We start from the raw sequence: 72089 nt of genomic DNA, 5'->3' as shown, positions 1-72089 counted from the left end.
TTGATAGATATAATAAAAGAAAAACTTAATTTTTTTTATTGTAAAATATATATAATATGCATAAAAATTTAAGAAATATTCAAAAATACGCATTCTACATATATATTTTTAATCTCATCATTGCGATATAGAACGAATTTCTAGTACGGTCTGCTATAAATCGAAGACATGTAAAAAAATATGCAACTCCTACAACTTTCTAGCCTTGTTTATTATAGTTATTGTTTTGGTGACAATAATAGTTTCACAAATAAATTATATTTTGGATTACTATCACAATACATTAGTTAGTACCAACTCCTAGTAAATTGCGTACGCCGTACTGCATTTTGTGGATCACTCTACTGTTGCTATTGCAGACTGCAGTGTACTAGCTCAGCGGTCCTTAATCATTGCGTAGTGGCGACTCAAGATATTTACAAAATTTTTCATGCAACCTTTTTATACATAATATTCAATGGCGGAATAAAAAATAACTATTTGGGTACTCTTAATTTAATACATTTTTTTACTCATATTACTTGTACTAATAACAGGTTATAATATTAATTACATTATATTTAAAAATAAACATTTCTTTTAATTTATTATTTACAAGACTTGAAAATAAAAATATAATACCAACGTTTTAAATTTTAGCCGACCCGTTTAAAATTATTGGCGACCCAAAATTGAGTCGCGACCCTATGGTTAAGAACCGCTGTACTAGCTGAATAATATATACAATTTTAGGAACTGGGTATATACCAGCGCAATATTATAAGTATTTATAATACTACCAAATATTTCCCAACATACTATGCAGCTGATGCCGAACGTTTTGTGTGAATTTTGACTTTTATTTTATGTACATAAAAGAATTACAACAATGACAACATACACTAACACCATGCGTCCGACGATGGTATGTAGGTACCAGTGTTCATTTTTTGAGAGAACAATCAAAACACCTGTGAGCTGTGATGACCGGACAAATCTTAAGATTGGAATGATTACCCGAGCGACAGAATTGCGTCAAATTGTGTCAATTGTTCCGATTTTGCTTGATGCACACTACACATAATATTATAGTACCCAGTATCCAACATATGGCATATATAAATATTTAAAAATGCGATTCGTGATGATGAACACTGAAAATAGAAAATATTTATATTTTAATTGATTGTATAGCGGAATAGATTGTATAATCTGTTTTACTATTTTAAAACGTATCATAACAACTATTTTATATTAAATCGTCGCAAACGTAAGTGGATGACTTCATTAATGTGTAATTATACATTATAATGAAATCATAAAGTATAATAGTAATAAATATATACCCACTTAGAAATATAATTTATACTTCCTTTTTAATTAATGATGTACATCATCTTGAGGTTTCAGTAATAATTGACAACAATTGTACTTCATTGATTCATTGGCAATTCGTTTGGATTACTTGAAGTTGGTAAGATAATATATTATTATATTAAACTTTTTGGAATTTTGTGATGTGTATTACAAGACCCTTAAGTTAGATTGTTAGATAATAATAATAATAATTTTAATAACGATTTATTTTGAAAAAATACTATATCAACAGGTTTGTATAAAAATTCTTGCAGTTTAAATTATAATTATAAATAGGTAATTAGTCATTTACACTTGTACCTACCTATAAAATAATTAATAAATGTGTGAAAAACAGTCTTTCTCTTTCAATTACACGGCGCTATGAAAAATAACATTATACATAACAAGTTGAACATTTCAGGTTCTCTTTATCAACCGACCCAAATTCCCGGGCTTCTGATAGTGAAATTTTTCTTCTTCGTTAGCGTATTCGAAACACGCTTGTACTCTTACATACGCAATTCGAAAATAAAATATCTACCTAAAATACAATTGTTTCGATAACAACACGCGTGTACGACATCAGCTCGTCGCGGCGTCTGTTTGTATTCGTCGCTGGGGGCCGCGCGCAATCAATGTACCTATATACACGTGGACGCGACGGGGCGGCGAAAACGTTAAAGCCCTTTACACAGGCCAAGAAGGGAACGCCGTCGCGGCGGCTATTATTATTATAACTATTAATTCGGCGAGACGACACAATATTTATGCGTGTTTGGACACGCGGAGGGAAAATAAAAAGGTGTTCGCTCGCAGGCGGTGTGTATGTGCACCGCGTAAAGGCATTATAGGTAGAGGTGTATACCTCCGCGCGTAATACCGACACACAACGGCCTCGTCGTCAATAATCGTAATCGATATAACAATATCATATCATTGTGAAAACATAATACGATGTAGAAAAAACGAAAACAACTGCGGTCGTCGGCGTACGGAGGACAAATCGCGCACAGGGTGCCGCCGCCGTACCTTGGGTGGGCTCGGCGAAATAGGCGACGTCAAACGATGTACCGCTCGCGTAAAACTCAACCCCCCCACCGCCACTCTTCCATCACCACCAGCGGTTCCATCTCGATCAACCCCGTGAACGTCATTTGCGCATCTCCTGTAGCGCGTACCTTTTCTCTATACCTCTCTCTCTCTCTCTCTCTCTCTCACACGCACACACGCACACACACACACACACACGTTGACGACAACAAACGGCGAAATATAATAATATTAAACGTAACAATGACGTACACAATAATGATCGAGCAGATATTATACACACACACACACGAGGGTGCTGCCGTTTTAAGGCGATATTCATCTCTCGCGCGCGCGATGTTTATCCTCACCGCCCACCGCACCCCGAAGACCGCACGGAAAAATGTAATACAACGTGAACGGGGAAGGGGACGGAAAAAAAAAATTATACGTATACAAAATCGAACCGCCACCATGGGGCGGCGGCAAACGCGTTTGGTAATAGACGGCCGTTTACGACAATGACACCGGGCAAAGCGGTGTCCCGGCACAATATGATATTACACACAACAACCAATATCCCACTGTCAAAACACGCGGGACCCGACGCCGACACATATATTACATTATACATGACGTGTAATGTGTGCGTGTGTGGGTATAAGGGTGTTTTTGGTCTTTCCGAGCGTATGTATGTATATATATATATATATGTCTGAGCGGCGGCGGTGTGCGATCTACCCCCCCAAACACGCATATAATATGATACATACATACATATACACCACACCGCAGGTAAACACGGGTAGGTGCCTATACACAATATCTTACTGCACTAATACCACTACTATACACAATGTTGTTATTTTATTGTTGCCGGTAATAGTATATATTTGGTGTAATTGTGTGCGCTTACCAAGAGAGGATACCGCCTTCGCGGACCGCGACAAATAATAACCATAATAATAAAATACATAATATTATTACGACAGGCGCTGCCGCCGCGGCGAGGAGCTACCGACGGACGAGCACGCCCGCCTCCTTTCACACACGGATAATGCGCTTATTTCCCTCGACCCCGCCGGGCGCGAAAATAATAAAAACATTTTTTTTTCTCTCCATTTCATTATCGTTTCCACTCTCTTTTCTCGACTCGCCGTGTCGTCGTAATAGCCCGCGCGGATATAATAATACATCGACGATTACAAAAGACGTCGTCCGTTTGGCGTTATAATTTCGTCGTCGTCGTCCGCGTCGTATACAATGGGGCGCAATCAAATAATGTGCGACGGACGAAGACTGCACACGGTGGCGGCGGCGGCGGATCGCTGTGAACGTTATATTTTTCACACGCACTTGCAGAAGAATTCGGAGACGTCGCCCGTGTACAATTGCTAGGTGTATACCTATACATAGATTATGATGATATTGTTACCGCACAAATTATGTACATAGCCGTTGTACTGCAGATGGGCCCGCTGCCGTCTAAAATATAAAGTCTTTATTAATTTAACGGGCACTTGAGTATCGATTGGTTTAAATCAGTTAGGTATATATTATTTAAATAATGTCTAATTATTTTGATTGCTTATTTTTTGGTCGCGAGGAAAGGAATTTTACAGTTGACAGTCGAATTTTGTCCGAGTACTACAACGTTATTAGATCATATATCATATGGATGATAATGAATATTATCGAGATTATGCATAACAACTACGGCTCCGCCATTGTTTAAGTTGCATCAAAATTGCCTCTATTATCCAATTACATAATATAATCGCTTTACCTATATGATAATATATTGGTGCAGTACGTTTTTTAATATATTTAAGCATTAAAGAAATGTTAATGCGTATAATTTTATTTTAATATATATATAAATATACATACATACATATATATATATACACATAGGTTTCATTTTACAAGGATATTTAAGGTGTATAATATAGGCATTATAAATGGTAAACGGATACTTTGTACTATATCAATTATTTGAGCTGCAAATCGCGGACATTTTGTACGGTGAAAATAAATTAGTAAAAATCGATCGCGGACACTTTGTATAGTATAAATAGAACAGGAAATATATTTTACAAGATAAAATAAAATAAAATTGCTCAAAATTTTAGATCATCACGAATCGTGATCACAATTAGTATAAGACATGAGTTTGATGACACAGTAGAACATAACATAATAAACACTCTAAAACATGCACTGAACCATAACCAAACTACAAAAATAAATTCAAAAATTTAATGATAACGAAAAAAATGCAAAACTATGTAAAATTATATCATATTTAGCGTTTTTGCCAGTTGAAGAAATATCTGAATCAAATAATTAATATATGTTTAACTTTTACTCTAGAACTTTTTCTATCAATATCTTATTTCAATTAACACATCATACTACTATATTAGCGGAAAGAATGGTACACCTAGATTCGTGGTTCAAATTTGAAACATCAGACACCACCACACAAAACGATTAATAATTCACGTAGGGCAATAATTTTAGCGAAGAATAAAACAGTTCATTCAATAAATTGGTTGGATCGGCTAATCCAAATTTCTGGAGTATTTTACGATCTTTGCAGAAGTTGGATGAATGAGCTAGTAATTTAAATAAAAATATAAGGAAAAATCCGAAATACACAAAAAACAATTAACTATAAGCCTTTACACAGCACAAAAATAAACTTTTTCACATCAGAACTTGCCCGCCAAATAGTTTAGGTATATACATTTGCACACTGCGACGTGTAATCAAACAATAACATTCAGTCCGAAATGAATTTAAAATAGAACGTTTTAATTTTCTAAATGACAGTTGACGAGCAAACGACGTTATAAAAATGTTCATGTCAAACTCAAACATTTATTGATCTCACACTTTCCCTCCCTAGTGCACTGCACGCTGTACACTCCACGGATAAATCGGCTCGCTGTCTAAAATGATTGTAGTAACATGATTTCCAAGCATAAGCCCAATCTAATATAAAAAAAATTGATATGTAAGACTATGACAGACCCTCTAGTGATTTTCCCCTAGGATGATTTTTATATTATTATTATATTGCATTATCGGCGCTGTGAAATAGTAGGTATATTGAAAAAATAATAATTTTTAATCAAAATGACGAAATAAATAATTAATAATAATTTGAAAAAATAACCAGGAAACAAAGTTCTGCCGGAAAATATGTTTCGACTTTTCGAATATACTTCGCTCATTGAGCTCATTGAGTCACTATAATATAGATATGTTAAATTTTAATACAATGATAAATCGTGGTACAAGTGTAGTATGTTTGATATAGGGAGTTCAGAAAAAATTCTGAAGATTCTAATATAGTTGTATCACATGTTAAAGTCTTAACACTGAGATTAAAAAATAATACACAATATACAAAATCGAATCAAAAGTTATAAATAGCTTAAATGTTGTTTAAATATTATTAAAATTACATATTGTATAGAAAATGATTTTTATAATAAGAAATGGTGGAAAGATCCAAATTTCTTCAGCTTATATTTTTTTAATCCAAACAAAATAACTAAAATTTTTTGATGAAAAATCGTTATTTTTCGTTTAAATAACTGATTTGGTCAAAAATTGATTTTAAAACGTTCATAAAAAAATGTGACAATGTATTTTCAACAATAACTTTTTATTCCAGAATATAATAGAGTATTGTATTTTAAAGAGATTTATTATATTTAAAAAAAAAAAACATAATTTATCATTAACTATGTAAGTGTAGGTAGTTAAATATGGTTATTTATTTATAAACGAAAGTAATAATATTTTGGGGTATTAAGATATAGTACCGAACAGACAAAATTACATTTAAAACGTTTATTGTTACGTTATAATTTATGAATAACTTTTTAAATGTGAGTGTCTATAGTATACTGTAGTAGTAGTATCTATATAATGTATGCCTTATAATCGGTTTTCATAGCTTAGGTAAGTATTAAATTATTTTTTATTAAATCAATGATTTACAATTGGAAATATTATTAGGTATTTATAATATAGTCTATATAGGTACATATAGTAGCCATGATTTTTTTTTTTATAAAAGTAGGAAGTTACTTAAAAACAATAAAATAAGTATCTACCTATACTAAAATATACTTAATTTTCAAAAACTCTGTATTCACTTACTCAATCACATATTTCATGAATAGGCATTAGGCACTTACAAAAATGTAATTTATTAAGTCAGTACAAGTCATTCAGAATAATTTTGTATATATAAATCATACATACACACACACAAAATAACGGAAGTAACAATTAATAATATTTAAATCGAGCGAAGGCGATTAAATTTATTTACAATTCACCCTATGTTTATTTTATTTGACACTTCCCTCTTAATGTGAATTATTGCGCGGTTGGTTCTGCAGCAGTTTGAATTGCTGCCGATCTCAGACTAGTGCTTTAATCCTTGGCGCGGTGAAAGATGCACGTCCCTTAGCCACAACTGATGCAAAGGATTAACACGACACAATGGAGATTAAACAAAGTAGGATACGTGAGTTTCACACCGCTAACGGGCAGATAAAATAAATCGGATAGGTCACATCCGTAGTTTTGTATTCACTGGAGCATGTTCACCGTACTCCGCGAAATGATCTCTCGTTTTTCTCGTGATCATTAGCCCTTGAGTGAAATACACACCATTTGCTGATTAAATTTGCACTTCAAACTCGTTTATAGCATTAGATAGAATAGCATACACGAATCCTACTACTTTCAACATTAAATACAATATGATCACGATAAAAGATTTATTTTCAAAGGGACGCTCTTAAAACTTTAAATATGTACCTATTTCCTACACAAAACAAAAAAATAATAAATATTTTTTCGACAAGTATTGAGAGTAATTCCTTATTTTTTATTTTTATCTGATTGGGAATTCTACAGTTAACAATTTTTATTACATTGCATTCAATTGAATACAATATTTTTCAATTTATCTCTGTTTTTGAGTATAATAGTAATTATTTTAATTTAAATATGCTGACTAATGATTGATAATAATAGTGATATATACGGTCTATTATATAGACAGTCTATAGAGAGATAAAGACGATTAAATTAAATAAGTCATATACAATCCCGTAAAAATATTGTCTGAAGATCAATTAAAATTGCTGCTACTACGTCATCTATGTATAGGTATTGTTAATACAAGGGAAATCATAAAGTTTAAGATACCTTTACTCATAAAAATAATATATTGTGTTGTTTATAATTTAATAACAATAATAATATACAATTATTGGTATTATATCTTATTAATTTGTCTTAGGTATATAACATATTATGTAAATAGTTACCTATATAATTTTTAATAAAACTGATAAAATATAATGGAATTATGATTACCAATTAGTAAATTCTGTAACTAATTGCAATATTTTATCAAAGTAATTGTGATTAATCGCTTTTGCAGTCGAGTTTTATAAAGATCAATAATACTAATAATAATTCAGTTATAAATTTATAATAAACAATTAATACTTATATAATCTTTTTAAAACATTAAAAAGAAATAAATGAAAATTTGAAGATTTTTTTTGTACACGTAGTTAATTGGTTTTGAAGAAATGGTCAATGGTAGACAAAAGACATAAAAAACTTCGGAAATTATATTATCCTAGTGAACCCCATGGCGTGCAAACAAAACTGAGACTATAATAATAATAGGCGTGGCAGTAAATCCACTAATTTTAGTTACCCACGGAACAATAGGATAAAATAAGCAATCAAGACAATATTGTGTAATATAAACATGGCCAATTTTTCCCTCCGGGAATAAGGGGGGTGAACGTCCATAATCACCCCTGGTACACGCCCTTATTATAAATTTATTACCTTAGTTCTACAATTGTATTTCAACCTTAAACTAACTCTAAAATGTCTGTTCAAAATAAAAATAATTGATATTATTATTACCCGACAAAACTACTCCCTATTTTGTGGCCTCTTGTGGTCTACATGCAATTCTCCTTTTTATTCCTCCCCTATATTTCATTATTACCATTGATCGGTGTCTTTCTTGCTTAAATTAATTTTCAAATAATACCATTACTAGAAAAATAAATATTTCTCCCTAAGCGATGCAATGAATGTATTTTTTTTTTTATATCTATCATCGCCTTTTACCGTGTTCAGAAGTAATAACTTTACTTAATTCACAAGTTCCTATAACGAAATTAATTTTTAAGTAATTTGATTGCATTTTATTGTAATACATTTATATGCAATTTAAGTTACTTTTTATATTAAAATGACTAAATTGTCTTAAATATACTTTAACAACTAATTGGTAATATATGCAAATATATAAATTTATTATATAAGTACAATTTTCTTACAGTAACATTTTTGTAATAACTATTTGACTAAAAACTTTTGATAAGTATAGTAATTTAAATAATGTATTATTATTTAAAATACATTTATTCTTAAAAATAAAGAAAAATGTGTTCAATAATATTATTATCTTTTTTGGATCTTAAATAAATATTGAATATAATTGCATATTGTTGATTATCTTAATCTAATAATTTAATTAAAAATTAATAAATAAATATATAATAAAAAAAATATTTGTTTTTAATAGGTATCTTATTAAACATCATTCAGTAATAAATCACACACCTCTATCTAATTATCTAATTTTAAAAACAATAATGTGTGAACTTGAATTAATCCTTTTGAAACTTTATAGTACTTACTTTCCTTTGACTGAATAATTAGATAGAATTTTTGACTAACATAATAAAATAAAATAATGTATTAGGTACATCTGTCGTCTATACAGCACGAACTAAGCCGTAACTTATTTCTTATAGTCATGATTTTTATTACGCCCTGGTAGATATTGTATTATTGTTAAAGAGGCGATTTTGATTAGGTTAATGTTTATCGTCGGTGCTGTCGTCTCTATGGGAATGACTCGGTAGACGCATGCGGTACCACCGTGTACGTCAAGAATATACCCATCATGTCAGTATGTCGCCTATATTAATATATTATTCGCAGCCTCGTAGGTTATTCTTTGTAGATGAATACAGTTATTAATTTGCTCTTACAGCCGTTATTTAAAATTGGTTGTATTTACATAATATTATAATATCTAATGTGTGTATGAATAAATACATGATATATATGACGATTTTTGAAATAATACATTAATATTATTATGTGAGTACACAATATTATTGTGGACAGTTGTCACTTCATTTATTATTATAACAGATGAATAATTAAACTCTCGATGATTTCTTAAAATTCGACCGTCACATGCGGAATGTGTGTTTGTCGACAGTGAATACGTTTTTGCTTTGCTCACCCCTCGTGCTGTATTGTCGACGTACTAATATTATTAACTCCGATTTCAGCGAGGCCTTTGCCAGACTCGAGGGTGGCCAAAGCGATGTTTTCAATTACCCGCGTCGGAATAAAGTGCGATCATGAGTTGCAAAAGGTATGTGTCTATCTACTATCATTTGTGTCATCGCCGCATTTTAGGGCGTTCAACACCCCATGCCATCATACGTATACTCGTATTATCATCCCTTTCAGTTAATGTCGAAATGTTGCAATAGTGGTGGGCTGGATTGGAACGAATCGCGAGTCGTATGTCATAACGGTGCTTTTACGGTTTATTATATTTTTTATATACCACTATGCAGTCGCATTTTTGTTTAAACTAAATTTTGGTTGATTAGAGGAGAAAGATAAACTAAATAAAAAATTTTAAAAGCTGTAAAAAATCCAAGTATAGTACCGCGAATTATGATCAAATTATAAGTACTACTATTAAATGGTGAACAAACACCAAAAAAGTGGAAAAAAGTAAAATAATAATTATAATATTATTATATATTATATTTTGTTTTATACAGTTTTGTAAAACAAAAGGTAACTTGTTTTATTTTAATCATATATATTATAATATTATGCATAGGTACACAAATATTTTTTCTGTTACTTTTTTATTAAATTTGTATATTTTTAAAAAATGAAAGATTATTATTGTCATTATAATACATAAAAATTCTTATTTCAATTTTATAATTTATTTAAACCCTATATCTATGTATTTTAAAAATGAGATTATGTAGGTAGTTTATAGTTATCACATTTTTATTATTGTAGGATTCATGTATTTAGAAAATAGAGGTTTTATTATTATTTTATAAAAATAAAAAGTAACACTTTTGTATTATTTTAATTATATTCATTTATGTATACACAGTTTATAAAAAATAAATGCATAGTATTGACTAAAAAAAACGTTGTCCATAGTATTTTTCAATATGTGACAAATATCCAAATGATATACTAAAGAAGGCCAGCATATAAATCACTTGATTTATGTATGTATTTTATGGATAAGGTTATTTTAATAATATTATGTTTATATCGATTCCTTGAATAAATAGTTATTAACTAGAGCTTGAATTTTATAGCATTTGCTAATTATCATAGAATACAGATAAAAATAGCAGAGTGAGCATTTGTTTTATGCACCAGGGACTCCAAATATGAAATTTTATAATGCTATTTTTCAAGTTTTGGTGCTGTTTTTTGCTAATTTGCATAATATGACGTTTTATTTTGTATTTTTAGATTTGGCAAAACATTGAATCATACAGTATAACTCAGCTAAAATAATTTAATATATTATTTAATTATTAAATAATAATTTATTTTATTTTATTCATATTTCCAGATAATTTTGAATAGTCTCCATGCCTAATTTAAATAATTTTAGTAATTAAAAAATGTAAAAAAACATTAGTTTTTAATTAATTATAAATGTATCTATTAATTCATAAATAATCTTTAGTTAATAAATATAAGTTTTTTTTAAGATTTTTTAAGTCATATTATAGCGCGTATTTCATTTATGTTTAGTGCTATAAAATCCGAGCCTTGATTATAACTTTATAAAATATTTAAATATATTTAGAAAATATTCTATGCATATTGATAATCGAAATAATTTGATATTTGATTCTAGAATTCTAGATTTCCTGCAAGTGATTATTATTTATGGTTTGTAAGAACATCACTTATGTATTAATGCATTTTCTAAGGCCTTGTTTAAGAAATTATACCAGAAAATAAAATAATAAAATATTTCTTTGCTATATAGGGAAGTAGGTGTATGCCAACATTATCTAATTTAATGGTTTTATAACATTTGTTAGATCAATAATGAGCTAAAAAAAGACCATAAGTTCACCACCATTGATTCATTACATTTTTAGTGATTGCTTATGACATCCGACAATAAGATATTTTATAAATAAAATAATATCATGTTATTTAATTTTAAATATTTTACTAAAGTAAAAGTTGTTTTATATTATTCACGAAAGCATAGAATTGACGACAAACGCCTGGAATGCTAATATTACGATTGCATATACGATTAAATATACTATTTATATAGTATACATAGTATATTAATGTTTTCAGAACAACGTTCATATTATAATAAAAAGTGCTTCCGTACGAGCAGCCGCCTACTACGAATAGTGGCGTGCTTGCGGATGGCAAAAGCTCTTAACGGCGCATTTTCTCAGCCGTCGTATTCGTTTCGCTTTGGGCGACTTGTCCTCTTAACAAATAGAATTACCGATAAGTATCGATTCTATTTTATTTCTGTCCTGTGAATAAGAGCACTACTGATTTTTGTAAAGCTGGTTACGCACAGAGTACAGAAATAATATTTAAAAACCGATTTTAAAACCACCTATGTATGTAAACAAGCCACGGAAGCGGTTTTAATCACCGCGGATCATAATCCGAAAACGCAGGTGGCCAAACAGTTCTGTATTTAAGTCAGCTTAAATTGGTCGATGAGTTGCATAGATCTGGTGGAGACTGTGACTTTTGAATACGTAGGATTTTATGAGAAACTTACTAATTTCAATGATAGTATAATAGTATATAGTAATATAGTATAGGAGTATAGATCAAGTGGCCTGCGATTGTCTAAATTGATACTCGATACTTCAGATCAGTGGCGTACACACGGGGAGGGGATGTTCAGCCCCCCTTTAACTTTTTAAATATACGAATACCTATACAAAAATGGTTAAAATTGTAAATAATTTATTTTCGTAACATATTTGTAGAAAAATAAAAATCAAAGATAACCGTCAATGCCAAAGTTATAATTAGAATAACCCAAGAATATTATTCCACGAAGTATAAATACGATTTTATATTATTTTCTTGAAATTGTGTTTATGATTATTGATTACATAGACGGGTTACGGGAAGTTAATTTTAGATCAGTAACAAATTACATTAATAACTGATAATATAATTATTATTTTATCTTGCTTATACCTACGGGCTACGGGTACTTATTATACGGCATTACGTTTTGCCGTTTCGCAGTTATTATGTGTTTTTACTCTGTAGTCTATACCATTGTGTTGTTATTTGTTAATAATATTAAAAATGTCCAATAAACGGCAGTTGACGTTAGACAATTTCATGTCATCAACATCAACTTCTAAAAAGACTACAAACGCCCAAAGCAGTGAGTATTACTTAAATATTTAGTATATACATTTTTCAAACAAAAGTTTTTTCTTGTTACCCATGGCAATCTTATTAATATTTTAATAAATCACCTTTCATATGAATAAATAGAATAATAGATAGCTTCTAAAATAAATTATTTTATATAAATTCATCTACTAGACAATTAATGAATTAAACAATGGCAATTTTTATACATATTTGATATTATACTAAATTCTAATGATTTTCTAGATTCAAATGATGCACCTATTTTTTTATAATTTTATACTTACCTAATAATTATTATGATAAGTTAATTAATTTCATTTAATTTTAAGAAACAGAAAAACTTGAAAATATTGCCACCATAAACGAAAAATATTCAATTAGTAAGTAATACCTAACTAATAAATATAAATACATATTATTATATTGATCACATATAAGAATATTTTTTCAACATTTATATTTTATTTCTTCTTATTATTTTTTAAGATAACAATTTGGAAGCTGTTCAAACTAACAATATTAACAATGAACAAGAAAAATGCGGTTGGTAAAAATTATATTATAATATAAATATTTTTATCAGCTTTGACAAAACTAGATATTACTGTTGTATATAGAATTAATGATGTTGGTATGTTTGTAAAAGTGGATGGTAACATAACTGATTATAATAAACATGAAATGATTGGAATAGCAGAAGATAACGTGAATGTTTTTAAACGACTGAGAACTAATATTGAAACTGAGTTTAAAAAAATATTCAATGAGGCTCAAGTAATTTATATTAATATTTAAACTAATACAATTTTATATTAATGTAAAACACTTCTTTGTTTCCTAATTATTTTGACTTAATAACACAGTTAATGAAAATGAAAATTTTTCTTCTTTAGAAAATAGCAGAAGTTCTAGATTTCAAAATTGTAGTTAAACGATTAAATAAAAGGCAAATATACCGTGTTAAACCACCAATATCAACAGATGAACCCGTAGATTATTTTAGAATTACAATTTATATTCCTTATATTGAGTCATTCATAAACCAACTAGAGATCAGATTCTTAGAGCATCATAATATTTTTAAAGGTTAATTTCTTATAATTTTATTTTATTCTTACAATGAAGTTTTAATGACTTAATTATTCTTGTATTTTTTGTATATAAAATCAAATAAAACCCATGTTATTTAGGTTTTCACTGTTTGTTTGACAACACTGACAATTTTAATGAAACAGATTTTAAATCGCTTATTTCGTTCTACTTTACTTCGAATGACATTTCTACCATTCTAGGCGAACTTAAAATATGGAAACTTAAACTTGCTCGTATTAATGAAAAACCATCTAATGGAGTTGATGCATTAAAACTCTGTAATCCAGCGATCTTCCCAATTATTCATATGTTATTAAAAATCTTATGTACACTTCCGGTATCAACAGCTACTCCAGAACAAATGTTTTAAAATTTAAAAAGGGTGAAAACATATTTGAGAAATAGTATGAAAGAGGTAAATTACTTATTTTCATACGTATATATATTTAATCATGTATTTTATTTGTAAACTGAAAAATAATTATATATTGTATATACAGGACAGATGACAGATATACAGGTTTGACAATGTTGTCAGTGTACTGTGGTACACATTTAACTCCTGAAGAGGTCATCGATGAGTTGGTAAAAAGACCAAGAAAACTAGATCTTGTACTGTAAAAATTAAGTAATGGTTTGATAAGTATATATATATATATATAATTTTTAATATAACCTCCTCCCCATTGAAAATATCTGTGTACGCCACTGCTTCAGATTTTATAAGAGCGTGTCATAAATACTAAGATAAACGACCATAACATAATAATTGTATTAAATTGGAACGCTAATGGATTAAAAAAAGAAAAGAGATACATTAAAAGCATTTCTAAAACGGCACAACATAGATATTGCTTGCATAACTGAAATTCATTTATTAAATACCCACAAAACTGAATTCTCCGGTTACAAAATAGTTAAAATATATCACGTAGATCGAGTCACAGAATTTTTCGTAAATGGAGTCAAAAGACGTCGTGGTGTGGGTGACGAAGCCTTATTACTAGTTCGCGAGAATATTATTCCGCGGAAACAAATACCTTTAGACGATCTTTCTTTAGCAGTTTCAATAGACATTAATAATGAATCAATATTGATGGTAAATGCTTATCAATTACCCCAAGAAAAAAAAATATCCTTGACTACGTTAAATTAATGATTCTACACAAATCATTTATCATTGCCGGAGACCTAAACTCTAAACACGGTAATTGGGACTGTCGTGACAAGAACCAAAGTGGAGACAAACTTAATACTTACTTGGATTGCCGAAAACCCTTACACAATACTTGCACCAAAAGATCCTAATCACTTTCTTACGGATATTAATAAACGACCAGATATCTTAGACGTTTTATTAATAAAATCAATTCCGTTTGGATGCAAGCAAGAAACACTTGCAGAGCTCAATTCTGACCACATACCAGTAAAATTCACATAACATCGGCATTTTACCTCAACATATATGTTCCTTAATTCAAAGCAAACACGATGCTAGACGCATTTGACAAAACCAAAGAAACACGGAAAATAAAAAAAAAAATTAGATAAATTCACTAGACGTAAAAACGGCATTATAAAACTTCTAGAAAAAAATTGAACGTTGAAATATTTAACGATAAAAATCTTGAATATAAAATTATGTCAATACTTGTATATACACAATATGTAGTCAATAATATGGTTTAATTTTCAAAAATAGGGATGGTTTTGTGTAGAAAATTGGATCTAGTTTGTACTTTGGAGAGGTCAGATTTAAAAATCCACAGAACTTATATTTAGGTATAATCAGCACAAACAAAAAATTAAGGAAAAACGGAAATTTAATACAAGTCCAATAATTGACGAAATCAATTTTATTTTTTGGTGTTACTCAAAAACGAATAAAGACACTTTAAATTTTCACAAAATGTTTAAATTAACATTTTCTATTTACAATAACATTTTCAAAAAATGTATTATTTATTATAATAGGTATGAGAATTTTTCAATTTTTTTTAGTTTATTTTCTTATAAATGTAAATAAAAGTTATTTTTGTTAATAACTCTATATTTAAAAGGACGTTATACCCGCATGCGTTGTCTTTGTCATCATATTTTGTAATGTTAGCTTTAATATTAGAATAAATTAATTATCTATTATCAAATTTAAAGCTAAGAATATTCTTTAGGAAGTGCCATATGATTTTATTGATATTATCATTTTAAATTTATAACATTTTACATAGCTACAATTCTGTTTAAAACGATAATTATATTTTGAAAATATTATTTTTATAACGTCTGATTCCGTTGCAAGCACGCGACGTTAAGCCACGCCACTATTCGCAGTAGGCGAATATTTGTACGGAAGCACTTTTTATTATTATATGAACGTTGTTCTAAACACATTAATCTACTATAAAAATATAAATAACTATATAAATAGTATATATATATATAATATCAATGTTATAATATTAGCATTCCCGGTGTTTGTCGTCAATAGTATGCTTTCGTGAATAATATAAAACAACTTTTACATTAGTAAATAAAAAATAAACTTTTGTTTAAAAAAAATTATTAATACTATTATAATATAAATATCAATGTACTCATATGATATTATCCACATATATTATAAATATTAATAAGTATAATAGGTATCTGCTATGTAAATCTGTAATGTATAGTAAATATAAACAAAAGTAAAATAATTATATAGGTAAATGTATGCAATATATTTTTATAAATACATAAATATGGATGCATCAAGTTATATAATATATCCTTTACCACAATTACATAAACAAAGAATAAAAATTAAAAAAGAAAAATTTGAACATTTACAACAGCTTAAAATTTCAATAGAAAAAGATTTCCATTAATTTTATGACAATCTTCCTAAAGAGTAAAATTAATTTATATAATATAACCTAGGTACTTTTAATGCATTTAGAAAAATATGTGAACTATATGTTTTGTTTAATATACCTTAACTGAATTTTGTTATTTTTCGTTTTAATATTTTATGAGTATCTTAATTGTTCATAGTTTGATTTATTTTATAATGTTTTTTAACTATATTTTGTTACTCTATTATTTTATTTTAAATATAAAAACAAAGGTTGATGATATGTTTTGTATTATATTCATTAATTACAATTATATGAATTTTATTACTTATTTTTTATTTAATATTGTAAGTGCAATCCAAAAGACTGGAGCATTAAGTATGTTTATTTTTATATTTTATGAATATATAATTTAAATATTATGATTAAAAATACTGTTTGTAACTAAAATAAAAAATACATGATTTTTAATAGTACCTGTTGTTGATTTCGAACACAGTTGCAAAGTTAAAATAAAATAAAAAGAAAAATAACCTAACTCCAAAAAATTGTGATTTTTATTAAGAAAAAGTCTTAACTCCATTTTAAAATCTTTTATTTGAGTTATACATTGAAGTTATTAAAAACAACATCGATAAAATCATAAATAATTTACTCATACAAATTTTAGGTTTTAATTGAGTTTTTTGAATTACATTTCAATTTACGTTTTTTCTTTCTCCTGAAAAGTTGTCATTCTGGAGTTACGACAATTGCGAATTAGGCCGACGATATGGTGCTTGACACTTGACTCTCACCAGTCACGCCTGTATGTTGACGACGCTGGGTAATCCGACAGTAAGAAAATACAAATACTACTTTTAATATATAGGCAGCATACATTTGGTTAATAAAACACTAATATTAAAGCTAACATCACACGATTGTTTTAGCTGAACGCAAATGTGTTATGTTTTACATGGTTCACTAACATTGTGCGTTGATATCATCTTAATCGATCTTATACATTTGTAATGAACAAATGTATTAGTTAACAGATAGCCACGATATGTTTAATTTATAGCATATATTAGGTTTTAGTGAAGTTGGAAAAGAAATCATGATATAAATTATGTTTTAAAAACTGTTATATACTCGTAAACGGTATAAAATGTTTTGTTTATTACAAATGTCTCGAGGCCATAATGTCCCGTATAGCATGCAAATTGCACTTTTTGGATTAATACATAGGAAATAGGTACATAATATAATAATGCAAGAACTACGAGGAAAACAACTGTTGAAATTGTGTTGACCTATCAGATACCGATCTATATGTACATATGTTATGATTTATAATATGTTGATAGCTATTAGGTGCTCCCTTGGATCGGTAATTGGTGTTTTATAATTCAATATAATTATTTTTTCTACAAAAAAAATGTCTATAAAACGGTACTAATCATATTTTCGCAATTAATTTGACGATGTGAACGAATAATATATAAACTTTGAAGTGCGTAAACGTATACATAATAGAATACGATAAATATTATAGATATATAAAATGTACCTATGCATGTGCACAATGCATATCAATAACAGTGCATTTAATTAATGTTCTGTGTATCGTTTTACAATGAGTAGAAAAACGACGAAACATAATTTAGTATTAATATGAGAATGAAAATCGTATACTGCATAAAAGCCATGCTCATTAATTTGTGAGAAATCTTATCAGCATTGCCATTTATGTTGATAAATTTATCTTCTACTAATGTATATCTGAGGTCTGAACTCAAATGCGGTTAGATATCCATGATATGAAAACGAATTTATTGCAACTAAGTCCGGTGTATGTATGGTTTTAATACGTCGGTATATTATTACGATGCGCGCCATTCTGTCATTAATCAATATATTCTTGCAATAATTCGCCCCTAATTAAAACTAACTACATACATATGTCATTTTTTTTTTTTTTAAATAAGTATATTATCTTTTTCGCTTGGAACAATATATTACAAGCTTAATACTAACTTTTTACTTAGAACCATCTAAACAAATTTTATTGCGACAATACCATAATGACAAAAAATTATTTAACATAATAATATGTGCATATTTATCAATTATCAGCAATATTGTACGTATAATTATTATCTCATGTTAAATATTAATTACTAATATATATATATATATATATATATATATATATTTGAATATAAATTGGCTATATTTGATCACTATGATTTTTATTGATATTTTAGAAAGACAATCCGTATTCTTACATATTATAATATTATGTACCAATTATAACATCGGTATTATACAATAAAGTTATTGAATAATAATTTATATTCAGTAAAAATTTCATTTGACATTATAATTTCTATATTTTTAGAATAAAAAACAATTTTGTTATTGTCTAGGTATCAATAATAAAAAGGGTTTCATATCATAAGCGCTAGCTGTAAGTAGGATTGTGTATACCAATAAATTGTGATACGTTTCAAAACAATACGTTTTAAGAATAATATTAATTTGAAACATCATAAAAACTAAAAACTATAATGATAGCTGGTACTTATTGCTTGTAAGCTATCCTGAATATTTAAGTATTTAAAAAAATAAAACATAACAATTTTGTTTTACTCTACAATTGTATTATAGAGAACATTTTTTAACAGGTATTAATTTAAAAAAATTAATGATTATTAACAAGTTTAACATTAATGTAATTTCTAATATTTCGTTTTTTCAGCTAAAATATCAATAACCGTACAACGGTATTTAAATTTTTTATAATAACAATTTTTATAAATATTTAATTAAAATCGCTTAATTAATTACATAGTGGATATGTTAATGAATTTAAATACGTTCCCAAAATTACAATTTACCGCACATTATTACACAAGTCTTATAGTTTTGTTAAATGTTTCGGTCTAATTACTAATTTTTCTTTGAATCACTGAATCTTCAACGAGCTTAATATAATCATCAAAATAGTATTCTTACTGCCATCTGTTGTAGAAAAAATGCATTTATGCTTGTATTTAGACAACGGCGCGATACACGTTAAAATCCGAGTTTCAATATGAAACATATTCGGATTTTCATTAATATATATCGAAGCATTTTTTTAACTGATTTGTATAATAAAAATTATTTTTCGTACAAACATTTTAAAGTCATATACAAAATAATATTATTTGTATGAAGAATATGTCTCAATCGTATTTTTAAAGGAGTTTAATATAGGCAATTTCAATGATATACAGTGAAAACTGTCTAAAGCGGACCCTGAATAAAACGGAAAACTATCCAATACGGAATTTTTCTATGGTCCCGGCACGTACCTATAGTTTTACGTAGACGCTCAACCTCAATAAAACGGAACCTTCAAAACGCGGAAACGGAACAATTTTGTAAGTCCCATGCAAGTAAAAACCTTGCATAAACCGGAAAAATGACACGCGCGTGTCAAACCTAAACCAAAAATAAGGTATAAAATATAGATATGCCGATATGCGTATTGCGTATGTACAATGTACATCGTTACTTCAGAAATTTCAAAAAAAATAACAGTTCTCGATGCAATACAGTGGTTAGATGGCGCTGTAAAATTATTGAAGCGAGAAACCATTAAAGCATGTTTCACTAAAGCTGGTTTTACCTATGATGATACAAATGGTACATATGAAATAGAAAAAATGAACGAACACATTAAAGAAAACATAAGTGAAATGAACTTAACCGTAGATGAAAATAATGTAAATGATTTTTTGATAATTGATACAAATTTGGTAACGGAGAGTCAAGAAATACATTCACAAAATGATTGTGAAAGTAATTCATCTGGCGACGAAGAAGAAGTAATGCATGATGAAGTCACAACAATTAATACATACAAAGAAGCATTAATTCAAATAAAAAATCTACATTGGTTTGCTATTGATCAACAAGATGATAATCTTCTTCAATTGGTTTCATCGATCAAACAACATACAGAACAAAAAATAGCAGCAACCGTAACAAAACAAAAAATTCTTCATCATTTTTGGAAATGCTAAATGTTTATATGTAATATTTAATTGTCGTCTTATATGTAGTATGTAATATGTAATAAAAAACCTATATTTTAGTTTAAATTTAATGAATTTTAAAGGATTATATTATGTATTTAAAACAATAAATTGAAAACTATTCTTTGGTATTTCTTATTTATTTGAATTGAATAATCCGGAATTTTTCCGTTTTATTGAATAAAGCGGAAAACTGCTTAATGCGGAATTTTTTGTTGGTCCCATGCGATTCCGCTTTAGACAGTTTTCACTGTATTATAAATAAACCAAATCAAACTTTGAAAGTTTTAATTTTTTTTTAAATTAATATTTTAAATTTTTGAATACATACATTTTTTTGATGAAATATGATAATAATGAGAATAAATAATTAATTATACATATCGACCTTTTTGGGGTTGAAATCATAACTGTGGTTTTTGAATACGACAATTTTTAAAACTGTGCGGTTTTTGTCCTACATTTTATCAAAATTGTACGGTTTTTGGAGCTAACAAATCTAAATGTCTAATGACTAAACCGTACATACTCGTACCTATATCACACATCTATCAATGCAGACAGCGCTATTGTATTTATAGAATAAATTATACTTTAATATAATTTATATACCAATATTCTGCCTGTACTTTTTTCAAAATGATTAGGCAAACCGAGTTAAGTATAAATATAATATACATATAATCATTATTCATTAACACCTTATTTCAAGTCAAAAGGGTCCGATTTTTAACATAATTTATTTTTTTTACACTTGAAATAATTTTGATTAAATATATGATTAATATTTCTACAGAAAATAATGATTATAATAAACAGATATTATAATAGCACATAATAAAATCATATTACCTATTTAAATTTATAATACCTATAATATAGAATAATATTCAAGATCATTGTTAGGAACATTCTTATTAGGAAAAAATATTCAGTTGCATAGAAATCCGCGCTCTACAGTTATAAGTCATATATAGGTTCCGAATACTTGTTTTTTGTTATAATCTCTACTAAAGTATTAATAACATAAATATATATATCAGTACAATAGGTACTGAGTTATTCAGTAGGTATCTTGAAATTTTTCTATATTAGGTAACTATATGTCTATGTACTTATGTATTTAAAGCTTATACTTTGTAAAATGATCAAAATAAAATTGAATATAATTAATTTTGTTTCCAGATTCAAAAACGTTAATAATAATGTATTTATTACATTGCGTTTTAATTCCTACTTCAAGAAGATCAACCAAAGATATTATGGCAAAAGAGGATTCATAAAATTTACTATATTTTAATAATTACAAAATTAATTTCTCGTTGTATCTCCAACGGCAGTGGAGATGGAATTAATTTTGAAAAACATGGCTGATAACAGTCCTATACAGCCATGTTTGTTAGTTATAGGATTATTATTTGATTCTAAACAAATACTAGTATACTTCGATAATATTAAATAAAAACTATTTTCTGCGTATAAGGCATTTGATGTATGCTTCAAAATATTCCATGTCTTCAACGTGGAATATCCTTTAGAATCCGGTGATGTATGGTTATTTATGCAAACTTTTTTTTACAACATACAAACTAAATATGATAAATTAAAAGTGTTGCCAAAACAAATATATTAAATGAATTAAAATCAAAATAAATTATCAAATCAAATTATAACCATGAACTAACTAATAACTATCTCTTCTTAGTTTATGGTGATAATATAATAAAATTTGTTGTGGGCTTGTGACATAGAATATAATATTATATTTTATAAGGTATAAACATGGTATACACTATAGAGTAGGTACCATATTACTTATATTTAGATAATACTTTATGTTTTTGACCATAATTATAAAGAATTTTATAATTATTTCTTTATAATCACGTAGTGAATATTGTTTGCATCCAAAAACCGCACAGATTATCAGTCATTTTATAACAAATTACCGCACACTAGTTTTAGTGAAAATAGTGAAAAGACAAGAATATAAGATAAGTACTATACAATAATCAGGTTTTTAGTTGCCACTAAAGTTGCCTATTTAGTTTTAGGAGCATTTGTTTCAGTTTTGGGAAGAATTTTTACGTGACGGATATCGTATAGTTTTTAAATAACGTCGGCAGTCGGTTTCAGCCAATCAAACTGAAAGTTTTAATTTTTTTTTAAAGTAATATTTAAAATTTTGAGTTTTAAACTTTTTTTTAAATTTTTGAATATAATATATACATTTCTTTTGATGAAATATACGAATAATGAGAATAAATAATTAATTATACATATACACATGCGTTTTTTGTTTATCGACCTTTTTGGGGTCGAAATCATAACTGTGCGATTTTTGTATACGACTTTTTTTAAAATTGTGCGGTTTTGTCCTATATTTTATCAGAAGTGTGCGGTTTTCGCAGAACATGAATATTATACAAATTATTAAATATTTTATACCTACCTATACCGTTTATCAAATTTGACACCAATTTATAATAATAAATAATATAGTACTACAAAATAGTACCTATTCGTTTTCATAAATATCACTTTTTTTGTTTATGTTATTATTATCTAATAACCTGTTATATTTGGTATTTTATTTTAAATTTATTTGTTTATTGTGTAATTATTATGTATCTATAATCTATATACTTATAGCCATATAGGCACCTGGTATTGTTATTGTTAGTTGTACACTTGTAACTTTTTATATACTTGCCCTACTAGACTAGTGACTATAAATAATAATTATGTACCTATATATTAGTTAGATTACTAAACTATAATATTATACATTATATACATACTTAAGTAATTACATGTACCTATAATAATCTCATACATATATTCTTACAGGTAGTAGGCAGTACTGGTAGAAGATACTTACCCATTTAATCTTTTATAAATTACCTATAATACTATAAGTATTTAATAATTATAAATTATAATATACACTATTATGTTAATATATTTATTTTTAATTTTTATATCATGTGTTAAGACTATAATATATTTATATTATATGTTTAATGATAAGATAATGTACTTAATAAAATGTTTTAAAATTTATTCTGTTTTTATTTTTTTCAAACAAATATATTATTATGACAAAAATCTACTTTTTTATATGCGCCCTCTTATAGACTATACTTAATACTTTGGGCTGGGATTACATGAAACTTTGTATTTTTTTCCCGAGGAAATTGAAAATGTACTATATTATTATATATTTACAACTTTATTAAATATTGTATAACCTGTTACAACAACTTTTGAACTTATAATTATTATATTTAAAGTTTATTTTTATTTTTATAACTGTTAGTGGATACTAGATACATGTTTATATATTTAAATTCATTACACACTTAAAGGGTATATAAGTACCTAAGGATTTTTATAAGGCATTTCTTAATTTATTATCTGAGGTATTAAAAGGCATTATATTTCTTTATACAGTTAAACCTCTATAAAGCGGACACTCGGTCACTGAAATGTTGTCCTCTATTCAGAGAGTTCAGTTTGTAGAAAGTTAGTAGAAGATTCTCAAAAAAAGTCCAATGTTTGGAGGTGTTCGTTGGGGGGAGGTTTCGCTATACTAAACTTATAAATAATAAAAATATTTTTTTAATTTAACAGAACGATTAGGTATTACAATATTATCTATGAATGAATGAATACTTCTCCGTTATTTTAACTTTTGGTATTAACAAATATAAGTATGGGCCAACAATATAAGTAATAAAGGTATTTTGTAGATTTAACAGAATATTTTGTTTTTAAACAAATTAAAGTGTTTAAATTAACAAAACGATGGATGATTCAAATAAATCCTCGATCAATTCATAATCGTATTTAAAACATTGATAAACATATTGTAAAATTAATGATATATTTTATTAATTAATTATTTAAATTAACAAATATTTTATTAACGCTATATTAACAAACATATTTATAACCAACCTAAATTTCTATTGAAAACACCGGTATATCAATCCGTTGACTTTCGACGACCTTTTGCCACATTGAGTGCCGAATCTCGTCGTAAATAACAGATTCCTAGTTAACACCATCCACAAAGCACCAGAATCAGTCCATCAGCGACTCGGGCAGGCGAGTTGTGCGAGAGGCCGCACAGGTCATCGAGCATCACCAGTAGCTGTCACCATCATCGTTCTCCAACACCTAACCAACCAGACCGAATCTGACCATAGAGGCCCCCCGATAATTAAACTGCATCATCCTCATTTCCTTGTATAGCTTTCCGTTCCAACACAAAAACGTCCAGTGTCGTCATCGTGTGTTAGGTTGCCTATCGTGCTCCGTCATGTCATTGACATATGAATTGTCTACCTCAATAATTTTCAGGTGTCTTTTATATTATTATTAATGGTCAATATTTCTTGATTTTGACCAGCCGAGTGGTCCTTCAGCCATTTAACTGCCTTTGCACGTAGCATAAAAACATTTTGATTTATGAATTTTTTTTTATCCCAACAAGATTGTTATCGAATTAACAAATATATTTTACAATACTGCTCGTGAAATCCAACAATGATCCTTGTTAATCTAACAAAACAAGTATTATTGATTGAATGACAAAAAGGCTATTGTCAAGCCAATACATGTGTTTTGTATAAATTAGTAAATATTACTAATAACACCGATAATATACCATGTCAATTTGATAAGAAGTACTGTCAATTGAATAGCAACAAGATTCTTGTCAAGCTAATAATTAATTTTATTATAAATAAGCTCATGAACTATTTGATAACATATCTTATAAACTAAAAAAAAAAGTATTGTTGTCTGAATAGCAACAAGATTATTATCAAGTCAATCTATATTTTTATTATCATGAATGTGGTTAATAAGATGTTGGTGTTCGAGTTTGGGGTGTTACATGGGATAGTATAAGTATTAGCTTATCTAATATGAAACATCTCAGACAGTCCCTGATTATGAACTTGATGGAGCACTTGCACTTGGCCCCCAAGAAAAATTGTTTTTTTTTAAATAATTTCCACCAAAATTTATTTTGTAAAATGTAATAACAACTGTCTTTTTCTGCGTTATAACAAATTAAAACACGTCACGGGTCTTGTATGACACAAGAACGTTTGGACGGTTTGTCTTTGTTAATTATTGAAATGATGTTACATCATAATTAAATTTTTATTCAGTTATTGAAATTTTTGCAGAGAAAAAAAAGCAAGAAAGAAATGTTTGTAATTTTTTAATTTTTTTATGATAAAATGTTATAAAAATTGAATTATTTTAAAATTAATATTTACAATCCCTAGACATTTAGTTTATACAATAAGTAAATTTTGAAGGCTTAAAAAGTTCTGACGTACTCGTCTAAACAAACAAACGCATGTTTTCTAATGAGATTGTTTACATTGGTAGCGTTGAGTACGTCACAACATACACGACGTCGTCAGAAACAGTTGAGCGTTCAAACAAGTTTGATTATTTCGTCCGAATTGCGACTGTTTTGACGAGATTTGATTATTATATAATTATATAATTATTACAATTTATTTATTTATTGGAACCATGGATCCCGATAAATTAATCAGTCTCGTGTATGAGAATAGGTGTTTGTGGTACATGAGTGAAAAAAATTACCACAACAAAGATATTTCTCGGCAAAAGTGGGAGAAAGTTGCTACAGAACTCAATACTAGCAGTAAGTACAATTTTTAATTTAATATCATATTGAAATGAATATACTAATATTTTTAAAACAAGTCATAAAAAACCAATTATTTTAAAACGGTATTTATTTACACTTATTATATTATTTTATACGCTATTATAACCATTCAATTGTATTCAATGCATATCAGTATGTCGCAACTCGTGCTATATTATTTTCCAAAAAGTATGGGAAACGATAAATACCAGTTATTATTAGATTTTATTTTGTTAAATATGAATGTATATATCTAATAATAGACGACAATATTCATGATATTTTGTATGTTATCGACAAAAATTACGAGCGTGTGTGCCCGTGTCGGTTGTCCAGCATAGTAAATAGAATAGAAAACAGCATAGAAAACAACTATAATCCGTTAAAAAAATTATTTTTTATTACAAAATAAATTAAAATAAATTTGAAGCTCTTGATTACAACAGTAGATTGTATTGAAACGGGATTTCACCTGCTAGACTAACAAAATAATTTTTCAAAGTTTCTCTAGTTTCATTCGCGATTCTTCCGTAGTGATTATATCTCCGTGAAATTGGCACATTATGTTGGGGTTCAAAGCTCACCTCAGGAAAATCAAAGGATGTAAGACCTTACTTATCAATGATTATATTATGCAAAAGACAAACACATTTAACTACAATGTCTATTTTATCAGGATCGATTTGTAGCTCAGTTTTTAACATCTCCACTTGGCTACTAGTATACCGAAGGCACATTCTACGCATCGCCTAGCTCTTGATAATCGATAATTGAAAATACGTTCTTCAATAGTGAGTCTTTTTCTTGAATATGGTTTCAACAAATTTTTTTTAAAGGATAGGCATCATCACCCAACAAAACAAAAGGTGCTGAAATATTAGTTAATGGAATATTTTCATTCTCTGGTATGTTTAAAGTGTTTGCTTCAAGCCGTTGATAAACATTTAAATCTGAAAATGTTCCCGCATCACTCTGTTTACCGTAAGCCCTGACTTCAATAGCAATGAATTTGTAATTTGCATCAGATATTCCTTGCAATACGACAGAATAATAGCCCTTATAGTTGAAATACATCGATCCTGTTTGTTTAGGGCATTTCACGCGAATATGTTTCCCGTCTATGCAACCGATGCAGTTGGGGAAATTCCATTTTTTGTAGAAGTCACTTGCTATAGTTTAACATTTCTCTGTAGTAGGCAAAGACATATGTATACCACAGAAACACTCCCATGTAGCTTGACATACTTCGTAAACTATGTTTCGAATAGTACAGTGTGAAATTCTGTAGGAGAAGCTTAGTGAACGAAATGATATCCCAGTTGATAAAAATCTAAAATTAAAATAAAAAAAAACAAAAAAAAAAATACATACAATAATATAATATAATGTATAATATATACAACATATCAATTACAACAATAATTCAATACGCTAACATATTTCTTGGTCAACATTAAAGTCATTGGTGAATTATTTTTTTTCAATTAATTTTAGGCGAAGCAGCCAAAACTAAATGGCGAGGTCTGAGGGACACGTTTCGCAAGGAATTGAGCAAGAATCCTAAAAAACGGAGTGGAGACGAAGGAGGAATCATCAAAGAGTCTAGATGGGTCCATTTTAAAAGCATGGAATTTTTAAAGGACCAATTTCAAAAAAGACAATTGCAGGGTAATGTTTCGAGTGAGACAACATTTGATGTAGATACCCAGAATTCAACTACTACTTTTTCTCCTGATCCCGATGATCCTGATGATCCTGATAATGAAAACCTGATGATAAAATCTCCTCAAAACACACCGAATACAACTACACTACCACAAAACTTAAGTGCTTCTCAGAAAAAAGTTGCCAAAATGAATAATGCCAATGCGGTTAAACAATTGATGATACTCGAAGAACAAAAATTACAATTTTTCAAAGAAAAGAATTCAGCTTCTCGAAATGAAGATCTAGATTATCATTTTCTCATGAGCTTATTGCCATATTTGAGGAAAATACCAGAAGAAAGAAAAATGTTTGTGAGGATTAAATTGCAACAAGTGTTTTGCGAAGAGGATCTTTTAGGGGAGTTCAGAGGTCAACATACACTACAGCCAACCCACCGTCCACCACCAAGTGTATTATCATGTAGTTCATCAACGAGTGGTAGTTGGATTTCACAAGTGGGAACTCCACTGAGTACTACTCAACATGAAGATCTTGCTTCGTTCTTTTCAAGTGTAACACCATAAATAGCGATAAAACATTAAAAATGTAAGTGCGATGTGTTCAATTTTTCTGCATATTTTATTTCACTTGACTATTTGTATTTTCATTTATATTTAAAACAATTAAAAATAATAAAAATTAAATTTATAAATATCTCGACTTTAAATTGAAGTAAAAAACTTAATATTGTTAACTTTTTCTTACCTTATAGTTACAGCCAGTCTTTGTTTTGCTGAAATACATTTATGAAAATTGGAGAATTTTGTAATGCTTTCTTCTATTTTCTCCAGTATGTATTCAAATATTTCTGGTTTCATCCTGAAATACTCGAAAAACTTTTCCGGTTGATCCCACAATTCTTGAAATAACATTTCAAACTCTCCTTTGTCGTCTCTTCTAGAAAATAACTCGTTGACATGCTCTGTTTTTCCACCATTTAACAACAATAATTTCAATAACGGACATTCAAGAAAATACAATTCATCAAGTTCGTCCATCTTTGCTGGGTGGCAGAAACATACTGACCACCAGAATGTCGAAAAACGCGCACAAAATAACCGCTTTGTTCTGACGACGAATTTGTCAGAATAATTATTCGTTAGAACTCGCATACATAGTATAATAATAGCATAATAATAGCTGGATCGTTATTGACAATAATGACAATTGACAGAATTTTACGATTTATTATTCGAATTATTTTCAATCATATACATATTAAGCAGTAAGTCGTGTATTGACTACAGCCATCAACCATAATATTACCAAATTCTTAAAATTTCAATAGCATAATAAAATGTAGCGTTTTCAATAATTGTATTCTGTATTTCTGTAATATATGTACGATATTATTAAAATTATCAAGTAAAAAAAAGGCCAATGGGAATCTATCCCTCACACCCCCCCCCCCATAAATACGCCACTCTCACGCATTGGTCACAACTGTAAACCTTAATTTATAATTATCAAATATCTTTTAACATTTAAATTTTCGCAAGACCATTTAGAACTGATTTTTTCTAAAATTATGCATAGGTTTGGGTACAATAACAATCCTAATATTCTAGAATTTCGATCAGCTATCAAACAATTGCTTTTAAGGAATTTAGTATAAGAAGATGCTACCAATTGTGTAGTGTTAGATAGTACAAGTTTTTACAGTATTTTTGAAATACGTTTGAAAAAAAAAGAAAATCTGAAAAAGATATCGGTGAAGAAAATAAAGAAATACCAGACATGCCTTTCTGTGAAAATTATAGTGTTAATGTTCTTAAAGATAATATTTATACTATATCAGTGGATTTATAGTAAAAAGAATTTTTTTAAAATAGATTGTTCTACATGTACTGAAATTTTCCAGAAACTACTACTGATCATAATTATTAGGGTGCGGATTTGTATGTATTTACATATTTGTCGGGAATGATAATATTCGAATAATTCCTTTATAGAAATATGTTATAGGACTATCTGATTATTTTAAGCTATGGTTCATATTACATATTTTTACATATTTGATCATTACATATTTTTACATAATTTACTAAATATTACATATTTTTGTTAAATATTCAGCTATTTACAAAATTAGTACTGTATCACCCATTTATATTATGTGCTTTTGCTCAGTGGCGGATATACACACGGGGCAACCTGGGGCTGCTATCGCAGGGCGTCATTTCTAAAAGGGCCCCCAATGAACCAATGGGTTGACTCTATTTTCAAACAAAATTTAAGTGTAGACTAGTCTGTGGCTGATGTAAAAAAAGTTGAACTTTGGCTGTGGTAGGCGGTATCAAAATAATTGATTAAATAATCAAAATTTAATGTGCGTACTGTGTAGATAGCATGAACCACATACATCATTGGATATACGATATATATGTGTGTACGAATTTGTAAAGCGTAATACTGCTAATACTGAACAAGTAACAAACTTATCCAATTACATACTCGTATTGGAACAATTGATTATCAAAAAGAAAAACATATTGAAGCAGAGCTCGTTAAAACCATAGAGTTTCATGAAGTGATTGCGATGTACCAGTATTTATATTTGAGATTAGTAGTGTTTTATATTTGGATTTATTTATTTATATTTTACAAAATAAATAAATAATTTTACCCAGCCAGCAAAAAAATTTTCTCCGGATATAGTGTGCTCAAAATGTTTTAGTTTGTAAGGCATATTTAGAGACATTTTAGGGCATAAATAAGTGCATACTTTAATATTTTTAAGGGCATAAAACCTTAGCCCTACTAAAAGCTAATATATTATATATCGTATATATATATACTCGTAGTGATTAAAATATGCAAATTTTTTCAACTGTAAAATATGTTAAATACCTACATAGTGCACAAAGTTATAGCTCTTATAGTACTTATTGAATAAAAATAGAGAAAAAGTGGTTTTTTTTATGGTTTTCGCCATAAACGTTGATAAACATAAAAATATTTATTTTTGATGCACAAAAAACAATTAATTTAACACAAGTGTGCAGTTATTCACGAACACCTATCGAGTTATTAACTGTCACAGACATGATGGTCAACAGTATCATAAATTAAAATTAAATTGAAAGGATTATTTTTGTTATATGCGCCAAACAGGCAGCGTTGTGAAATTTACCGACTTAAGATTCGTCCTTTTATTGTGACGCTTCGGACTGTCACAACGAGTTACCACTAATATCATCGTCGCATCAGTTACGGGTTTATAGAGCCGTGTGTCCGCCAGTGATTTTCCAGATGGTCTTTTTGTTTGAACGACTTGTTACACACGTCACACGAGTACGGGTTTTCACCCATATGCGTCCGCCGATGCACTGTCAAATTACTGTTTTGAGTGAACGACTTATAACACACGTTACACGAGTACGGTTTTTCACCCGTATGCGTCCGCAAATGCACTTTCAGATTGCCGTTTCGAGTGAACGACTTATCACACACATCACATGGGTATAGATTTTCACCCGTGTGCGTACGCGGGTATACCTTCAATTCACTGTTAGTGACAAACATTGGGCTACAAACGTCGCACAAATAGTATTTCATTCTCGTTCCTGTCCGTCGACGCATCGACAGATGACTGTTCGGAGTGAATGTTATGCCGCATACATCGCACAAATACTGTCTACTTTTGGCACGTGTCATCAGAATACTAGTGATATTGTTCATTATATTATTATTAATTCTGATGAAGATTTCGTCACAGGTATTTCTCAGTTGTAGTTAATAGTTTAAAAATCAAAGGTTAACTTTTTAAGTTATTATGATATCTAAGTACATGCCTATTGGTACGAGAATACGAATGTTTTAGAAAACTTATACACAATTTAATGTACTGAAAATAAGATTGGTCGTAAACACAATGTTTTAAGCCAGTATTGTTTTTATCTCCGTTTAAAGTAAACAAATTATATTGAAAACAAAATTTAACTGATTTTTTTATGAACTGTGGTCAAACCGGAAATAATTAAATCTTGTAATTTTTATCATAACATAAAAAATGTAAAATAATACTGTAGGATAACGGATGAATATAGAAATCTATTGTTTGTTACGGAAGGAAGTTATATATTTGATACGGATTAATTTAATATTAAAATGCACGTATGCGACGCGAAAACAATAGAACGAACGACAAAAGTACCGCACGACGGGGACGAAGAACCTAACGAACGGTATGACAGTCGGTGCAATGCCAGAATACTCAGACTATTGCCCCATGAACTGCGACAGAGATATCGATCAGTACAATGCCGGAATACTCTGACTATTGCACCATTGACCAATATCAATACCGTCCGATAGGTTCGGGGAGGGAAAATCTTTCACCTGAGATGCGCAAGTCTGCCCGGGTGGGTCTTACTACAGCTCAGGTGAAGGACTGGATACCGATGATCGGTCGTGCGGCCTTTTATATGCTAGTTTTTCGGCAATTACAACGGCCGGTCTCGTGTTCTGTGACTAACTGCGGGTCGTCGGTCCCGTGTTCTGTGACAGAAACCCGAAACCGCGAAAGTGTAATCGTCGAAAAACGCATATAATAATACAAATAATAATTATATAATAGAAAAATAATAATAATAATATTTATCATATTAATTGGATAAAAACAATGAGATAATATAAGGTGGGCGGGAGGGCAGTGGTGTGCGTTATCTTCGCGACTGTGTATGTGAACATGCTGCCCCCTTTGAATGCTTTCGGCATTCAACATATTGGCAAAGGACAGAGTTTAACTGTTGGACGTTTGAAAAGCCCATTCTGTGTCTGCACCGTGGCTACTCGAACAATTCCGTCTAACCCAGGATGCAGTTGAACTACCCGGCCCAGTTTCCAATGCAGCGGTGCGGTGGGTTCACGGATAAGGACTAATTTGTCCACCTTGAGGTTTTCTTGGTGTGTTGACCATTTGGTTCACCGTTGCAGGGTCTGTAAGAAGTCCGTCTGCCAACGGTTCCAGAAATGGTGATGTAGGTCCTTGATAAGTCTCCAGCGCTGGTATCGGGACATTGGAATTGAGCTGAGGTCTGGGTCAACAGTGGCTGTGCTGGGCATGAGTGTCAAGAAATGACTGGGTGTGAGAACCTCAAAGTTATTTGGATCGGGACTCAGAGCGCCCAACGGACGGGAATTCAATGTTGATTCGATCCGAGTTAACAACGTTGTCAATTCTTCATATTTGAGTCGTTGGAGATCAAGCGTCGATAGAGTAATGTTTTGACTGATTTTACTCCAGCCTCCCACAGGCCTCCAAAGTGGGGGGCAGATGGTGGGTTGAAGTGCCAAGTGAAGTTTCGTGCAGTGAGGTAATCACGGCATTTGTCTTGGTACTCTGCAGACTGCGGAAATTCGTCGACTGTCCGGAACAAATTGGCAGCACCCACAAAGTTGGTGCCACAGTCGCTGTGGATTTCCTGAATCAGGCCCCTGCGTGAAATGAATCGACATAGAGCCATAAGGAATGTTTCTGTGGATAAGTCTGAAGCGAGTTCTAGATGTAGCGCCTTTGTGGTCATACAAACGAACAGACAGATGTATGCCTGGCATGATACAGTTCTGCGGGTTGTTGACGTTCTTAACGATATAGGACCAGCATAATCAACTCCTGTGACTAAAAAAGGTTTTACTTGTTGTAATCTGAATTTCGGTAGGTTTCCTATCAATGGTTGAAGTCCACGAGGACGGAGTCGGTAACAGGAAATACAGGTACGGAGTCGAGATCGAATGATCTGGCGACTTGCTACAATCCAGTATTGTTGTTGTATGATGGTTTGTAATGTTGTGGCTCCAGGATGTTTGTGATGCTGATGGTAGTCATCGATGATCAGGTCAGTGAGTCGATGTGACCGAGGCAGAAGGATCGGATGTTTCTGTTCGTACGGAATGTCCGCGTGAATCAGTCGACCTCCAACTCGGATAATACCATGATCATCAAGAAAAGGATTTAAAGCACGCAGTTTGCTTTGACTTTGATGATTTTGATCTCTAAGATAACTGTGTTCATCGGAAAAAGATTGCTTCTGCACTGCGATAATGATAATTTCAAATGCGTGAAGTTGTTCAGAAGGTGATGGGTTGACAGCTAGTGGGTTAATGTCCGTAAAAAATCGTATACAGTATGCAATTATACGAATGATCTTCTTCAATGACGAGTGGCGAAGGAACAGCTGATCGAAGATGCTTGTTTCCGAGGTTGATAGTAGAGTGATAGGCCGTGCCTCGCTGATTATAGGATCAAGCATATCAGGCGTAGACATTGGTGGCCAAGCGCTGTCATCCTGGACCAAGAAGGCGGGTCCGCTCCACCACATTGGATGGTGTAGCTCGTTCGGGTAGAGTCCACGCGAGGCACAGTCAACTGGGTTATCACCTGTCGGGACGTATCGCCATAATGATGGTGGTGTGAGACTCTGAAGCTGGCTGGTTCTGTTTGCAACGAACGTAGCCCATTTGTGTGGGGAGGATTTTATCCACGCGAGGGTGGTATTTGAGTCTATCCAGGCGTGCATCGCAGAGATGGAGAGTAGAGGCTGGTAGACTTCGTGGACGTGATGTAACAGTTGAGCGGCTAATACTGCCCCACACAACTCTAGACGTGGGATTGTCACTCGCTTGAGAGGCGATACCTTGGTTTTTGCAGTTATAAGATGGCATTGAACTGCCTCCCCATAGTCACAACGCAGATATACAGCTGCTGCATAGCCTTTCTCGGAGCTGTCTGTCGTGGAGTTCATATTTAACATCTCCGTCCATGGTGATTCTGCGTGGGATCTTCAAGTGCTGGATACATTGGAGTTCAAGCTGGTACCGCTGCCACTGTTTGAGCACTGAGTCAGGGATTGGATCGTCCCAGTCGATCCCAGACGTTCACAGTAACTGCATGAGGTGTTTTGCCAAAAAGGTGATTGGTGCGAGAAGTCCGAGTGGATCGAATATGTGAGCTAGATCCGATAACATCGAGCGTTTTGTAGTCTTGACATGGGGACGCTGAACCGTATAAGTAAACTGGTCCTGTTTGGGGTTCCATCGCATGCCGAGGATTTTGAGCCTCGCGCCCAAATCATCGTGGAATAGTACGTCAGGAGACATGGAGCGATCGCTGACAGGCACAGATTGGAGAATTATGGATGAGTTGCTGGCCCATTTCCTAAGTTTAAAGTGGCCTCGGTTGCATAGGAATATCACTTGTTTCTGACGATCAAGAGCCGCCTCTGGAGTGTTGGCCCCTGTAAGTATGTCGTCCACGAAGGTATCATGCATGAGTATATCAGCAGCCATTGGATATGTAGTTTTTTCGATTTCCGCTAGATGGTGTAATGTGCGTAATGCCTGATACGGTGCACAAGATGTCCTGTAAGTGACGGTGCATAAACGATATTCTTCGATTGGCTGGTCGCGGTTGAAACACCATAGAATTCTTAGATAATCTCTATGTTCGGGGTGGATTTCGATCTGCCGGTACATTTGTTTGATATCTGCTGTGAACAATATTTTGTGAACACGTGCTCGGATCAAAATCTGTGGTAGATCTTGTTGGAGCTTACGACCCGTATATAAGCTGCTGTTCAATGATCGTCCAACGGTAGTGGTAGCAGATGCATCGAAAACTACCCTGAGTTTTGTTGTAAGACTGTCTGGGCGTAAGATGCAGTGATGTGGTATATAGTAACGGTATGGAGTCATTTTTTGGTTTGTGGGAATGACTTCCATATGTTGACTTGTGAGGTAGTCTCTCATAAAATCTTTGTATTGTTGTGAGAGCCCTTCCTCACGTGATAATCGGTGCTCTAAATAATGAAATCGCTTAAGTGCCATACCTTTGGAATCTCCCAATATTGGATGTGGTTGTTTGAATGGTAGTGCAACGCTGAATCGCCCAGATACTAGACGCTTGACGGACGAAGTAAATATTGCTTCAGCTTACACTTCATCGGGACTCAGGTGTTCCGTGTGAGGGGGTTCTTCCATTTCCCAAAATTTACTTAGAGACTGTTCGAGTGATGTCTCAGTGGTGACGAGCATTGACGTAACTTCAGTAGTTGTACTTGGTGTGACTGGTCCCATCAGAACCCATCCGAAAACAGTGCTGAAGGCTGTTGGGTGTAACTGAAGTCTGGCAACACGGTTTCCGGTGAGGATAGATGGGGCGACATCGGCGCCCAACAGAATGTCAATTGGACCTTGAATATTAAATGTTGGATCCGCTAGATTCAATTTGTTCAAATGAGGCAACGCGGTGAATGTGAATGAAGTTTGAGTTAAGGGTTCCGTTACTTTTGCTACAATGTAAACATCAAGAGGAATAGACGGTTCTGAATTGTCTACTGGTGACATGCTGATCGTAATTGCGCCCGACACCGCGTTGACCGATGCACCCGAGAAGGCACTTATTTGTGTTGAACAACGACGTATAGGTAACGCTAGGTGATCTGCACTTTTCTTGGTAATAAAGCTAACCTGCACGCCCGTATCTAATAGGGCTCGGAACGTGTGTTTCTGGTTGTTCACTGACACGACACTGATGAGTAACGTAGATAGTAGTATGGTCTGAGGTTTATTTGTGGCAACGAACATTGATGTTGGCGACTGAATACCTGCGATGACGGGTGGGCTGGTTGGAAAGTGCAACAATGTGTGGTGTTTTTTATGACACGAGTGGCAAGTGTGTTTTGATGGACATGCTGCCGTAGAGTGTCCAGCGCCCAAACAGTTAATGCAGAGTTGAAATTTCTTCATGGTTTCGAACCGTTCTGTTGGGCTTTGGTTTATGAAAATTTGGCACTGGCGTATCGAATGGACCTGTGTACATAATGGACAAGGTTTTGACGGAGCGGGAGACTGGTTAGTGGTTGCAACCAGTGCTTTTGACGAGGATATAGGACGCTGACGATGGTCGGATTTCGAATTTGCAGAGGGTTGGAATCGACCAACAGAACCTTGAATCACTGCAGAATAAAGTCCTAACCGAGCTTCAGCGGACGGCACGTGAGAGCGCAAAAACTCAACGAATTCGGAAATTTGTGGTTGGTGCCGTTCACCAAGAATCATTTCCCACCGAGCACGAAGGTCATAATCCAAATATTTTTCGAAAATGTGGATCAAGATTGGACTCCATAGCCGGGTGGTTAGATCCAGGTTGTCCAAAGCTGCTGTATGTTCCAGAATTGACTGGATGAGAGATTTTATAGAACCGGCATCGTTAGATAGCACAGAATGTGGAACTAAAAGAGCTTCAAGATGGACTCTGACCAAATCCCTATTGTTCCCATATCGGGCACGTAATAAGCTCCATGCACTGGAATAGTTGGCGGCGGTAAATGGAAGGTGGACAACAAGTGATAACGCTTCATCTTCGAGAGATGTCTTTAGAAATTCAAATTTCTCTACGTCCGGAAGGTCTGCCATGTGGGACATAATTGAGTTGAAAAGATCGTCAAATCCTTGCCATTCCGTAATTGAACCAGATAACGTAGGGAACTTGCGTTTTGGTAGTTAATAGTGAGACAGATTTGCCATGCTATTATTTGGGCCCATGTTCGGAGCGACTGATTGATCATGGACTCGTCCCAGCGTAAAGTTATGTACATCAGAAAAGGCGGTGAGCTCGTAATAGAGATTGTCGAATGCAGCAGAGAGTGCCCAACTGTCCTTTGTATCAGTGACATCTATCGGCGCAATGCCTTGATTTACAGCCCGTTCCATGTACTGGATATCCTCTTCGACTTTTGCACGGATGTCGTTCACGTCTCGCAGCATGTTGTCAACTTTTGAACGTTTGCCGGCATTTTGAATATCAGCCTTGTATTCACCTGCGGCGATAATGAATGAGGTAATTCGGTCGGTATCACGGATGACCCGTGCGTCAGCTTCTACGTAACCAATTGATGCGGGAGGTACCATTGTAGAGGGTAAGATGAGATTACGCACATGAGATGATTGAAGATGATGGAAAATATGACGTGGTCACGGTTTGTTTTCTTTTCATCTGGCTCGAAGGACCAATTTTATGTAGGATAACGGATGAATATAGAAATCTATTGTTTGTTACGGAAGGAAGTTATATATTTGATACGGATTAATTTAATATTAAAATGCACGTATGCGACGCGAAAACAATAGAACGAACGACAAAGGTACCGCACGACGGGGACGAAGAACCTAACGAACGGTATGACAGTCGGTGCAATGCCAGAATACTCAGACTATTGCCCCATGAACTGCGACAGAGATATCGATCAGTACAATGCCGGAATACTCTGACTATTGCACCATTGACCAATATCAATACCGTCCGATAGGTTCGGGGAGGGAAAATCTTTCACCTGAGATGCGCAAGTCTGCCCGGGTGGGTCTTACTACAGCTCAGGTGAAGGACTGGATACCGATGATCGGTCGTGCGGCCTTTTATATGCTAGTTTTTCGGCGATTACAACGGCCGGTCTCGTGTTCTGTGACTAACTGCGGGTCGTCGGTCCCGTGTTCTGTGACAGAAACCCGAAACCGCGAAAGTGTAATCGCCGAAAAACGCATATAATAATACAAATAATAATTATATAATAGAAAAGTACTAATATTAATTACAATAATAATAATAATAATATGGTATAGTAATTATATAATAGAAAAATAATAATAATAATAATGATATTTATCATATTAATTGGATAAAAACAATGAGATAATATAAGGTGGGCGGGAGGGCAGTGGTGTGCGTTATCTTCGCGACTGTGTGTGCGAACAAATACAGTTATATATCTGCAGGAACACATTATAATAAAGCATGTATAAAAAGTGTTTCACTTAACATGTTTCCGGTTAACGAGTTTTCTAAGAACTTGAACGCGTTAAACAAGGGCTTATTGTATATTAGTATATTATAATAGATACAAATATAAACATATAATTTATTATTGTATTATTCGTTTTAAATTTTCGAGACTATAAAAGTTCAAGATTTTTAAACTACAAAACAATATGTAACTACTTGTGATTTTCAATTTTGTAAGAATAATTTGTACTTGAAATGCTTACTTAGAAAAAAATCAAGAGAATATAATTTTATTGTTTTTTTTTCTCTACAAAATGTTTATATAAAAATCATATTTATAATATTATTGTACGCAATATTTATTCAAATTATAATTTAAAAAACATTAAGTATTTTTTTTCATATTTCAACAAAAAAACCGTTGAATACAGACAGGGAGCTTGAGGTATGTTCCTTATATGTTCCTACAACTTTTAGGCTAAGCCTATTTAGAGTATACAGTATGCGTATATTATATAGATTGAGGTACTTTTTACAATTTTAGTCATTACCACATTCAAGTAAACCTGAAACATTTTTGGTTTCAGTTAGTTCCCTCACATCAGTTATAAAAATCGGTAGTGACAAAAGTCATAACACTGGCATGCCGATTTTTCCAGAAGATTTGGGAACAAAAGACATTGGCCCAAAACAATCAGTATTGCGTGCAAGTCCCATTAAAATTATATTAAAAAAATATTATTAACAATTATAGACTATATAATTAGATCCAAATAAAATTGAAATAGAAAACTAAGAAGTCATTGTTAAATTAAATATAGATACAGTATAACTTGCTTAAGACGCTGTTTTCCATCGGTACCTAGACATTCCCAATACTTAGTCAATGTAAAAACCACCCGTTATGACGCTCGGTTTTTCTCTATCGCATCGGATAAAACGCTCTTTTGTTGACCGGATAATCCAGTATCTACTCTTACAATTACTGCTGATTTGCAACATCTATCAGAAATTCGAAAAGTATTATCTCCTGTAGAAAATGCTGAATTAATGTTGGGTAGTCTTTTAACAAAATGGAAAACTTTTTTACTGAAACGGTTTGTAAGAAACGTAAGCAAATAAAAATAGAAATGTTATTGTTTTTTGATTTAATAAACAATAATAAAATACTCAATTGTAATTTTTTTTTTATATTAAATTCAATAATAAAAACAATTAACTCCATATTTCAATCACTTACTTTTTTTTCATTCTCGCATAAAACGCTTTCCCGTTTAAGACGTTCTAAAAAGCGTCTTAAGCGAGTTTTACTGTATATCCATTAACCAAATTTGGCGTTAAAAAGAGAGCATTTTCGTCAAATTTCTATTTTAAATTCGGTTGGATTGAGTATAGTAAAAAAAATTATGCAGTTTTCTGTTTTAATTGCTATCATTTCTCAAATAATACTCATAATAAATGTTAATAGTTAATAATAGTACATATTAGAAACTGGAGAAAAGTAAATTTAAACTTTTAAATATATAATATGATTACTGATTAGTAATAACATGTACAGTGATTCTTGGTAACTCAAAGTTTAAGGGGAAAAATTTCGAGTTATTAAAAACTTATAAAATATGTTTTTATTTTTAATATAAAAACATTGTCGCGGTCGTTATCGCTTATTTAAGTTCGCGAGAACGCGACTCACGACCGGTCAAGTCGCGGGGTCAGAGAACCAGTCGTTAAAGATCCTTTAAGCAATCAGTTAGTCAATAAATATGTAGGTTTTTTAAATATTCGTACAGGTACTCGTAAGCTTTTTGAACGTTTGCAAAAATGGCATTCAATATACACATATCTGGACCAGAAATGATTATGCATAATAAAACAATAGCAGATAAATTGTATAACAATGAAGGTCTTTTTGGTGTAAGATATTTGATATTATACGATGCTTACGCATAATATACAGTTCTTTACATACATTTATAATATAATATATATACCTATTATGTATTTTAGTAAATATATGTTTATCAAATCCATGTATACAGATGGACTGTTCTACCGGTAAATAATACGGTCATCCAAAATTGAAAAAAGACGTTTTAGCAATGGCTACTGAATTTAAAAACATAATCTTGGACCCGTGTCCAAGATGTCTCCGTAGACGTCGAAATGATTACAGACTATGGCTCGTACGAAGCGCAAGTAGTTATGTTAGCTGGGATTGGTCGGAACAACTATAGCTGCGTTAGATCACAGTTCAAGAAAAAGTAATAGTAATTATTTGATTTCGTACAATTTTATAGCTTGATTTGTTTCGTTTTATTTATCATTAACCCGCGATAACTCACACTGTTAGAAAAAATCTAACATTCAACCTATTTTTAGAATAACAATAATTGATTTAATGATAAATAGTCGTCCTTCCATAAATGCTTTATCTATATAATTATAGAACTAATAACATCATAATAGAAGATAAGATAACATTATTTATCAATTATTTTCAGTTTATTGTTGACGGTAAACAAATTGTTTGTAATAATCTAACCAGCGAGTGATCACGACACCCGAGTTGTTAGTAATAATCTAACACGCGAGTGATTACGTGGTGTTTTTTGTATGTGTGTAAAATTCAAATTAACATTTTCAAACAAATATCATTAGTTTTAGTGTCAAGTGTCAATTTATGATATCGTTTTCTATGTACTTGTTTACTGTAATAATGAACAACGATAAAATTACAAATAAAGTAATAGAATGGTTGCAAAAAGATGAAGATACAAACATCAGTGATCTGAACTCAGAAACGGATACAGAATCTGAGTATTCAAATCATGACACAGAATCAGAACAGTCAGGTAATAGTGATTTTGATAATACACATAGGTACCCTAGCTTTTTGTCAAAATTTAAAATCAACTGTATAATTTAGATTGACCTCAGTACACAAGTTAGGAGCGAGCTCCGTCGGCAAGAGCCGACTAAACGACCGTTAAATCCGCCATTGTAGGTACTTAACCAAACCTGTAGTTTTTATGAACCCCTATAATTATTTTTTTTGAAAGATATTTTATACAATAAATGCTATAAATGAATATTTCATGGGTTCCTAATGCATATTTTTATCTAACTTACAAGTCTAAATAACATTTATAAGATAAAATTTTCTCAATTATGTAATATACAATATTATATAAACTTTATTAAATATTATTACACAATCTTAATTTCATTATCTATTATATTATGCAATGACACATGTATGTTGTATATGTGTTATGTATAAATAATAATTAATCGTTAAAAAATAAAAGCTAACAAAGTAATATCCAAAACAAATGCTGTTATAATGGTTTTCGGAATGAACACGCCAAATTACAGAATAAGACGATAAAGTAAACAATGCCGTAAAGGTTAGGTGTGCGTTAATGTTTGAATTAAATAAATAGCCGGAAATATAATATACAAAAAACGTGAACCATTGATATATACAGTGTCAACGATATCGTTGAATAGGACGCGTGTAGTCGTGACATAATGTGTATGCGATGGCCTCATCTACACCCGCACTCGTCCACGGACATGTCCGGATAGTTTTTCACCACCAACTTTCCATCGGCGTCCACGTAGAGCAACGTTTGCGAACTCTGCTTGGTCGGTACGCAGCACGACAGAGGAACCAGCGCCGGGTTGTAGGAGTTCATCAGCGTCTGCATGACCGCGTGATTGGACGCGTTGATGTGACTGGCCAACGGAAACGCACACTTCCCGTGGCAGTAGAACGCATCGTACCCCGGCGGCGCCCTAATCCAATCGTTGAATCCGACCTCCTTGAAGTCCACGTACATCGAATACCGCTGGCAGATCTTCTTTTTCGTCTTCTTAAGCGGCCCACCCGGTTGGACGGCCGACCGTTTGCTGCGTCGCATCATTTGTTCCAGCGTGCTCTTCTCACCTGCACAAACATTCAATGACGTCATATTACTATTATCACATTGGATCATAATAACAATTAAAATTATAACGTAACAACAATAATATTATATTTCGTGTATATGTCTACATAATATTGTATTCGATTCAATCGTAATAACCATGCAGGGGTGTATTTTTTTATATTTATTTAAAAATGATAGAGCAGAGGCCAGGGAGGCACTAATAAAATATAAATTAGTTCTTATTACTTCGTCATACAAAATTTGAAAAATTACAGTTACCAACAATGAAGACTAAGTTCTAATGAGTAATGATTAAATAATAAGAAAAAAATAAAATAATTTGTAGATAAAATGGACCTTAATATATTGGCGACTGCCGAGACAATGGTTGTATAGCAAGTTAAAAATAAATTCGAATAAAAAATTGCGTTTAAAAGCATTTAGAAACTTTAGCGCTTGGAAAAACCCATCACATCTCACGAGTTTATTTTTTATTTACTTATCTATATAAAAATATTAATAAGTTAGCTCTATAGTTAAAATAACATTATTATTACTTTTTCCGTCGTCGGTGTAGACAAGTAGCAAAGTCTTTTCAGGTGACACAATATCAAACACGTTGAGCAAATGTCTCTGACTATCAGATGTAACGCATTGTACTAGCAATCCATGGTTCTCTTTAAACTTATTCATCGACAGTCTTTCTACAAAAGGCGTTACATCAAAACTTTCTGACTTTGAAACATTTGACATATTAATTGATTTCGAATCGATTATTCTATGAGTAAATATTTTATGAATTTAGCGATTATTAAATAATATAAATATAATAATATTAATTACTTATAATTACCTGAGAACAGGTTTTGAAAGGCCCTTCGTGCCAGGCTGGATTATATCATGCATAATTACATGAATAAATTCTTCATTTTGTAGAACTTTATCGTATAACATAGTAAAACGAACTTCAGCAGCTTTAATCTGTTCTTTTTCTGGTATAAAGTCTATATCGAACTGTAGCCTATATTTTTTAGATTTAGCATTTAATGGAGCTGATCCTATAAAAATATTATTTAATAATCATTAAAGGTACTCACTATTCATCAAATTTATACTAGTATTCATTAATGATTAACCTATAATATTTTAATAAAAAATTCAAAGATTTAAAGCATAAATTATAATTTATTTGCATTATATTATATAGATAAGCAATTTATAATTTGTATAAATATATAAAATGTAGGTATCTATACATAAATACACTATTACCTTTATTGTAATATGTCTTAGCAGTGTTAGCGGAAGTTGTGTGCAAACCAGGAAGAGGAAAATGTGTTGTCATTGCATTTGCCATAGAATTATACAGCTCCATTGTGGCAGATGGTATCTTCAAATTTTTCTCTACCACAGGTCTTTGGTTTAAACCTTTATAATAAAACAAAAATTAACAAAATTATATTCATTTTATCATTTTTGGATTAGTTATCGCAGTAATTAATGTATTATATAAATTTCACCTAATTTTGTAAGGAATTTGTTTTCCACTTCTTCGTATCCAGCGATGGCCGTCAAACCGGTGTGTAGCATAGCCAACAACAGTAGTATGGTAATCATTGTTTCTAAATTTAAAACAATTGATAAATTTATTAACAAAAGTAGAGCTCAAAATACGTATGTAATATTAATTTAAATTTAAATATAACCATTAAACACTGATTTTAAATAATGTACTTATAAAAAATATTCATCTATTACAAAATATTTGTAATATTTATTACTAATAACTTATTAGTTTATTATATTTTAACTAATTTTATATCATGACATAAAAGAATATCAATGCTCAAATTGGGGACGCATGGTTCTACTATTATTATTATTTTGGTGCTTGTGTAGCGTGCGATCTACCGCATACGTGTGCTCTACCTGTGATCTACTCATTACCTAGAGGCTGTGGGTCCGATAATATTTTAGGTATAGGTTAGTTGCGGCCCGAGTAATTATCATTACCTATGTACCTTACCTATATAATATATAATAGATAGTCTCCGATAGTCGATAATAGTTTAGTGAGCTTTCCGATTTCGACAACTCACGTAGTCCTTGTCTGTCTTTATTTTCGTCTATTTCCGTCATTCTTTTGTTTTTGTTAGATAGTTCCGTCATGCTTCTCAAAGATTTTTATATTCGTGTTGCAAGTTTAGAGCAAGCGTGCACTACATTCTTACGAGAACACCAACTTTTAAAAGATGTGAATAATATTGACCCTTGCCATAAGTGTTGTACAGAGATGTATGAAAAATGACGGAAGAACCGTAATAGTGAATTTGTGCCTATATTCAGGTGCCAAAAAAAAGGTCGTCAAACTTATCGTTCAGTTCGCCAAAGAAATGCCTTTTTTCACTTTACGGACATCAATAGCAGAGTTACATGTAATCTAACACTCGACGAGATTATTGAAATAGTGTTTATGTTTGTCATCGAAACACCTCTCATTCAGGCGGCTGAACTTGTTGGAAGATCCAACAAAACGATCACCGATTGGTATAACTTGTGTCGTGAAGTGTGCACTGCTGTAATTAAGAAAAAAAAACAAAAATGCTTGGCACACACGCAAACCCCATTCAAATAGACGAAGCCCGCTTCGCTGGTCGTCGAAAATATAACCGTGGTCGCATGTTAGGTGGAGATAAGCCACCAGAAAATACGGATGAAGGGCACAGGTCCAAAACAACCACAACCATGGTGCCAGGGTTGATGGACCGTGGGTTTTCGGTCTCAAGCATGGAAATGACAGTAGGTATTTTTACGTAGAACGCCGTGACAAGGATACTCTTTTACACATTATTAAAAGGTAAGGTGGTTCCGTCATTCACTCAGATGAGTGGCCATCATACCGATGTTTAACATCAGAAGGGTTCATTCATTTACGTATTTAATGTTATATTTTAATATGTATAAATATTAAATATTTGTATAAATTAAATGAATGTATACAATTTAATTTCAAATGAAAATAAATAATAATAATTAACACTACAAAACTACTCTCATAGTAACAGACAGTGCAGTAAACTTTGTAAAAGTTCTTAGGTATTATTATAATTTGCATTACTTATTAGTAGAGTTTAATAGTAATTTTTAACTATTCACAGTATATTTCATTACTGTGTATTAATATGTAACTAAAGAGTAAGGTTATTTGGTACGTATTTATTTTGTGCATAGTTCCTTATAGTATTACTTCTTTCTCACCTAGAAATTTATTGCACTATATAAATTCAAGCAAATTAATATTTAACTTAAAAATTGAAATTACAGAGTATAATATAATTTATCTTTGCTATTTTGTGTATTTTTATTTTTAATCATTCCTATAAAACAATCCTGAATCAATGTTTGATATCACGGGTAAATAATACGAACATATAAATATGTATGTATTATATATATAACCATTTTAGAAATGTATTTTTATAACTTAAATGTCAAATAATTATTTTAATTGTATGAAGAAAATATCGTGCGTGATGTGTATTATTTAGATACAGCATGTCGGATGGTGTGATTTTTACTTAATTTGTACATATAAGTAATTGGCTGACAACAATTTTTAGAACACCATAATTTAAACAATCAAAAAATAATTTACATACTGTGTGTTTTTAAAAATCAATTATAATATCATTATTATTTATAATAGATAATTCTAATGTAACTGATTATTAAAAACTTGAACGCATTCCTATTATCCATTTGTATGTTTTTTTTTATTTTAATGGGCAATAAAAATTAAAAATATCGCTTACTAAATGATTTTTATTTTATATGTATGTAGGTATATTCTTATTTTTAATAACAACTGACAACGCACCCATTGAAAACACACATTAGCAGTGTCAAAATAAAAATTTTTGTATAATATATATATGTAACAGGTATACAGTATGGTTTATAATAAAATAGTTGATAGTTTTTTCCTACGAATTTTATAAATTGTTTTCACGCATTGTGCTATTAGTTATCTTGTGTAAACAGAAGATTGGACTTTGTTATATGATTTATAACTACTACATGTTTTAATATTGAAATTTGTTTATTATAATATTTTATCGTGAGATTTAAAAAAATGTATTTGACAATAAAAGGGTAATTTTAAGTTGTAAATAATTCAATAAAAACATTCAATTCAACTTATGAAAAAAAGTATTCGTCATAATTAATAAGAAATAATTGCATTAAGTATTATAACATGTATGTATATATATATATATATATATATTTATGCCCGTGTTTAACAGTAGGTAAGTAGTTAATATGTATAGAAATTTATAGTCCGCCCTCCCGTTAATGTAGGCTGGATCCACGCCTGATCATGTTTCTGGTATAATGTGGTGTACGTACGGTGTACCATTATGATAAATAAATAAAACAATCACGGCTTACCAGATGTCGTAACGTAAGATTTTATTGAGGCGGATGACATCATTCCAGAAAAATGAGTGTGGACGCGAACGAATCGACGACAATATAACTGCCTATGATTTATAACAATGAACGGACGCTGTGTGACGCGCACTTAGCCGTTCATCGAACCAACTAGCTGTACATTATTATTAATACGAAGAGACGAAGACGATTCACTGATGCAGCGCGTGTACAATTATAATATTTTAATATTACAATGGCATTGTTATAATATGATAATTGTATTATTTTGCCGAAAAATCGCAGAACGAAAGCAATACGTACAAAATGCGTGCGGTGTTTCTGCTGCACAAGACCAAACTGCACATTCGATGGTGGCGAAATGATGACCGCAGGGTCTTCGGAGGGTATTGTTGGTCCATTGTACATAATATAATACAATGTATATATATATATATATATGCCCGAGCTGTGCACACGCTTGACAAAGCGACCCACCGCGCCGCGGGAAAACGAGACGAACGAGCACTCGCACGGGTTGAGAATGCGACGAGCGGGTAAACGCCGGGTGGCGAGTGCGTGTTTGTGCGATAGTTTGGTACGAGGGTGGGGAAGTCGATGGCCAGCAGGGCGTGGTTTTCGTATATCTGGAACCACATTTCTCGGAGGGTGCGATATAATAATATTCTATGTGTACGACTGTACGACGCATATTAATGTATGTACGAAGAATGTTATATACGTGTGGTGCTTGAGTTTGAAAAATAACGGTCGTACACAACCACTACAGAGACGCGCAAAAACGTGACAAATATTGCTTTGTACGCAGTTATATTATATTTCTTTATGGCCTGCACGTATTTCCGACGAGACTCGATGGCATAAACATCACTCCTAACTACAATTAAATCATTATCAATTTATAACATTTTTTAGAAATATTGTTAAATCGGAGGCGAACCGCTAAAAATACATAAGAATGATAATTGTGTAACGACTGTCGTGAATGGAATATTATATTAATTGGTAAAAAAACAATACAATATACAGTGCGTTCATATACACTTGTGACTTAGGAATTCGTAATGATATAGTTTGGAATTTTGGTATTAACTGATATTAAATACAATAAATGTTGACGTTTGTCATTTTCAAAAAATTTAAATTTGGCTAGCGTCAGCATGAATCTGGTAGTGTATAATAATTTATTATGGCATAGTAAACAATAAATATATTATAATATTATAAATTGTATATTCAATAAGCGGTTGTTTAAACGACATTAATAATAATTAATAATACTTGAATAAAATACTGTGTTATTGGAATATTCATATAAAAAAAAAAAAAACGCCGACGAATAATACATTGTTCCGTTCGATCATCTGGATACTAGATGAATAGAGATAGTTGATGCCTCGATGGGCTCGATGCAGTCGATGTCCAGCTGCTTTCTAAAAGCAGGTGTTTATAAAACAGCGGGCGGTCATAAGGGTCTTTTTTTTATTCATTTGTGTACATAAAGAACTACGAATAGCGACATATATCAATTTGCCAAGGCTGTTGATAAATGTTAGTGACACGAATCGATGTAAATTACGTAAATTAGGGCATAAATATTTAATTGTTTAAATATAATACATTAAATTCATTCATATTCCAACACCATGTATGGAAACTTTTTAAAAATCAATTCCTTCTATTTTTTAGACTGGATTAGTAATAATAACTATATTAATAAATTGTGTATAATTTATGTATCTTTTTACAAAAAATTCTCTAATTTTTATTCCATAACAATGAACTTCTCAAATTATTACATGTATTAATTAACATGTTTTTTTTACAATTTACTCACACCGGGCTTCACAAAGTCAATAACTACAGTTGGTAACAAACACTAGTGTTTAGTGTTTGAAATCACTATAGGGTAAAATATTTCACAAAAACGTGAAACATCGATTTTTTTTTAAATCAATTATTGATGATAATTATAATATAGTCCATAAATTGTAGTTTTAATCATTAATATTAATATTTAATGCAATCAATGTTGTGGTCGATAATATTCGAAAAAATGACACCATGATGGTACAACTATCATTATGACTAAGCATATATTTATAATACAAGTTAAAAGTATATGTATATTATTTAATAATTTTATTAAAAGACTGAAATTCGTAAAATTTTCAATTACTACATACGTATTGTAATATATTTTCTGATATCTTACTATATAAAATCGAAAATTGAAACTTTTGACGCTAATATTTTCAGAAACTCAGCTACTCAACCGATTATCTTAATTTTTTTAATAGAAAATTACATCACGGAGAAAGTTCCTATTGCAATAACATTTGTCCAAGTTAATAAACAGTTGAGTTATCTATTAATTAAAATAAATGTGTAAATTGTATACTTAAATACATAATTTTATGGCCCGCAGGTTTCCAGCTACCTGTAACCTGACCTTTTTGTCCGTCAAATTATGTGTTTAATGTCGGCTTATATAGGTATGAATTATTGTTCTGAATTTATTGATAAAAATAATCTCAGGCATTGCACGTATACCAACAATATGCACCATGATTCTTTTATCATAATACACTCATTATTTATTTAATAGTGATACCACTATCAACTTTTGATTTTCAAATGGCAACTTACATTTAAAATGTACTGTATTAATAGGGCTGGTTTTTTTTTTATGAATTTTAACGTTAAAATTATTATTTTTCTTTAATTTTTTAGCAAGATATAGCTTTACAAAATTGGGTGGTTTTCGGTTTTTATAACACTCTTGTTTCTTAAGACCAGTAGTCACATGGGTAATAGATAATAAACGCCACATATTTTCATATGTAATACTCGTTATTGACTATCGACGCAGTAATGAACTATGTATCTGTAGACTGTAGTTATGCCAACGTCTCACAGCCGTAATAACCTGTAGGAGGAACACCTAAAAACCTCAAACTACCCAACTTTAAGCAGTTATAACTCATTATCGGTTAAATTAAAAAAAATGATTTTAACATTAAAATTCATAAAAAAATTAGCCCTACTATTTTATGACATTTTAAATATAGGTTACTATTTGAAAATCAAAAGGTGATAATAGTTTATTAAATAAGAGTGAAGAAAATAAAAATTTCAGCTTGAGAAAAGCATAATACACAATATTTAGAAAAATTAATAAAGAAAGTCAATTTTTGACAAAAATAATGTGTATAATGATAAAAAAATCATTTTGTATATAAGGAATATTTGTATACCCAATAGCATTTGCCTGTTACGCACCATTGTCGACAGACGGCGATTTGTCGTCGGTGGCTACTATATATATTCACGTAATCACAATGTTAAAAGGTTGAAATAATTGAGTCCTACGCCTACAGTATCGGCAAGTCCTTGACATCAGTTTATTCATATCTGTAGATTTTATTACAATAATCGGTTAATTGATTGAAAAAATGCAACGCTAGGTAGGACAGTTATGTATTGTTTAAATAATGGAAATATCATCTATACACCAAATCAGCTAACCGAATATATTATTTATCCTCCCGCTAAATGTTAGAGCATTAGGCAATCAAATTCAACACGGTAGAAGACGATTTACTCAAATTTATTAAAAAAATGAAATAATTAATCAATTAGCATCTTTTATTCAATAATTGAAGTGATTATTATTTTAAAATATATCATATTTTATTTTGTTCTAACAAATTGACGGGTGTAGCCCTTTGTTTGCAATATATTTGGGTTATAATATTAAATTATTAAAAAGGTATATTGATATATTATCCCAATAAGATTTATGAGGCGAGCGCACCCGTGATTATATACATAATATATTGATTTAAACCGGGACACTGGCGTTTTTAGTTAGCTTGTTAAAGGCGCAATAGTACGTAATTCGACCAATGACATTATATTTATATGCTAATGTAATATTATTATCGCACTATTTATTATTTACACTACTATTATTATTTATTGGGTATTATATTTTATAAATGTTAACCTTGTGTAACCATAGTTGTACAACACAATAAAAACCAAGAAATACGGCTGACGGAATTTTTATAAGACCGGTTTAGGTCCCGCGAACACGCTTTTGTGTCCTATTCAGCCGTCAACCACTGGTCCGGCGGGCAGTGTGTGGGAGGGTAGGCATAGAGCACCTGTTTCAAAAACCGAGGGAGTCGGAACACCACATGGAGCTACATAACCACCCACGATTGACCACCCAAATGCATAACCCGCTCTATTCGATCGAATAATTGATTAATGTACACGTCGAACAAAACATTTTTTTTTTTTTTGGCTCAGTGACGTTCTGTAGATATCAAGTTCATAACGAAAACCACTTACCATTACGAGTGATAGAGCAATAATAATATTTGTATTTGGTTCTAATAAAATCTAATATTCATTAAATTTTGAATTTTCTATGTTTTATCCTGACCTTCCACGTAACATCAATAATTGATGTGTCAAAATTATTTTGACAAACACCAACCAATGGCTGAAGACATCATAGCTCACGTAATATTTTTCATTTACTATTTAATGAATCAATTTAAATTTAATCCAGTTAAAATTAATTAATATGGTGTACTTTAAGTAAATATCATATTTGGTAGTAATAACTAAGTTATCATTATTAATGAATGTACAACTGCTAGGCAGTCTCAGTGGCGTATTTAGGGGGCAGGGGGCAAATACCTTGATCAGTGTAGTACATATAAATATATAATGTAAATGACATAACTAAAAGTATAACTGCAATCTGCATTTAATATTGCCATTTGTACCAACATAATTTAAAATATGTTTAAGGGTAAAAATTAAAAATAATTAACCATTTATCATTTGAATATAATTTAAATAATTTATTTACATACCATAATTAGTTTTTTTCCCGAGTGCTCCAGTGTGGACATTACTGACACTAGTGAACCAACATTGCACACATGCCATTTATGTAGAATGTGGTTTCTTCATCCATATAATGTGAAGGAACATATAGATATTAACCATCGTCAACAGTGGCAGAGTAAAAAAAAAAAATGATTTATCCCTGGTAAGTTTTTAATTCAATCTAATTCCAAAAAAAAATTAATAATCTGTATTTATTAATTTTTGTACAGGAAACGATTAATGTTATTTCGCCAACAATAAAACATATTAGTTCAAAAAAAAAAAATTATTTTGATGGATACCTTAAATTTTTTCTTACAAAGTCAAGGCTATCATGGTCATGTATTGTTTTTTTCTCAATTAGAACCGACAGCAGAGGAGGATTTGTTTGCATAATACTACTCCTCTGCTGCCAATGTATTTATTGTTGTTATGATCAAATCTGCAATGTACCTTAATTTTTCTATTCTTTTTTTTAGAAATTACCGATACAGATAAATTAATACCAAGCTTGAATGATATATTTTATTCAACATTTAAAAATGTGTATAGAACAGGAAAAAATATTGAAGTTAACTATTTAAGTTAACAAATAACTTAGATATAGATAGAATACTATCAAAGGATATTAAGTACATTTATAGCTGTTCAAAATTATTTATTGTAAATAAAAAATTAAAATACAGCAAATTGAAGAGGAATAATTTCATTCAAAGAATCGCTAATATCTTAAGCAGTAAAATGTTTTTGAAAACCATGCAATTTAATAATTTGATGTAATTATAAACTAATGGCCTAATTGACAGGCTTAAAAAAAGATCAATAAAAACAAAGTAAAACACGTAAAAATATACAACAAATATGCGAAAAAAATGGTCAGTAACTTACAACTATCATGATACATAAAGATAACTGGCATAAATCCAATAACATGAAAAGGAAAAAAATTATGAAATTCTTTAGTTTTGCATATTTTTACGTTTTTTATTTATTTTTTTTACTTATTTAGGAAAGTTAAGATTGTGAATTTTGTAACAGGTTGCTTCAAGATGATTGTATGGAATTTTTTGATTCACCTTGCAATAGTGAGATTGCATATGATTTTATAGAGTTACCTGGGGTGCACCATGAGGAAGTGAACTAACTTATACTATTTGGTTATTATTATTTATTTAATTATCTTGACTTACAAACGTTTTTAAAACGCTGGGCGAATGTAATAATATTTTATTATGTCTATAATTTAATATTAAGAGGACGTAGAACTCGCATGTGTTGTCTCCGTCTTATATATGTGCGACATGGCAAACTTTCGTTCACTATTTTCAATATTGTGGTGTTAGTTTTAATATAAGAGTAAACTGACCTATTATAAAATTTAAACGTAAGATAATTATCCAGGGCCCCAAGTTGCTTTTTAATTATATTGTTATTTTTAAGTACGTTATGATCATTTTAAAATGTATAGTTTCAAAAAGGTCATAACTTACGAATAACAATTTTAGTTATTTATTTGTAATCTTATAATATTTATTCAACTTACCGACTACCGTATTAATAATAAGTAAGCAATAACAATATGAATATAATATATATTAACAAAGGTCTGTTATTTCTATCTATGCGTAGTAGTTCACGTTTAGGCGTTTAGATCAGTTAGTTTAAAAATAATAAAACATGTGTTGAAATTAAGCAGGCCCGATCACCTACAGGGCTGGGTGTCTGGCCGTCACCGACCAGATCCCCTCCACACAACCTTTCAGGAGTAACTTCACCAACCTGGTCGGAGGAGTTCCTAATCAGTGTATGGGAAGACGGAGATAGGATTCCTCCTCTTCAAACTATTCAGTTTTAGGTTTTTAGGTATGTAGATATGAAATAATATATTTATGTTTGACTGTTTCCAATTTTGAATTATTCAATGTTGTCCAGGTACTAGTTGTCATATAAAGATATTCGTTCTCCTTGTGTAGTAGTGACATTTTATCTTCCAACCATTATACATAATTAACTGACTACATTTTTTTAGATGGCAGTACAGCAGATCACTCAAGGCATGCTGAGATATGAATTCGCATTAATACCACAAAGCGGGAGTTCATGTATCTCCGGTAATAAAAATCTAAATATTTTACTATTGCTTACAATATCTGTAAATATGTTTCAAATGTTTAAAGTTAAGTTTTTCATTTTTACCATACTCTTCACAAATTATACATACTTCACTGCCATCATTGATGTTGTCACCAATATCATCGTCATATATCTCCATAATATCGACACTTTCATCAATCACAATTGATCAAAAAGTCTTTTTGAAGAGAATTTTTTTTTTTTAAATCATCAGCATTTTTAGAACGTTATAAAGTGTTGAATTTAAGTTGTACGGTTTTCAATTATATTTTCAACATTGATAAGGTGATCACGATTCAATGTATTCGCAGCAAAAAATCTTAATCGGTAACAATATTCAGATTTAATGGAATAATGCCCATTGAGGCAAACCCTGAAATACCTCATTGTATTGTAATTTCACAAGAATAAGCCCTATCAAATTATTCTGCTAAGTCATGGAGTGTTATTTTTACTAAAAAATTTGATTTAATACATATGTCACACTATTCTTTGAATGCAGCTTTTAGTGGTGGACCAAAAAAAGTAATATCTCATGGCTGTAGTCTAAGTGAAGTGTTGCATAGGCATACGTATGTATATAAGTATAAATGTATGTTGGTGCGCGTGTGCATGTGTATATGCGTGTATGTATACAAGTTTTTATATTATATAAAAGGCTTATGTCTATAATGTTGGAATGTGTTGACTCTGGAAAAATGGGTGTGAGAACATTTAGATTCTCACGATGATCTACGTAACCAAAAGGGCCAAGTTAATACAATATTTAATTAACATTGTAGTAGACATAATTAATTTTAAATGGAAATTTACTTAAGATTTTATAAATGTTAAATTTAATATGTAGGTATTCGCTGATGTACATTTCATCTTTGAGTTTCATTATTTTAACGATTTAGAATTTCATAATTTTTCATTCAATATGACTTCTAAAATAATTATTACACATGCAATGATTTACGATTTCACGTTCGTCGTGTTGCCGTATTTCTTTCATCATCGTTTGTATTCAAGCATTTAAATTAATTTAGAATGGGAAAAGAAAAATCATCCACTTGTACTACACTAAAAAGATAAGTTTCTGAATTTCGATCTGACATTGTTTCCACAGATAATTGTCTGTAATCTGATATTTGTATTCTACAATGTGTGAAATAAAAAATGTTTAATTTGAATAAATATTTTTGTTTAAATTTAAGATTTTAAATGCTTATAATGATGTCTGAGCCCTTATTTTAATGATTTTAAGTGCTATAAGCCTCGAAAATTGGTAATTAATAAATATTTAAACATCGGTTAGGTCGAAACCAATTAACTCAACAATTTAGCTTATTTTTTTCTCTCTTAGTAAATCAACAGTAATAATATAATTAGTAAATATTAGCGCACGACGAACGAATGTGTAAGCGTATATTAATACGCATTTTACAATAGCCATTTTGTGTGCTCGAAAAAATCGCCAGATAAGTAACAATCAATGTCACTCAGAATATTATTGAAAAATATAAATATACATTACACAGGAAACGTATATATTCTTATTACTCGTGAAAAACGAAGACAATAGTGTTCAATAATATTGCACGTTATTACGATGGAATTTTGTCATCGACAACTTCGTTAATAATTACATTTTTAATATATCGCCGCAGAAGAAATATTTTAAATTGAACACTTGACATTTTTGACTGGACAAGAATACTTGGTGAATTATAAAAATGAAAACTGATTACATAGTTCCAGACGAGGTGGGAATTGTAAAAATGACAACCGCCGGGCGCCGACTGTCCATGAAATGTGAACGAAACGATGAGGACGCATCGTCGATACTAGCGCTACGACCTATACTCAGACAAACACAGATTTTTTAATTTTTGGAACAAGACCAATTTACCGAACGACCATTATTTTTTTTACAAAGGTTCATTTTAACAAAGGTTCTATTGCCTATATTATTTATGAAATATATATTTAATTATATTTTCATACCAATATTATTAATATTGAAAATAGTAAACACATATTTTATTAGTATTGAAAAATGTGTATGAGAATTTATTTTTTGATATTTATATTTTGCCGTAAGTTTTAACCTTTCCACTTATAATTCATAATATATATATATATATATATGTTATGGGCAAAGTGGGATAGTCGGGCACTGTGCACTGTGCCAACTGTACTGTCCCAATTGAGGAAGTACAGAAATTTGGCCTCCCGTACGCAGTCCACGGACGGACCTGTCAAAATCATAGAAAAATACGGTAATTCTATTTACCGACATGGTTGTCATCATTCAAAATTCTTGAAATATTTATTATTTTTAGGTATTAAACTAAAGTTTTAGGTTTAAACCATATAAATTATAGCTAAGTAATATAAACATTTAACCTGTAATACTTTGTTGTCACGATTTTATCGATTTTATACATTTTTTATTATTTATTTATTATAATAGTGAAAGAACATATATATGATATTAATAATTAATAATAATAATAATACACTATTAAATACATAATATTTAAAAAATAATAATATAATACAAAATAATTAGAACAAGAAGTTGCTTAGATGTAATTGGATCCATTAGCTAATGTCATCATACGCAAAATGGGTTATTATATAAATAGTTTGTCGCACAGAACGGGACCCGGAAAGGAGAAAAGTTGCGCAAATTAACAACGGTAACATTAAAATTAATCCTCTCTAACATACCTAGAGCGTCAACTTCCCCACTCATGAGTTTCGATAAGAAAACCTAATTTGCCTTTTTTCTTCTAGCACTCAATGTCTCCAAATTTAATTTCACTAGAATTGGTGTATGATCGTGTGGGAGGCAGTCAATATGCAGTACAAATGAAGCATATTTCAAGAATTTACGCTGGACATGCTCAATTTGGCAAGAGTCACGTAAATTATGGGGGTCCCAGATCACTACACCGTATTCAAGGTGGGATCGTACAAATGCACAATAAAGCGCTTTTAAAGAACTACACATATTGAATTCAGATGAAATTCTTTTTATGAAACCAAGCATTTGAAAATCCTTGCACGTGGTTTTTTCAATATGGAGATTAAAACTTAAAGTCCGGTCAAATGTGACACCTAACCAAAACTAAAACTAAAACTACATGTGATCATTATTATTTACTATTGAGCTGATGTGAAATATTTTTTTATTTTTGCATCTCTAAATTATGTGCTATTCCAATTAAATATTCTTTTTTGTTGCGATCATTGTAAGTAGTTACAATATTTATTATTCGTGTAGCTGCTTCTCGGTATTTTTTTTCTTTTAGCTGGTGGTTCTTGACCAACCATCAACTGGTTAATTTTTATTTCGATTAATCCTTGTTCTTTTTTAAGGATTTCAATTAGTCGCCATATAGTTGGATGAGTTGTGGCTAACAAAGATGAAAAAGCTCTATGCCAACCTTCGACTGAGTTATTTGTTTTAGCTAATCCTTTAAGTGTCGCGTCATATTGGTTCCATAAATCTAGACTAAATACAGGTGGCCGATGGATTCTTCGTCTTGTTGGTCTACCGATCCACGTATCTTCAAAGTAATCAGTTAGTGAACGCAAAAGCTCTTCGTGTTCTACAAAAAAACTTTGTGACATTAGTTCGTCAAATGTATCTTCGACATCATTTACTGGAATAAAAGCTTATGCCAATAGTTGCTTTACGTCTAAAGCAAAATCTACATCTGAAATATATTTTTTACGAATATCAGAAATAGTTTGTATTTTTCGCCATATACACTGCCCAAAGTGAAAAAAACAGCCTCTAATTTTGGCGTTTGTAAAAACATCAGTAAATGCACTAATAATGCTTGTTCAAAGTCGGTCACAATAGTTGCTGGTTGTAAGTTTTTATTTAAATTTAAAATTTCTCTTGCTACTCGATCAAAACTATCTTTTGTTTTATTTGGAAGAAGCGCAAACACCAATGGCAAAACTGTGTTGAATTTTATAGCATAGGTGTATCGTAAGAAGCTGAGTAAACAAGTGCGGGGATGATTTAAATGTACCATCAATAAACCAGTGACTTTGTTCGGATGATAATATTTTCAAATTTTTGTCCGTGGAAAATATTAAAATCCGATTATCATCACCAATACCACTGTCATAAAAAATGAATAGATCATTATTTAATGTACGCGTATATGGCTCAATAAGAATCAATTCTGCTAAAGTTAAAGGATTTGATGGAGGAGCATTTTCTCGACGTCTAATTCTTTGCACAATTTTTTTCATAGATGGCACTGAAAGTAAAGTAACACATATTGCTTGATATGAAGATGGGATTTGAGAAACTTTTATCATTATTTTGATTTTATCAAAAATTTTTATCATTATTAAATCACCAATTACTTGATGCGGTGTGGCTTCAATTTGACTAGTTGCCGTTTCTATTACTTTTGGTATAAGTTTCTTAGCACCAATTTCTACTGCGTTCAGTATGTGATTGTGTTCATCTTTGTGGTGTACAATTGCATCATCTTTAGTGTGTGCTCGTCCAAGATACTTATCGGTATTATATTTTAAACATTTCCAATACGTCTTACCATTTTTTGTATAATATTTTTCAAATAGATACCCTACAAACACTAACAAATCTTTTCCTTTAAAACTTTTAACGTACTCTAAAACCTTAGTGGATTTAAATAAATTATAAATATAAATGTGTTTAATAACAAATAAAAAATGAAAAATTCAATTTGAAAAAATAAAATTATAAATTAATTATTATAATACGCATTACCAAATCAAATTATATGCGATCAGATGGCAAATATTATAATATAAGAACGATGCACGACAGTTATCGAATGTTGAGATACTGATTATTGTATAATACTACTATGTATAGGTATCTCGTTTGATATAATCTGCCGTTTATATCTTCTCAGTTACTTTTATCTTAATTAGGACCGATAAAACTAACGTACTGCGGCAACGCAATTGTCGTTTACCTTACAGCCTTATAGATGTATTACTGTATACCTAATCTACAGTATGACAATATTACTTGTTCTATATAATCTACAGGTTGATAACTAAATTAAAGTGAATTGAACGGGGAAATTAACCGGACGGAAAAATGTTCGACGCGCAAACGACAACGGGGATGTAACCTGATACCACAAAATCTGTCTTATTGAAATCTTACAATGTTTAATGAAAGTGATGATGATATTGATGCACCCATAAACTCGGCCATAGGACGGAATGGAAGCAACAACCTGGTTTCAAAAATTGGCTTGGACCAGTGAAAAACAACATGACAAAAGCTAATTGTTGTTATTACAAACGGGAAATGGTCTTAGTAATAACAATAATAAAAAAACATGCAGCTTCTTAAGTGCAAACTCTTAAGTGCTTCTTATTACTGTACTTTCTATAAAATAATGTTTTATAATATATAATCAAAATAATTTTATTGATTTTTTGATTCTAATTGTTTTGTTATTATTTCTGTTGTAGCAGTCTTCATGTGAAATAGAAAAACTAAATAAAGTACCAGAATCATGTCTACCTTCTACTGGTAAGTTTTATTTGCAGTGTGTTCCTTTAAAGTATCAAATGAGTAACAAAATAAAAATAATTTAATATTTTTTAGTCGATGGTGATAATGAAAATTCTTGGATTGCCTGTGTTGATCATTTAGAAGCCATCAAACAAGATTTTTCAGAGTTAATTGATGAGTTAACAAGCATTAAGAATACTTCATTTCCAAATCCAATACTCTTTTTGATAAAAAGTTCACATAGTGTAACTAGTATCAATAATAAATTGGATGACTATGTAACACTAGCTAAAATTGTGTTAGATGATATGACAAATTCTTGCCATGATTCTGAACCCACAACTGCAAGTATCAATTCAATTGATGCATTTGTGGACCATGATCCAGGTAAGCATGTTGAAATTCAAACTGCATGTCAACGAAAATATTTAATTTCTTTGGGACCATTTCAACCAAAATTGTCTTCATACCCAAAAGATACTAGTATATTTGCCTACAAGCAACAGCAATTCACTTCTAAGTGGTTTATTGAATATCCAATGCTTGAGTATAGTATTTTTAATGATTCGATGTACTGTTTTATATGTACTTTATTTTCTCATCGATGTGGCCATAGTAAAACTGCATGGGTAATTGGTGGTGTAAGGCAGTGGCAAAAAATGAAAAGCCGTGGGAAGGATAAACAAGGAAAATTAGCCCAACATTTTTCATCTGTTTCACATAAAGAAGCCATGTTAGATTATTGTGCGTTTACTACTAAATCTAATAACATTGATGTTTTTTTCAATAAGCAACTACGGCAATCTGCTATACGTGAGAAACAAGAACAAGCATTTAATAAAGATGCAGTCAGTATTTTGATAGATATAGCACGTACTTTAGCGAGACAAGGGCTTGCGTTCCGTATTCATAATGAAGGTGCAAATGAATTACAAAATGGAAATTTTTATCAAATTGTTCTTTTACTTTCCCGTCACAATGCAATATTAAAAAGATGGCTTAATGATAAATCTATGTGTTCTCATTAAGTTATATATGTCAGTATGAAATCTCAAAATTAATTTATTGAACTCATAGCTGCAGAAACATTTAAGAATATAGTTGAAGAAGTGTCAACATCTGATATAATCTCAGTTTTAGCTGATACCACACCGGATGTTTCACCAATTATCTGTTTGTTTGAGATATTTTGACCAAGGAAGATCAGCAAATGAATGATTACTTGATGTTATTGAAGTTACAGATAAGACTGGATATGGATTGGTAAAAAGTATACATGACACTTTGATAAAACATAAACTAAAAACTGGAAACGTAGCATTTCAGTCATATGATAATGCCAGTAGTATGAGTGGTGTTAACAAAGGAACTCAACGTTATTTTTCTGAGTTAGTTGGACATACAGTTCCGTATATTCCATGTCAAGCTCATAGGTTAAATACTTTTCTGGAACACGGCTGTAAGGCTAGTCATATAGTTGGAAATTTCATTGACATTCTTGAAAACATTTATGTATTTTTCTCGGCAAGTGCAAAAAGATCAAGTAATTTAATGGAACGTATGGAAAAAATTGAGGGAAGCCTGAAACTCTAAAGGACTTTCTAAAGGCTATTGGATTAAAAAAAAAATTCTAAACTTTGATTTTTTTGTAACATTAATATTCATGAAGAACATAATGTATAAAGTTAAACATTTAACAGACTCTTTAGAGGCCAAAGAACTAAATATGTGTGATGCAGCAGTTTTAATAAAAAGTACAATTTTATCATTGCAAAAAATTAGATCAGAAACAGATAACATGAACAATTTTATAAACAGTGCTAAAATTACAGCTCAGTCGTTTGGTATTGATTCAGATGCAGACTTTAATCGTTATCACTGAACCAGAAAGAGACCTAAGCGGTTTGATGAAAATGCTGACAATAGTGCCCCTTATAAATTGTTAAATTTTTACAGACAACAGTTTAATTTAGTTTTAGAAACATTGATTAATTTAACAAATTCAAATTTAAAAGTTTTTGTTGAATCAATTCAACCCATGTACAAAATATTAGGTGTTCCGTTGAAAGTGAACACATCACAAGATTTCAGTGAAGCCTTTTATTTTTTCCCTCCTATGAGTCATGGAGCCAAGCTCTTAGATTATGATACAGCTGCAACAGAATGGGAAATACTGGGTTGCCAATGTGTCAATGAAAATTTAAAATGTATAGATGTCCTTCAAAAATCGGAAGAAGTGAAACACATATTACCTTGGGCTAATTGGTTTTGCCGCCTTTCATTTAAATCTCCAGTTACAACAGCTTCTAGTGAACGGACTTTTAGTAAGTTGAAACTTATAAAACAGAATTTACGTTCCACAATGACTTCAAATCGTCTTAGCTCGTTGATGATATTGAGTTGTGAAAAAGATCTCGTTGATATATTAGATATAAATTCTATTGTTACAAAATGGTCTTTGGCAAAACAAAAAAGAATAAATATTTAATCATGTTAATGTATTTTAGAAACCTTAATAAAAACATTTTTAAATATGTTTTTAAATTTGCTGTACATTTATTAAAAAAGTATTTATTTATGTTCTTAAAATGTGAGCAATTTCATATCTATTGTGATACAATGATACCTAATTATTACTATAGAAAAATGTAATAATAATTGATAATAATTGAGACTAATACATTCTTTATTACTTATGATTTTCGATTTTTTATTTTGAACTTTTCATTCATGATAAAACATAGGCCCAACGTTGTAACCGATTAGTTGCGTAAATTAGGATACCTTTCTTATTACCAAAAATATGTATTCGGTTTATGGTCGGTTTCTAATAGAAAATGTCTACCATATAAATAGTTATAAAATTTCGTAAACCCGTATATAATTGCCAAGGCTTTTTTTTCAATTTGTGGAAATTTACACTCAGAATTATATAGAACCCTTGATACGTTGGCTATATGTATTTCTGTACGATCTGGGTTAGGTCACTAACCGGATACTGCGGATACTGCGCCTAGTGCATAGGATGATGAGTCTACTACGAGTTTAACTGGAATATTATAGTCATAATGTGCTAATACAGGTTTCGAAATTAAAATTTGTTTAACATTGTTGAATGCTTGGTCACATTCTGATGTCCAATTCCATTCAGTGCCGTTACGTAAAAGCATGTACAATGGTTTTAAAATATTTGTAGCGTTTGGAATAAATTTTATATAGTACGTAACTAAACCTAAAAATGATTTTAGCTATGTTTTATTTTCTGGGACCATAGCATTTTTAATAACATCTGTGTGTTTTGTTAGTGTGTATAAACCATTTTAATCTAACCTGTGACCCAGATATTCAATTGACTTGTATAAATTTGCATTTATTAACATTACTCTTAAACCCTACATTTAACAATACATTTAGTAGTTTGTCTAAACGAGAATTATGTTCTGTGATAGGGATCCTGCAACAATAATGTCATCTTGGAATATACCAATGCCCTCAAGACCTGCTGTGAAAGTTTCAATAACTTTTTGGAACTCCCTGCCGACAATTTTATTCCAAAAGGGCTACGGGTATAGCTAAATACACCTTTATGTGTATTAATAGTGGTATATTTGCGATCAGACTCTTTAATAACCATTTGTTGATGTACGTCTTTTAAGTCTATTTTCGAAAAATATTTTGAACCACTAACATTTGCATATAAATGTTCTATTTTTGGAAGAGGGTATTCAGTCCCTTCTAATACCGGATTTATTGTTATTTTAAAATCATCACAAATTCTAACCGTGCTATCTGGTTTTAATATTGGTACTATTGGAGTTGCTCATTCACTGTAATCGATGGGAACTAAAATATTGCTTTTAATTAAACGACCAATTTCGGTTTCAACTTTTTCTTTTAATGCTAAAGGGATAGACCTAGGTTTGTAAAATTTAGGTACCGCCCCAGCTTTGATATTTAATCAAATTTCATATTTGTTAAAAGTACATATTTCATCTTTAAAAACGTTGTTATATTTTTTTATAATATTATCGACACTTACGTCATTTTCCATATTGAACAAGGTAAACATTTTATGTTTTTTATATCGTTTCGACCAATTAATGGAGGACCACCATTGTCGATTACATAAAGACACATTGTAAATTTTTTGTTTTGATATACTGAGTCGACAAATATTTTTCCCGTCGGTTTAATGTCGTTGCCGACGTAATCAGATAGCGAAATGTCATTATCTTTTAATTCGACATGACTAAACAGTTGACTATATAATCTTTTTGAAATTACGCTGTATTGTGAACCGGTATCAATTTTGAAGCTTACATTATTCTTTTCTACAATTAAATTTACTGTAAACGGTTTCACAGCTTTGTTTTGAGAATTTCGATTAATTATAGAAAAACAAGTATTTGAAAGATCATAATTAACTGTTTTGTCATCATCATCGTTATCATAAAAAAAATTATTTTGTGTTTCGTTATTTTTCATTTCCTTCTTACCCTTTTTATATACAGTAGACAAATGACCCTTTTCACCGCAATTGTTGCATTTGTAGTCCTTGTATCTGCAGTATTTTTGAAAGTGATTGGAACGGCCACAAATCCCACATTTGATTTTCGATTCTTTATGTGTGTTGAAACCCTGCTTGGCTTGATTATGTCCATTATTTTTCTTCTGGTACTTCAAGTCTGCGTATTCTTCTTTTTTCCAGCCACTTTTGTCATTTATTGCAGCTTCTTTGGCTGTCACAATTTCAATTAGATTTGAATATGTAACTCCAATTTTTGAGGCATCTTCTTCTAACAGACGATCTTGAATCGGTCCTGAACCCATACCGACAACGAATATGTATCGAATAACCGTTGTTAGTTCTGACAAAAAATCAATTCTTCAAAATTTTGAAGCAAGATTTTTGACACGTGCACCCCATTGGCACAACGATTCATCCTGTTTTTGTTTAGCTTGATAAAATGTATACCTAGCCGCGAAGTACGATTTTATTGGTTTAAAATATTTGTTCAAACTTTTCATTAGAGTATCATACTCAACATCGTTAGGCGTGTTAGGAAAACATAGACTAATAAGTACTTTGTGAATTTCCTCACTAACGGATGATAATAATATTGCTTTTTTTTGAATATTATTTTCGATTGCATTTGCCAAAAAAAAATTTGTCAATTTTGATTCAAAAATTGTAATATCCATACCTGTTTCAAAGGTTCCACTCAATGACTTGTTTGAAGTTCATTATGGATTCTGCCTTAGGAGTCGCCATTTTGTATAAGTATGATTACAACATTTGAATTTTTTAATGCACTAGTGATTACGATTAAATAAATATTTTCTTCGTCGCCAATTTGTTAAATATTATTTCTATAAATAACAATATAGATGTGTTTTATAGAGCTTTATTATTAACAGCATGAATCGTAATGATTAACATTGTAATTTTACTCGATAATAATCGATGGACAGTCCCCGCCGATCTTAATATGATACTGCTGGTTATAGTTAATATAAATACTATACGCGTAATATAATGTAATATAAACGCTGAATATGCAACATCTTATACAGTGTGTAATCGGTTGTTGGAAACACTCTATAACTTTACAAATATTAATTATACTTGAATTCTGTTTGTTTGTGGTGCTTAATAAAGTTTGTTATAACTTATTAAGGTAATTAAACAATTTTTATGCTATTTCATTTCGCGCATGCGCATAACAACTTTTTTTTTTTAAATGGCAACCCCACTATTTTTTGGCTAACTATTTTTACTTTTATTTTTTTATGAATTTTAATGGTAAAACCAACTTCCTATGTTAAAAAATAACCGAGTTATGGATATTTCATTGATTGATATTATTTTTTTGACATTTTTGAATTATTCATCAATTTTATGGCTTAAATTTTTAGCACGTCATGATATCTTCTAGTGATATTTTTAGTACCTACTTTTGGAAGGATCCTCTTCCCCCTATAGCAACTAATTTTTTTAAGTTCGTCTTCTTAGGCGATTTAAAAAAAAAAAAAAATACAATGTTAATAAATTTTATTTTTTTTAGTTAAAAATTACATTTATTCATTATCTTATGAATTGTTCAAACTGCTCTCCATTATAATTTAAACATGCTTCTGTCCTCCGTAGAAATTCTTTATTTGTTGCAGATGAAATTTGCCCTTCAGTAAGTTGGTTACACGCCACAATTATTTTTTGTTTCAAATCAATAAGATTAGTAGGTGGGTTTGCATAGACGACAGTTTTTAGATGTCCCCACAAAAAGTAATCAAGTGGTGTAAGATCTGGGGATCGAGGTGGCCATTTTATTATACCATTAGTTCCTATCCAACGATTTTCAAAATGTTCATTTAAATAATTCTTCACGACGATCGCATTATGTGCTGGGGCTCCATCTTGTTGCAAAATCAAATTGTTCCTTGTTGCAAGAGGAATGTCGTCTAGCATGATCGGTAGCTCATTAATTAGAAATTCTAAATACCGTCTTCCATTTAATGTTCCGTCGTAGAAATAAGGTCCCAACAATTTACCTTCAATCAAGCCACACCAAACATTTGTTCCCCAGACATATTGATTATTTGTTTCAAAAACCCAATGGGGATTTTGAGTGTCCCAATAACGATTATTTTGTTTATTTATTACTCCGTTGTTGGTGAATTTGGATTCATCTGTCCATAATAAAATAATAGGATTGTCTTCTAATTGAGTTACCAACCAAGAAATAAACATAATCCTACGCTCAGCATCACCTTGGCGTAAGTGTTGCACTAAATCAGGTCTGTATGGATGAAATTTATGTTTTTTTAAAATTTTATGAACGGCATTATGAAAAATACCTATTTCAAAGCCAACATGACGCGTACTAACTCTAGGATTTGCTCTTACGTATGCCAACACTTGAAGCTCAATATCTTCCCCTAATGCATTAATTTGTCTAGGTTGTTGGTTGGCAATAACTCTTGTATTAGAAAAAGAACCAGTATATCTTAAATTCTTTTCTAACTTATGAAAATAACTATGTGACGGGTGTTCCCTATCTGAATTTAGAAAAACGAAAAATTGTTTTATTATTTTCACCAGCAACACAAAAAATCATTAAAAGTACTAATTAATAATAAATACATACTTGGGTAACGTTCAACATAAGCACGCGCAGCCTGACGTGAATTTTTTTCACATTCCCAGTAAACAAAAAGCATATCAACTTTTTCTGAATTATTCATATTTTTTTTAAACTACAAGGTATCTCAATTATGAAGTTATTTAATGTAACTTAACTATTGTTTAATAACACGCGTGAATTCGTAAAATATGACTGTAAAGCAAATACGAAACAATAATAGTTGCACTGGTCTATTTGATATGAATCGTTTGATCGTATCTAAATTACCTAATAATTCAGATAAGAACAGTTGTGAAATTATGGGAGAAACCCGTACCCATAATTGGGTTTGAAAAATTCATAAGATAATGAATAAATGTAATTTTGAACTAAAAAAAATAAAATTTATTAACATTGTATTTTTTTTTTTTTTTTAATCGCCTAAGAAGACGAACTTAAAAAAATTAGTTGCTATAGGGGGAAGAGGATCCTTCCAAAAGTAGGTACTAAAAATATTACTAGAAGATATCATGACGTGCTAAAAATTTAAGCCATAAAATTGATGAATAATTCAAAAATGTCAAAAAAATAATATCAATCAATGAAATATCCATAACTCGGCTATTTTTTAACATAGGAAGTTGGTTTTACCATTAAAATTCATAAAAAAATAAAAGTAAAAATAGTTAGCCAAAAAATAGTGGGGTTGCCATTTAAAAAAAAAAAGTTGTTATGCGCATGCGCGAAATGAAATAGCATAAAAATTGTTTAATTACCTTAATAAGTTATAACAAACTTTATTAAGCACCACAAACAAACAGAATTCAAATATAATTAATATTTGTAAAGTTATAGAGTGTTTCCAACAACCGATTACACACTGTATATCCTGAATATCCTTTAATATAATCCAATATTGTTGAAATATACTAAAATATTATATAATATGTACTATAAACTAAAATATTTTGAAATATTCTTTGAAGTCAAAATATGCACTAATATGCAAAAAAAACTTTTTTGACAGATTCTACAGGTTATGAAATGCAAACATTTCTTACTCCCATCAAACGCATACACTTGTTAAAAATATGTTTTTGTATAAAAATCCGGACTCTAGTTATTACTTATTATTTATTATAAATCATTACATTTTTTATTTAAATAAATTATTATTATTTAAAGTAGGTATATTTTTACAGTTAAAATCAAAATTATGTAAATGTATGTATTTTTAAATTTTTTTTGTTTAAAAAAATCGGTGATCTTTTTTTTGTATATTATTGCACCGTCTCTGTGCAATCTCATTGGTAATATTATCCACTAATGGTACAGCAGAAGTAAGAATGGAACTGCTCTTCACCTCCATTGATGAAGTAAAATGACTTACGATCTTTACAGCAGATAAAGCATCCTGTAAACTTGTTATTTGATATTTTGAAGTTTCTGCTTCTTCAGGCTCGTCTTCTTCTTTATTTTCGGGCTCATCGAGATCATCGATACTCGTTAAATTAGTGTAGTGAGTGGAAATAATTTTGTCTAATTCAAAATATATTTCTACTTCAACACTGCTGTCGATCAGTGTGACGAGAGTTAAAAGTTCTCCATCTATTACCGATTGTTCTCTGGTATCAATTGTTTGTCCTAATTGTTCATCGTCTTAGTTATTTGTTATAAATATGATATTTTATATTTAATTAAACCATTATTTTAACGCAAGAAAACCATATTTCAATATACGGCTTTTGTCGATACCTGTATCGAGAAATTTTTTAATTATTTTCTATCAACTAAGGATGATAAACCAAACTTATTTAAAATTGGGTTATAATCATGAGCTGGATGGTTAAAATAAATTTAATAATAAATAAAACATTAAAATAAATTATGCATATTTTAGGAATTTACGTTATACTCTTTCATTCAATTTCCATAAGAAGTAGCAGGATCCCGTACAATAGCACCATATTCCAAAATATACCTTACGTAAGCACAATATAAGGTTTTTATGGAAGAATTTATCTTTAACTCATTACATATTCTTCTAATAAAACCAAACATTTTATGGACCTTGCAGCATATATTATCTAAATGGAAACGAAAATTTAAATTGCGGTCAAAAGTGATACCTAGATCCAAAACTTTATTTTCAGCTCGCATTAAAGGATTAAGCATTGATAGAGTATGATAAGGTAATCCTTTTCTTCCAATTTATCCCATACATAGCAGAATCAATCTGAACTATGGTGTGCATAGATAGTGAAATTAAATAAAGAACGTTTTCCTTTGTAATATATTTTGGAGTCTTCTGCATGTGGAAGATTAAGACTGCTTGTAGGTTGAATGATACTGAACGATAACTTTTCCTTTATTATGAATTGCTATATTCTTGTCTTCATATTTCATATTTATGGATTCATTTTCTCGTCTTTATGTTCTGTCAAGAGCTCGGATGTTTATGACCAAAATTTCATTAACATATGCATTTAAAAATGTAAAAATATGCAATATGCCAAAAAAAAATTAAATATAAATATTTTTTTCAGTAAATATATCCAAAAAAGGGTTAATATTAATTTAAAAATGTATATACCTCTTTTAAATGTGTATTTAAAATTACTTTATTACAAAATACACATTTATTAAATATGGAAATAATATTAATTGGTGTCTTAACTATTAAAGTTAAATTTTACATTGGTTTAGCACTATGTATCAGGATTATACTGTACAACAATTATTTATCTGACATTTTCAAATTGAAGGATTTTCGATGATCCTATAATATGTTTTTATACACTGAAAATGATCGTTCCCTGTCTACAGAGTTCATCGGTGCATGCTTAAAGTTTACAATGTCGTCAGCTTCTATAACATCAAGAAGTCCATCAAATGAATCCGTTTCACCCACTAGTATTTTAGAAATTTTGGATAGTACTTTATATCCAGAATTTTATGCCCGTCAACATCCATGGTCTCGTCGATTGATACCCAAATTTTATGGTTAAAGACCAAGGCTTGTATTTTAGTTAGTTTTTTGATAAATACTGTCTAATGAAAACTAACTTATACCTCTTAAGTAGTTCAATTAGATTCATTAGGTTGCTTACCTTAACATTTAAATGAATTTGATATTTTTTAATAGTTGTTGGTAAAATTGTTAGTTCTGACCTTACATTTTCTAGATCAAAATTGTAATGAACAGCTAAAGGTTTCGAATGATCATAACTTAAAAACTGTTCATTTTGGGGATGTAAGTAAGATATTGATGACAATAGACAATAATTATCGTGCTTTTATTATATAGTTAATCCAAGGCTGATCTTATACCAGAGCCTTATAGGTAGTTGAGTGAAACTTGTATTTGATGCTCACCAAATAATAACTGCTGTTATTATTATAACATAAAGGTAATAATACTAACTAGGGGTTGTTACTGTAACTTTATGTGCCCCAGTGTAAACATAAATATTTTTTGTTCTTTTAATAGCTAAATTGACTAATAATAAAGCTAACAGCATAAAATGTATAAATGTATTACACTTAACACAAATTTGCTATGCTTAATTTAAGACGGAGGCAACATATAAATGTAAGACATCCTCTTAACACGTAAAATCTATTTCATCAATAGAAACTTTTTTTTTTCTTGTGTTTTCGCCTCATGAGGATGAACCGTTTGCACAACACTTACCCCCATCAATAGAAACTGCTACATTGATGATATTTTACTTTCTTATAATTTGAAGTTTTGGTGAGTTAAATTTTTAAATTATTTATTTATTGGTTGTAACTTATAAATACATATATATATATATATATATATATATATACAGTCGAACATCTATTTGATGAAACTCTATACCAGAGGACAAAATGTTTTAAACAACCATGATATTTTCATTCGAAAACGTTTCTATTAAAACAATTAATTTTTTTGTTACTTTTCTTCAACAAATATAAACTATAATTATTTATATAGTACACACTTTGACCCTCATCAAAAGCACAGATCGTATGATATAAATTATCATACCTAGTTAAATTTTATTATTTTAAAATTTTGTTTGGTTATTTTTTTTTATTTTAGTTAATTTATTTATACTTGTTATACATACATATTATTAAATACATATACACATATTTGCATACATTTCATACAATAAAAATAAGTTTTCTAAGTAAAGACAGTTATAATTTCTTTTAACAAAATTTTTATTTAACCAATTTTTTCAAAGAACCATCAAGTTTATTAAATAGAAGTTCGAATGTATATGGAAAAAATATTTTATATCTTATAATTTGATAAAGAATAGTTATGTTTACACGCTGGGCCAGAAAATAACAATAGCAGTCATGATAAACGAAACAAATTAAATGTATGCTTTTATAAACAAATATTCAGATATCAAATGTATAGAATTTAAAATTAACTATATTGTATTTCAATATTAAATAAAATGTCTAAAGCGATATGCATCCTTTTCTACTAAGTATATTCGCGTTGTACTTAATCGATTTTTTATTCAATTTTTGGTTTAAAATGCCAATCAATAATATTACTTATACATATTTAAACGTATTTATTTAAAAGGTTTAATCTGGGATAATAAGTATAGTTCAAGAAGAAATTAAGTATACACAAGTAGTACAAAATTACTTGAAATATTTTAATCCTCAAACACTATCATAATTTGCAGCAGCAGTTAGCACATTATTATTCACATTCACCTAAAATAGATTGTTTATTTTTTTAGATTCTGGGCAGCACAGTTGATGTATATATTTTACTATTAAATATGTTTTTTTTAAATATTTCGTAGCTACTTAAAAATAATAACAATTGTAAATTATCAATAAAATATTTGTTCAAACAAA

General features: G+C 30.5%; 4 protein-coding genes across 4 annotated transcripts; 1 reads left to right on the top strand and 3 right to left on the bottom strand.

Moving 5' to 3' along the window:
* Positions 1-26506: 26506 nt before the first annotated feature.
* LOC113555880 lies at positions 26507-28876 on the top strand. Its single transcript, XM_026960472.1, has 2 exons — positions 26507-26639; positions 28140-28876. The coding sequence occupies exons 1-2, from the start codon at positions 26507-26509 to the stop codon at positions 28874-28876; spliced, it is 870 nt and encodes a 289-aa protein (XP_026816273.1).
* Positions 28877-33529: 4653 nt separating this feature from the next.
* LOC113555881 lies at positions 33530-35098 on the bottom strand. Its single transcript, XM_026960473.1, has one exon. The coding sequence runs from the start codon at positions 35096-35098 to the stop codon at positions 33530-33532; it is 1569 nt and encodes a 522-aa protein (XP_026816274.1).
* A 133-nt stretch (positions 35099-35231) lies between these two features.
* On the bottom strand, positions 35232-36179 carry LOC113555883. Its single transcript, XM_026960478.1, has one exon. It carries the CDS (start codon positions 36177-36179, stop codon positions 35232-35234), a length of 948 nt encoding a protein of 315 aa, XP_026816279.1.
* Positions 36180-42434: 6255 nt separating this feature from the next.
* Positions 42435-47657, bottom strand: LOC113558507 (protein decapentaplegic-like). Its single transcript, XM_026963989.1, has 6 exons — positions 47514-47657; positions 44585-44686; positions 44337-44492; positions 43918-44122; positions 43622-43842; positions 42435-43081 (listed from the first exon to the last, which is right to left on the bottom strand). Exons 1-6 carry the CDS (start codon positions 47554-47556, stop codon positions 42681-42683), a joined length of 1128 nt encoding a protein of 375 aa, XP_026819790.1. The 5' UTR covers positions 47557-47657; the 3' UTR covers positions 42435-42680.
* Positions 47658-72089: the final 24432 nt, after the last annotated feature.

The sequence above is a fragment of the Rhopalosiphum maidis genome, chromosome 3 (genome assembly GCF_003676215.2).
Source record: "Rhopalosiphum maidis isolate BTI-1 chromosome 3, ASM367621v3, whole genome shotgun sequence".
Classification (NCBI taxonomy): Eukaryota; Metazoa; Arthropoda; class Insecta; order Hemiptera; family Aphididae; genus Rhopalosiphum; species Rhopalosiphum maidis.
This window is presented reverse-complemented; position numbering and strand designations above follow the sequence as displayed.

Bases quoted from the DNA above. Each gene is read 5' to 3' on its own strand.
- LOC113555880 (XM_026960472.1), top strand. From the start codon at position 26,507: ATGGATCCCGATAAATTAATCAGTCTCGTGTATGAGAATAGGTGTTTG. The intron at 26,640-28,139 runs GTAAGTACAATT...AATTAATTTTAG, and splicing joins TACAGAACTCAATACTAGCA to GCGAAGCAGCCAAAACTAAA.
- LOC113555881 (XM_026960473.1), bottom strand. From the start codon at position 35,098: ATGAACTCCACGACAGACAGCTCCGAGAAAGGCTATGCAGCAGCTGTA.
- LOC113555883 (XM_026960478.1), bottom strand. From the start codon at position 36,179: ATGGCACTTAAGCGATTTCATTATTTAGAGCACCGATTATCACGTGAG.
- LOC113558507 (XM_026963989.1), bottom strand. From the start codon at position 47,556: ATGATGTCATCCGCCTCAATAAAATCTTACGTTACGACATCTG. The intron at 44,493-44,584 runs GTGAAATTTATA...TTTATTATAAAG, and splicing joins CAAATTCCTTACAAAATTAG to GTTTAAACCAAAGACCTGTG. The intron at 43,082-43,621 runs GTAATAATAATG...ATGTTTGTGCAG, and splicing joins CTACACCGACGACGGAAAAA to GTGAGAAGAGCACGCTGGAA.